Source organism: Rhinopithecus roxellana, chromosome 7 (assembly GCF_007565055.1).
Source record: "Rhinopithecus roxellana isolate Shanxi Qingling chromosome 7, ASM756505v1, whole genome shotgun sequence".
Taxonomy (NCBI): domain Eukaryota; kingdom Metazoa; phylum Chordata; class Mammalia; order Primates; family Cercopithecidae; genus Rhinopithecus; species Rhinopithecus roxellana.
Window position 1 is genome coordinate 129,835,683 of NC_044555.1, and position 72,089 is coordinate 129,907,771.

At 39.7% G+C, this 72,089-nt stretch overlaps 1 protein-coding gene across 6 annotated transcripts; it reads left to right on the forward strand.

Moving 5' to 3' along the window:
* The first annotated feature begins 978 nt into the window (after positions 1–978).
* Positions 979–58,180, forward strand: FAM122C (family with sequence similarity 122C). Of its 6 annotated transcripts, XM_030933890.1 has the most exons (11): positions 4,137–4,625; positions 4,737–4,882; positions 11,881–11,959; positions 32,973–33,029; positions 47,907–47,950; positions 48,049–48,103; positions 50,084–50,176; positions 50,584–50,672; positions 51,869–51,930; positions 55,531–55,627; positions 57,129–57,630. In XM_030933890.1, exons 1-11 carry the CDS (start codon positions 4,557–4,559, stop codon positions 57,253–57,255), a joined length of 918 nt encoding a protein of 305 aa, XP_030789750.1. In that variant the 5' UTR covers positions 4,137–4,556; the 3' UTR covers positions 57,256–57,630. The 6 variants fall into 6 exon arrangements, with proteins under 6 accessions (XP_030789753.1, XP_030789751.1, XP_030789754.1 ...); XM_030933893.1 differs by lacking the exons at positions 4,137–4,625; positions 50,584–50,672; positions 51,869–51,930 and adding an exon at positions 979–1,110 and having other exon boundaries at positions 4,711–4,882; positions 57,259–58,180; XM_030933891.1 differs by lacking the exons at positions 4,137–4,625; positions 50,584–50,672; positions 51,869–51,930 and adding an exon at positions 979–1,110 and having other exon boundaries at positions 4,711–4,882.
* Positions 58,181–72,089: the final 13,909 nt, after the last annotated feature.

A 72,089-nucleotide genomic window follows, 5' to 3' on the forward strand; every position in this document is an offset into this window, starting at 1 on the left:
TTAGAGAAGTCATGAAAACTATGTTGCAAGGAGGCAAAGGGCAGCACTGCAGAGGAGGAGCTATCTGCAAAGAGGCAGGGGCTGGAGGGAGCTGGAGGGGGCTGCATGTGGAAACAAGTCATGCTGCTGGGGTCACATATGGAAGGAGGTCATTGTGCCCTAGGTCTCTCAGAGCAATTTTTCATTGTTCTTCCCCACCTGGGGCCCTTTTCTCATTGTTTCTTACTTATCTTATCAGGACTCCACAAACTCTTAATCCTCACCACTTGAATGGCCCTGGGGAAGAGAAGGCCATTGCATTGAAATGTAATAGTTATGAAATTGCTTTCAAAATTCAGCAAGAAATAATAATTTTGCCTGCCTCTTTTCAATTATCCCATACTAAACTTGCCAAGGCCAATCGTCATTTTATTCCTCACTGTTTATGCTTTCTGCCTGCAGTATGAGGGATTTGTAAGTACTTTTAGATGGTTTCCTTTAAATTGCCTGTATTTTTCTCTCAGCTAGATTAGAAACAACAACCTCTGTTTTTGAGCAACTTAGGTATCTCTTTTTATCTCAAGGTCTCAGCAACCCTTTAGGCCAGCGCCACCTCCTACTCCCTGCTCAAAAGAAATTATAATACATTCTTTTGTTCACAATAGCTACTAAACAATCATTTGTTGAGGGCGCACATGCACTGACCCCAGGAGCTTAACAATTTAGGAGAACAAGAGGAGAAGAATGCTACTTTGGCCATCATTTCTAGGTTTTATTCACATCATTCTCGCCTGCTAGTTTTTTTTTTACCTTTCATGTAAATCTTTTGGGAAGGTTTGGGGTGTTTGTGGTTTGTAGATTTGAGTTCAACTTGTATTTGACTTGCTCTTGTGGTAACTAAAGGTTACAACGTAGCTTCAAGGTTGCCATGACAACTGGCAAAATAAAGAGCTGATTATCACGTTTGTTGCTTCCCTTTTATAGGTGAGGGCCTGGGACACACGGCAGCAGACTGGGATATGCAAAGAGAAGAGTAGCCTAATTGTCAAGTCTAGATCTAACAAAAACAGTGTCCCAAGATCATGGCATATTTCCCTGAAACTGGAAGAACTGATCAAGAAACACAGCTAGGTTGGTATAATGTGTGGGTAGAAATGGGGATAAGTGAAAACAATTTCTTTAATGTTGTGTTTGCCATTGTAGCATATAGAATTCTTGCTGTTTTTGTATTACTTGTTCCTTTTGATATTCCAATTTGTGTATGTACTATGAGTCCTATTTATATCTTTACAGGTTTGGGGTTCCTGACATGTAGCTGGTCTTTAGTAAAAGAGAGCTCTTTCTCTTTGATAATAGCTGTAAACTTACTACCATCTCATATAGTTAGTTATTTCATATTACTAACTCCTTTTCTTAGAAACATAATCCATTAGTCACTCTTTCCTTGTCATTTTATTATACCTGTTTTCTTAGTGTTGTACTTATTTAAAAATTAGATACTTGTAAGGCTTAGGCAGGATGAAATTTTGTCTATTTATTCAAAATATACGTATGAAATCTTATTACCTACCAAGAATACTAGCAAACGTTGAAAATTAAAATGAACAGAATGGAGGTAAGATTCCCTTGTTCACTGGCCTGCTTCATATTTTTCTGTTATTCAGGCAATTTGTTTTTTGACTCTGTTCTGTCTTTAATCACTGCTTCTGCATTCACCCTGAATTTACTCAGCTTTAACCACCATCTTTTATAAACTTTCAGGTACCCTGGGAATTTTAACAGTGGCTTTTAGGACATCTTGATACTAGCCTGAATTCTGCTGCTATCTAATTATGTGCCATTAATCTCTTTGGAATTTTATCCAACTGTAAAACAGAAATGATTTACCTACTTTACAAGATAACTATGAAAGGCTATTTAAACCTGCATTTATTCATAAAATAATTTCATAAGTATTTATCAAATGCTTATGAGTACAGAAATTGTGTCCAGGGAGATATTCTGAGGCACCTCATTTTTTTTTTTTTTTACTTAAACAGAAGGGCAGAGGAATCTTGGCTTTGCCACTTAGTAGTTGTAACTTGAGTAATGCCTCGGGCTTTGGTTTCCTCCTGTGAAAAATGGGCATTGTGATGGTGCCTACCTCAAAGAATTATTGTAAACTTTAAATGCAATCACCTATTTAAAGTGATTAGGACAGTACCTGGCACATAGTAAGTGCCCAAGAAATGGTAGCTATTATTAATCTGTCTTATATCAGGAATGGGGACTCCACATCATCTTCATGTCTGGGATTTAAGTAATCTGATTCTGCCTAATATAATCAAGTTTGTCTTATTCTATTCCCAGAATGAACAAAGAATACATATTTATTATCTTACATGTCATAACTTGTCACAAACTATCTCAAGACTGTCCCATTATTTTAAGTTCACCACTGGGTAGCTGAGCAGGGTTAATGATTGAACCAATCCAGATAAGTATGTAAAAACATTTTGTAGGCCAGGTGCAGAGGCTTACACCTGTAATCCCAGCACTTTGGGAGGCCGAGGCGGGTGGATCACCTGAGGTCGGGAGTTCGAGACCAGCCTGACCAACATGGAGAAACCCCATCTCTACTAAAAATACAAAATTAGCTGGGAGTGGTGGCACATGCCTGTAATCCCAGCTACTCTGGAGTCTGAGTCAGGAGAATAGCTTGAACCCGGGAGGCGGAGGTTGTGATGAACCAAGATTGCGCCATTGCACTCCAACCTGGGCAAGAAGAGCAAAACTCTGTATCAAAAAAAAAAATGGTTATCTATAAAGTGTTATGACTATTTTAATTAACAACTCCCATTTCACTAGGTTTATTTGCCTTCTCAGCCAGTTCTCTATATGGTTACTAAAATGTGTGGTTTTACAAAGTTATTAGCATGGAGTTAAGATTTTAGTACTTAGTGTGGCTCATTAAGTGATGGTTAAAATTTCTAAGAGAACAGTTCTTAAAATGATATGAGCCATGGCAGCATTCTTAGAATGTATGTAGCTTCTAATACTACCTGAAATGAAAACACTGATTTGCATAGATACTAAATTCTGAGATACTTGTTTTTTAAAAAGCCTCACTGCTTTAACTCAAATCTTTGTAAATTAGCTGAGGTCTTTTTTATATGAACAGCTATGAGGAGCCAGATTATATATAAAGTAAAAACACACACCGAGGCAGGCGCGGTGGCTCAAGCCTGTAATCCCAGCACTTTGGGAGGACGAGGCGGGTGGATCACCTTTGGTCCAGGAGTTCGAGACCAGCCTGGCCCACATGGTGAAACCCCATCTCTACTAAAATACAAAAATTAGCCAGGCGTGGGGGCGAGCACCTGTAATCCCAGCTACTTGGGAGGCTGAGGCAGGAGAATCGCTTGAACCTAGGAGGTGGAGGTTGCAGTGAGCCGAGATCACGGCCACTGCACTCCAGCCTGAGCAACAAGAGCGAAATTCCATCTCAAAAAAACAACAAAAACTGTACAATTATGGTTTAAAATAGAAAGAAAGAAACCACACTGAAAACAGTAATTCGTTTGCCAAATGAACTCAGTTAGGTTAGCACCTTAGCAAGACCCTTTGGGAACAAGTGGCCTCTAAGTACTTCGGTAGCAGTATCTTTTTTTTTTCTTTTCAGACTTTTTCTTTTCCAAAATTACAAAGGTGTAGTGTGTCTGCTGTTACAGGATGGAAAAATGCATCATAGGAGGTTGGAAGCTTGTTGGCCTCAGTCATAAAGGAAAAAGAAAACTGAGAATTGGCCGGGCGCGGTGGCTCAAGCCTGTAATCCCAGCACTTTGGGAGGCCGAGACGGGCGGATCACGAGGTCAGGAGATCGAGATCCTCCTGGCTAACACGGTGAAACCCCGTCTCTACTAAAAAATACAAAAAACTAGCCGGGCGAGGTGGCGGGCGCCTGTAGCCCCAGCTACTTGGGAGGCTGAGGCAGGAGAATGGCTTAAACCCGGGAGGCGGAGCTTGCAGTGAGCTGAGATCCGGCCACTGCACTCCAGCCTGGGCGACAGAGCGAGACTCCGAGACTCCGTCTCAAAAAAAAAGAAAAAAATAAAAAAAAGAAAGAAAACTGAGAATTAGGCATAGGGCAGAAAGGACCTCACCCCTCCCAACGCTTTCATTTCTAAATAATGCTTAAGGAAACCATGCCAGGGTTTGTAAAATAGTAGAGGCACAACCATGGGGAGTGAGCATTGGGGAAAGAGGAAAGAGGGCAGGACGTGAGGATAAAGCGGCTTCTTAACTGCGCCTGCGCCCCTGGCAAAGCTGACAGAAGCGCGTGAAGTGACGTCATTGCCTGCGTCACAATACGCGTCGTCTGACTGGAAGCGTATCGCAGGCTCTGAGGGGCGGGACCCAACTTATGGTCAAAGGCGGCAGATTGTAGTTTTTGTTTTGGCCGAAAAGGCTTACCATGAGTTGCCAGGGCTGAGAGAGATGGAGAAGGATTCGCGGCGGTGACAGATTAAATTCCCCAGTTACATTATAGACTTGGAGGTGGGGGATCTTCTCATCGTTAGAGGCCCCGATCATGGGAGATGGGCGGTTCGGAGCCAGTCCTGCCTAACTTTGTGTTCACTGATGTTAGGGATGCTAGGGCTGCAAAGGTGGGCACCCCTACTCGTCTAAGAGCTTTCTCCTCTCTTCTCTTTTTCTCCTTTGCCTCTCTCCTTACATCACCTGCCCACTAAGTCGACTTGTCCTTGTGTGAACGGCAGCCGGAAAGCCTTGAGAACTTATTCCTCGACCCGGACATGGCACAGGAGAAAATGGAACTAGGTTTCGAGTCGCTGCCGAGTTCCACTACCGCAGACAGCAACATTCCGAGAAGAGTCAACAGTGCCCCTTTGATCAATGGACTTGGGTGAGCCAGGTTGAGATACTGAAGGAGGCAAGCGGGTGGGGAGGAGGTGTTCGGGGAAAGTGATTTCCTATAGAATTCCAGTCCCTTTATTTGTTGAGGTTCTGCAGGTATCTCCCTTGTTCCTGGTGTCCTGAGATCCCACCCTCAACCTTGGGTGGGGGTAGTGGGACGGGCTGACCTGAGGGAGAGCGCGCACCCACCCTGAGTTTGACAAACATCTGAATCTGAACATCCTCCCCTGATAGTCCACCCGGACCCGAAAGCAGCAGCCAATTGGTGTGGAGCACGGCTTTTTTCTAACTTCACCCCATTTCTTACCCATTCCTTTGAAGAAACTTAGCATCCTCCCCCACTCACCTCCAGATCTTCTGCCATGACTGTAATATTTGTCATTTCAGCTGTTTTGTCACCTCTGACCTTCACCTCCAGCTACTTGAATGGAAATGGTTGTCAAGCAAATAAGCTTTGGACTTTTTTACACCTTTTTTTTTTTTGAAACAGAGTCTTGCTCTGTCGCCCAGGCTGGAGTGCAGTGGCACCATCTCAGCTTACTGTAACCTCCGCCTCCTGGGTTCAAGCAATTCTCGCGCCTCAGCTTCCCTAGTAGCTGGGATTACAGGCGCCTGCCACCACACCCGATAATTTTTTGTATTTGTATTAGAGACAGGGTTTCACCATGTTGGCCAGGCTGGTCTCGAACTCCTGGCCTCAGGTAATCCGCCCGCCTCAGCCTACCAAAGTGCTGGGATTACAGATGTGAGCCACTGCTCCTGTCCTACACTTATTTTTTATTGGCGCAAAAAATTTTGGTACCACAGAAGCTTGATCTCCTAAATTACGCATTCTCACTGGGTGATACTTCCCCCAAGCGGGGAGAAAATAGTTCTTGGGGGAGTGTGAAAAAGTTTTACTCTTTTTATGTATAAAGCACAGATATACATATAGTCTGTACACAGATACATAGTATATATGTGTTATTAAAATTTCACGGAGGGGAAGCAATTAGGGGAAAAATGTCTAAAAAGGCTTTTTAGAGGGTCAATAATGAAAAAATAATTTAGAAACACTGCACTAAATGATGGTTAACTGTATTTCTGAAGATCTGGGATTACTAAATCTTGTTTCCTTTTTTTGTTTTTTAAGACGGAGTCTCACTGTGTCGCCCAGGCTGGAGGGCAGTGGCGTGATCTCAGCTCACTGCAACCTCCGCCTCCCGGGTTCAAGCGATTCTCCTGCCTCAGCCTCCCGAGTAGCTGGGACTTCAGGCACCCGCCATCATGCCCGCCTAATTTTTTGTATTTTTAGTGGAGACGGGGTTTCACCATGTTAGCCAGGATGGTCTCGATCTCCTGACCTTGTGATCTGCCCATCTCGGCCTCCCAAAGTGTTGGGATTACAGGCATGAGCCATCGCGCCCGGCCTAAATCTTACTTAAACTAGACTTTTAAAATGATATTTTGGATCTCACATTTCAGTATTATAAGGTTTTCTAGATATCATAAAAATGTCTGAAAAATGCATTCACTACATACATTGCTAACTTTGCTCCTCACCTTTTGTGGCATCATACTAATTGATAGTTGTAATTCACAGTACCATAGACTATCAGGAAGGGATTCAGAGACCAGCTTTACCCTCCTTGTTTAACATATGAGGAAACTGAGGCCCATAAATCTCCAAAATGACATGTTTAGTGGCAGAGCCAGTACTAGGAACCTCTGTTTCCTGACTCCTAAATGACTGTTCTGGCCACTACTAACCAATAACTAAGCTGATTAACTAAATAAATGCAGCTTTTGGGTCATTTGAAGTAGGAGAGAATATATTGTTCACAAAATGAAAAGCAAACTAAGATTGACCAAAAAAAAAAAAAAATACATTACCTTTTTAAAATAGGCAGGTAGAAAAACATAGAAGGGGGACTCTGCATGTTGTGCTGAGAATAAGAACATTTTATTCACTCGGGATTTTGCTCTAATCCTGTTGTGGGAATTATGGGACCCACTGTACTAGTAGAAGAGAGCAGTAGGGAGAATGTTGGGTTTATTGAAGACAATATAAAAAGAAGAAATAGATTGCAAATAGATGATGGAGGATGTGTACTTGAAAGAACCTGTGGATCCTCTTTAATGTATTAAATACGCCAGAGAAGGAGTGGACCCTTCCCTAATCCTCAAAGCCTTGGAAACAGAGAGATCTCAGTTATCCCTTCATACCTTACTTTGTTCTGCAAAGGATTTTTTTTGTTTTGTTTGTTTTTTGCTTTTATCATATTAGAGCATAGCTACAGTGTTAAATTCCATAGCTAAAGATCCTGATGCATGAAGTAAAATTTGTACAGAAAGATAAGGGTCACTAGCATATTTCTCTAGTAGGAGTTTAAAGATATAGAAACCACATAGTGGACGGAGTCCAGGGACTGTAGTCCATCAGAAAGAAGTAACATAGGAATGATGTGTGACATCCCTGAGATTAGGGAACTTGCCTAGATGATCTGAGGGCATATTTTGTGCTGTTGTGGAAAATGTAGGGCATGGTCAGAGAAGTTATTCTGAAGCAAGAAAAATTTAGAGTAGGATTACACTGAGCCTTAGTTGAATTCATTTTCACCTCAGTTCTTATTTGTATATGTATACTGCTCACTTTTCTCCCTTTTTTTTTTCTTCCTTGGCCCTCTAATACTTGTGTACTTCCTCTTTCTAAACTATACCTGGCAGTAAAGCATTCTTTTCAGAAAGTGAGAATCACTAGCATATTTCTTTAGTAGGAGTTAAAGATATAGAAACCACAAAGTGGACAGCGTTCACGGACTCCAGTCCATCAGAAAGAAGTAACATAGGAATGATGTGTGACATGCCTGAGGTCAGGGAACTTGCCCAAATGATCTGAGGGGATGTTTTGTGCTGTTGTAGAGAATATTTAGCTTGCTAAACATTGTTGCACCTCTTTCAAGTAATTTTCGAACTTTGCTCGATGTTTCTTCTATATAAAGACCCTCTTGCACCAGCATTTGCAGAATTAAATTCCTTACATTTGTTTCTTTTATATCAACTCTTTAATACAGTATTACTGTTTTAAAGAAGCATCTGCACTGTTTTATGTATATCTTGAACTAATAAAAATTCCAACGTCAAAAGTTTTGAACCTCTTGGTTCTTTATACTCTTTATCCCTGTAGCTGGCTGACTTTATTGCTAGTGTCAATAACTATATTTAAAACTAGGAGTTTTTGGCCGGGTGCGGTGGCTCAAGCCTGTAATCCCAGCACTTTGGGAGGCCGAGGCGGGCGGATCACAAGGTCAGGAGGTCGAGACCATCCTGGCTAACACAGTGAAACCCCGTCTCCACTTAAAAAATACAAAAATTAGCCGGGCGAGATGGCGGCGCCTGTAGTCCCAGCTACTCGGGAGGCTGAGGCAGGAGAATGGCGTGGACCCGGGAGGCGGAGCTTGCAGTGAGCTGAGATCCGGCCACTGCACTCCAGCCTGGGCGACAGAGCGAGACTCCGTCTCAAAAAAAAAAAAAAAAAAAAAAAAACTAGGAGTTTTTTTCTTCTCTTTCTCTGACCCTTATGCAAAGACTCAGAGATTAGGTTCTTGTATTCCTGCCAGTGCCTCCCTACCTTAAAAACCTCTACCTTGACCCTGCATTTAAACTGTTACTGCCTCAATTATTATTACTTTTTTCCTGAGATGGAGTCTTGAGGCTGGAGTGCAGTGGTTCAATCTTGGCTCACTGCAACCTCTGCCTCCTGGGCTCAAGCGATTCTCCTGCCTCAGCCTCCCGAGTAGCTGGGACTACAGGCATGCACCACCATGCCTGGCTAATTTTTGTATTTTTAGTAGAGATGGGTTTCACTATGTTGGCCAGGCTGGTCTCGAACCCCTGACCTCATGATCTGCCCACCTTGGCCTCCTAAAGTGCTGCTATTACAGTCGTGAGCCCCGCCCCGACCCTCAATTCTATTTGAAAGGCAAATTACTGCCCCAGACCCAAATGCAGCCCACCACCTGGATTTGCAAATAAAATTTTATTGGAATGGAACCATCCCCATTTGTTTAGTTATTATCTATGGCTACTTTCCCACTGCAGTGGCAGAACTGAGGAGTTGCAACAGATACTGTATGGCCCACAAATCCTTAAATGTTTACTCTCTGGCCCTTTGCAGGAAAAGTTTGCCCATCCTCTGGTTTATTGAACTCTTACGAACGTGGAAGAATAGCAGCCATGAAAAATGATTACTTTGGGAATATAAGTGACATAAATCTATTATAGTTTAGACAGAGCTGTTTATTGATCATTTGATGTAGAACATTGAACTTCCATCCAGTTATACTACCTTTGCTTTTTCCGAGTTAGAAGTAGCACTTAACTCAGTTCAGATATCACCTAGGGTTTTATAAATTCATGTTGAATAATGCATATCAGTTGAAGTATATATTGCCTGAATTCTTTCTTTCAGTTATAGTCTTACTAAAATTGGCGAACAAATTTAGGGTAGAATATATCATTGCTAGCCCTAAGAATTAAGCCCCCTACACATGTACACAAAAAAGAGTGGAAAGAAATAGCCCATTAGTGTCCCTCCAATTTTCTTATAAGTGACTGCCAGAACATATTCCTATTCTCACAAAGAAAATGACTGGGAAAGGAAGTAAACTTAGATACATCCATATACCTTCCATTCATAAAATAGTAAGTTACTGCTTGTTATATGCAAATTATGATGTTGCAAAGACATATCTCAGGGCTCAATAAACTTTAATAGGGACTATAAATACTTGAAGGACTTAAATGTATGGTAGAGTAAGATAAGTGCGTAGGGAGCTAAAAAAAGTGCTAGGGGAATTCAAAGAAGGAAGGGAGAAATTACAGTGGGACTGGTGAGGGAGAAGGACAAGTTTATGAAGAAGGTGACAATTGAGATGGGCCTTCATGGATTGATAGGATACACCCTGGGAAAAAGGGGGACCAATGCTTGGGATAGTATTTTAAGTATTATATACAGAACAGACTTGAAGGCAGAAAAGCATAGATGTATTCCAGAGAACTGAATGGTCCACTTTGCCTGAACCCCTGACTCCCAAATGTTCATCTGCTGATTAGTGCTGATCTCAGGTGAAGTTTTTACCAATCCGTGCCTTTAAAAAAGTTAAGTACAGCATAATTAAAGATGTCATTATGTAGTTGCTAATTATCCTTCCTGGGCAGGACTGTACTGTACTCTGAGATTTGTTGTTCTCTTATTTTCTTAATACCAAAATGTCATTTTACAAATGAAATGATGGTATTGGTCAATGGTGGGGTTTTTTAAAAAATGACTTGACTTGGTAAAAGAAAGAGGTGGCAACTATGTTTCTGCCTAGATTTTGTTTTGAAATTGTACTAGTCCATGAAATTGAAGAGTCTGGAGCCAAACTGTGGAGGGCTTTGAATGTCATAGTAAAGAACGTAACTGAATTTGATAGGCACTGAAGAGAGTCACTGAAAGTTGTGAGCAAACTGTTCTTTAGGAAGGTGCCCCTGGTAGTCTGTTAGATAGCCTAGAGAAGGGAAAGAAGAGAGGCAGGGAGCCCAGTTAGACTATGGCAGTCTGTGGAAAAGGAAAAAGACCTTGAATTGGTTTTTGGCAAGGAGCATGAAAATAACCAGGTGAATATCAGAGAGAAAGGGTATAGAGGTAAAATCTAAAATACTGGCAGTTGACTGGATATAGGCAGCTAAAACAAAAGTGTTATAGATGATTTCTCACATTGGAGGAACCTGGATGAAGGGTACATGCGAACCATCTGTATTCTTTTTGCAACTTCTTGTGAGTCTTAAACCGTTTCAAAATAAGAAGTTATAATAAAAAGGAAAACATGCCAGACACAGCTGGGATCTGTAGTCCTAGCTATTTGAGAGGCTGAGGCAGGAGCATCATTGAGCCTAGGAGTTTGAGGGCAGCCTAGGCAACATGTAGTGGGACCACATCTCTGAAAAAACAATGAAATGATGATTTCTTCAGGATTACAAGGTCAAATAGGACCGAGTTCACTTGGTGGGCAACCATCAAAGCTGAGGATGCAGACCTAACTTCAGTGGGCAGCAGCTGCACAACTTCAGTCCGTTGTTATCATGGGAATGTGGCCCAGTGGTGCAAAATCTTGCAACTTTTCAACAGAAGCCAGAAAGTTGGGATCTGGGTGTTGTTTTTGTTTTTGTTTTTGTTTTTTTTTAATGTGAAATCTCACAGTGTACAAAACAAATTTAAAAACATTTTTAACACTGTGTAGGCCAAACCAAACACATCTGTGAAAAATCTGAGTTCCATCAACCCCTGCTATTGGTTATTCCTCTTATTCATGTGAAACTTTGGGAATTGAGAGGGAATTGGTATTTGCACATTGTAGCTCTGATCATAAATTTAAATCATTTACAGGTTTAAACTGAAAATGATGTACTTCCAAGTTCACAATAAATTATATTCATTCTCCGTAGCATAATTAGGAGTAAAGTAGTGTGCTTGAAAATTCCTTACCTTATATGGAGACTTGTTTAGGCTCAGCCAACCAGGGCTGTATGTGTGTGTGTGTTTTAATTTCTACCTTTGCACAGCTTGCCTTTACCCTTGCTGTTTAGGTATTTTAAATCTTCTTTAAAAGAATTTTGTGGCCGGGCATGGTGGCCCACGCCTGTAATCCCAGCACTTTGAGGGGGACAAGGCGGGTGGATCACCTGAGGTCAGGAGTTCGAGACCAGCCTGACCAACATGGTGAAACCTCGTCTCTACTAAAAACACAAAAATCAGCTAGGCATAGTGGTGCGTGCCTGTAATCGCAGCTACTAGGGGGGCTGAGGTAGGAGGATTGCTTGAACCTGGGAGGCAGAGGTTGCAGTGAGCTGAGATCGTGCCACTGCACTCCAGCCTGGGCAACAGAACAGAGCGAGACTCCGTCTCAAAAAAAAAATTTTTTTTGTAATGGATTTTATAACAAATATTTTTCTTTTTCTTTTTAGTTTTAATTCACAGGTGTTGCAAGCTGACATGTTAAGAATTAGTACAAACAGAGCAATGTTTACGAATCGACGCTGTCTGGTAAGAAAATGCTTATAATGGCCTCCCTGTCCAAGACTTGTGCTTATTGGTCTTAACCAATGGTCTTCAAACTTGAGCATTCACAGGGAGGGCTTATTAAAACACAGATGGCCAGCGGGAGTCTCACCCCCAGGGTTTCTGATTAAGTACATGGGGGTGGAGCATGAGAATTTGCATTTCTAACAAGTTCCCACTTTGAGAAACACTGCTCTAAACATTACTGAAGGAAAAATAAACACATTGACTACAGTTATGATTGCTGCAGCTGCAACAGAATTAATTTTTAAATCCCATATGGATTTAATATTGAGATTTTATGTATAAGACCATCTGGTTTCCAATTTTTTTTTTAAAGAAAATTGTAACTTTGAGAGGAAAATTTGCAGACTCTCCTAAAAGTAATTTTTAGGCTTTTAGTTAGACTTTTATCTCACATTTATCTTGAATTATAAATAAGATTTGCTTTTCATGGTATTATCATGCAATCTCTAAATTATAACTCTTTTCTACTAATTATCCTGTAAACATAGAGAATATACTTGTAGATCAGTAAGCCAAGGTGAATACATGATTCATTATATGATTTTTTTTATTGAGATGAAATTCACATAACATTCAATTAACTATTTTAAAGTATACAGTTCAATAGCATTTAGTGCATTCACAATGTTATTCAACCACTACCACTCTCTAGTTTCTTTTTTTTTATTATTATTATACTTTAAGTTCTAGGGTACATGTGCACAACGTGCAGGTTTGTTACATATGTATACATGTGCCATGTTGGTGTGCTGCACCCGTTAACTCGTCATTTGCATTAGGTATATCTCCTAATGCTATCCCTCCTCTCTCCCCCGTCCCCACAATGGGACCCGGTGTGTGATGTTCCCCTTCCTGTGTCCAAGTGATCTCATTGTTCAATTCCCACCTATGAGTGAGAACATGCGGTATTTGGCTTTATGTTCTTGCGTTAGTTTGCTGAGAATGATGGCTTCCAGCGCATCCATGTCCCTACAAAGGACACGAACTCATCCTTTTTTATGGCTGCATAGTATTCCATGGTGTATATGTGCCACATTTTCTTAATCTAGTCTGTCACTGATGGACATTTGGGTTGATTCCAAGTCTTTGCTATTGTGAATAGTGCCGCAATAAACATACGTGTGCATGTGTCTTTATAGCAGCATGACTTATAATCCTTTGGGTATATCCCCAGTAATGGGATGGCTGGGTCAAATGGTATTTCTAGTTGTAGATCCTTGAGGAATCGCCACACTGTTTTCCACAATGGTTGAACTAGTTTACAGTCCCACCAACAGTGTAAAAGTGTTCCTATTTCTCCACATCCTCTCCAGCACCTGTTGTTTCCTGATTTTTTAATGATTGCCATTCTGACTGGTGTGAGATGGTATCTCATTGTGGTTTTGAATTGCATTTCTCTGATAGCGAGTGGTGATGAGCATTTTTTCATGTGTCTGTTGGCTGCATGAATGTCTTCTTTTCAGAAGTGTCTGTTCATATCCTTTGCCCACTTTTTGATGGGGTTGTTTGTTTTTTTCTTGTAAATTTGATTGACTTCTTTATAGGTTCTGGATATTAGCCCTTTGTCAGATGAGTAGATTGCAAAAATTTTCTCCCATTCTGTAGGTTGCCTGTTCAGTCTGATGGTAGTTTCTTTTGCTGTGCAGAAGCTCTTTAGTTTAATTAGATCCCATTTGTCAATTTTGGCTTTTGTTGCCATTGCTTTTGGTGTTTTAGACATGAAGTCCTTGCCCATGCCTATGTCCTAAATGGTATTACCTAGGTTTTCTTCTAGGGTTTTTATGGTTTTAGGTCTAACATTTAAGTCTCTAATCCATCTTGAATTAATTTTCATATAAGGAGTAAGGAAAGGATCCAGTTTCAGCTTTCTACTTATGGCTAGGCAATTTTCCGAGCACCATTTATTAAATAGGGAATCCTTTCCCCATTTCTTGTTTTTGTCAGGTTTGTCAAAGATCAGATGGCTGTAGATGTGTGGTATTATTTCTGAGGACTCTGTTCTGTTCCATTGGTCTATATCTCTGTTTTTGTACCAGTACCATGCTGTTTTGGTTACTGTAGCCTTGTAGTATAGTTTGAAGTCGGGTACCGTGATGCCTCCAGCTTTGTTCTTTTGGCTTAGGATTGCCTTGGCAATGTGGGATCTTTTTTGGTTCCATATGAACTTTAAAGCAGTTTTTTCCAATTCTGTGAAGACAGTCATTGGTAGCTTAATGGGGATGGCATTGAATCTATAAATAACCTTGGGCAGTATGGCCATTTTCACGATATTGATTCTTCCTATCCATGAGCATGGTATGTTCTTCCATTTGTTTGTGTCCTCTTTTATTTCACTGAGCAGTGGTTTGTAGTTCTCCTTGAAGAGTTCCTTTACATCCCTTGTAAGTTGGATTCCTAGGTATTTTATTCTCTTTGAAGCTATTATGAATGGGAGTTCATTCATGATTTGGCTCTCTGTTACTGGTGTATAAGAATGCTTGTGATATTTGCACATTGATTTTGTATCCTGAGACTCTGCTGAAGTTGCTTATCAGCTTAAGGAGATTTTGGGCTGAGACAATGGGGTTTTCTAAATATACAATCATGTCATCTGCAAACAGGGACAATTTGACTTCTTCTTTTCCTAACTGAATACCTTTTATTTCTTTCTCTTGCCTGATTGCCCTAGCCAGAATTTCCAACACTATGTTGAATAGGAGTGGTGAGAGAGGGCATCCCTGTCTTGTGCCAGTTTTCAAAGGGAATGCTTCCAGTTTTTGCCCATTCAGTATGATATTGGCTGTGGGTTTGTCATAAATAGCTCTTATTATTTTGAGAAACGTCCCGTCAATACCGAATTTATTGAGAGTTTTTAGCATGAAGGGCTGTTGAATTTTGTCAAAGGCCTTTTCTGCATCTATTGAGATAATCATGTGGTTTTTGTCTTTGGTTCTGTTTATATGCTGGATTACGTTTATTGATTTGCGTATGTTGAACCAGCCTTGCAGACCCATCCCCACTTGATCATGGTGGATAAGCTTTTTGATGTGCTACTGGATTCGGTTTGCCAGTATTTTATTGAGGATTTTTGCATCGATGTTCATCAGGGCTATTGGCCTAAAATTCTGTGTTTTTTTTTTGTTGTATCTCTGCCAGGCTTTGGTATCAGGATGATGTTGGCCTCATAAAATGAGTTAGGGAGGATTCCCTCTTTTTCTATTGATTGGAATAGTTTCAGAAGGAATGGTACCAGCTCCTCCTTGTACCTCTGGTAGAATTCGGCTGTGAATCTGTCTGGTCCTGGACTTTTTTTGGTTGGTAGGCTATTAATTATTGCCTCAATTTCAGAGCCTGCTATTGGTCTATTCACGATTCAACTTCTTCCTGGTTTAGTCTTAGGAGACTGTAAAGTGTCCAGGAAATTATCCATTTCTTCTAGGTTTTCTAGTTGATTTGCGTAGAGGTGTTTATAGTATTCTCTGATGGTAGTTTGTATTTCTGTGGGGTCGGTGGTGATATCCCCTTTATCATTTTTTATTGCATCTATTTGATTCTTCTCTCTTCTTTATTAGTCTTGCTAGCTGTCTATCAATTTTGTTGATCTTTTCAAAACAGCTCCTGGATTCATTGATTTTTTGGAGGGTTTTTTGTATCTCTATCTCCTTCAGTTCTGCTCTGATCTTAGTTATTTCTTGCCTTCTGCTAGCTTTTGAATGCATTTGCTCTTGCTTCTCTAGTTCTTTTAATTGTGATGCTAGGGTGTCAATTTTAGATCTTTCCAGCTTTCTCTTGTGGGCATTTAGTGCTATAAATTTCCCTCTACACACTGCTTTAAATGTGTCCCAGAGATTCTGGTATGTTGTATCTTTGTTCTTATTGGTTTCAAAGAACATCTTGATTTCTGCCTTCATTTTGTTATGTACCCAGTAGTCATTCAGGAGCAAGTTGTTCACTTTCCATATAGTTGAGCGGTTTTGATTGAGTCTCTTAGTCCTGAGTTCTAGTTTGATTGCTCTGTGGTCTGAGAGACAGTTTATTATAATTTCTATTCTTTTACATTTGCTGAGGAGTGCTTTACTTCCAACTATGTGGTCAATTTTGGAATAAGTGCGATGTGGTGCTGAGAAGAATGTATAGTCTGTTGATTTGGGGTGGAGAGTTCTGTAGATGTCTATTAGGTCCACTTGGTGCAGAGTTGAGTTCAATTCCTGGATATCCTTGTTAACGTTCTGTCTCGTTGATCTGTCTAATGTTGACAGTGGGGTGTTAAAGTCTCCCATTATTATTGTATGGGAGTCTAAGTCTTTTTGTAAGTCTCTAAGGACTTGTTATATGAATCTGGGTGCTCCTGTATTGGGCACATATATATTTAGGATAGTTAGCTCTTTCTGTTGAATTGATCCCTTTACCATTATGTATGGCCTTCCTTGTCTCTTTTGGTCTTTGATGGTTTAAAGTCTGTTTTATCAGAGACTAGGATTGCAACCCCAGCTTTTTTTTTTTTGTTTTCCATTTGCTTGGTAGATCTTCCTCTATCCCTTTATTTTGAGCCTCTGTGTGTCTCTGCATGTGAGATGGGTCTCCTGAATACAGCAAACTGATGGGTCTTGACTCTTTATCCAATTTGCCAGTCTTTGTCTTTTAATTGGACCATTTAGTCAATTTACATTTAAGGTTAATATTGTTATGTGTGAACTTGATCCTGTCATTATGATATTAGCTGGTTATTTTGCTCGCTAGTTAATGCAGTTTCTTCCTAGCATCGATGGACTTTACATTTTGACATGTTTTTGCAGTGGCTGGTACCTGTTGTTCGTTTCCATGTTTAGTGCTTTCTTCAGGATCTCTTGTAGGGCAGGCCTAGTGGTGACAAAATCTCTAAACATTTGCTTGTCTGTAAAGGATTTTATTTCTCCTTCACTTATGAAACTTAATTTGGCTGGATATGAAATTCTGGGTTGAAAATTCTTTTCTTTAAGAATGTTGAATATTGGCCCCCACTCTCTTCTGGCTTGGAGAGTTTCTGCCGAGAGATCTGCTGTTAGTCTGATGGGCTTCCCTTTGTGTGTAACCCGACCTTTCTCTCTGACTGCCCTTAACATTTTTTCCTTCATTTCAACTTTGGTGAATCTGACAATTATGTGTCTTGGAGTTGCTCTTCTTGAGGAGTATCTTTGTGGCGTTCTCTGTATTTCCTGAATTTGAATGTTGGCCTGCCTTACTAGGTTGAGGAAGTTCTCCTGGATGATATCCTGCAGAATGTTTTCCAACTTGGTTCCATTTTCCCCATCACTTTCAGGCACTCCAATCAGACGTAGATTTTGTCTTTTCACATAATCCCATATTTCTTGGAGGCTTTGTTCGTTTCTTTTTACTCTTTTTTCTCTACACTTCTCGCTTCGTTTCATTCATTTGATCTTCAGTCACTGATACTCTTTCTTCCAGTTGATCGAGTCAGTTACTAAAGCTTGTGCATTTGTCATGTAGTTCTCGTGTTATGGTTTTCATCTCTTATCAGTTCTTTTAAGGACTTCTCTACATTGGTTATTCTAGTTAGCCATTCATCAAATCTTTTTTCAAGGTTTTTAGTTTCTTTGCACTGGTTACATAGTTCCTCCTTTAGCTCTGAGAAGTTTGATCGACTGAAGCCTTCTTTCGACTCGTCAAAGTCATTCTCCGTCCAGCTTTGTTCTGTTGCTGACGATGAGCTGCGTTCCTTTGGAGGGGAAGATGCACTCTGATTTTTTGAATTTCCAGCTTTTCTGCACTGCTTTTTCCCCATCTTTGTGGTTTTTATCTGCCTTTGGTCTTTGATGATGGTGACGTGCTGATGGGGTTTTGGTGTGGGTATCCTTTCTGTTTGTTAGTTTTCCTTCTAACAGTCAGAACCCTCAGCTATAGGTCTGTTGGAGTTTGCTTGAGGTCCACTTCAGACCCTGTTTGCCTGGGTATCAGCAGCGGAGGCTGCAGAAGATAGAATATTGCTGAACAGCGAGTGTTGCTGTCTGATTCTTGCTCTGGAAGGTCCGTCTCAGGGGTGTACCCCACCGTGTGCGGTGTGAGGTGTCGGTCTGCACCTAGTTGGGGATGTCTCCCAGTTAGGCTACTCAGGGATCAGGGACCCACTTGAGCAGACAGTCTGTCTGTTCTCAGATCTCAACCTCCATGCTAGGAGATCCACTGCTCTCTTCAAAGCTGTCATACAGGGGCGTTTACCTCTGCCGAGGTTTCTACTGCTTTCTGTTTAGCTATCCGCTCTCTAGTTTCTTAATTGCATACATATCCTTGTCTTGTTCCTCATCTAAGTGGGGAAGCTTTCAGTCCTTCACCATTGAATATGATTTTAGCTGTGAGTTTTTGGTAAATGTCCTTCATCATGCTAAGGAAATTTCCTTCTACTCCTACTTGCTGAGTACTTTTTTTTTTTTTTTTTTTTTTTTTTTTTTTTTTTTTTTTTTTTTTTTGAGACAGAGTCTCGCTCTGTTGCCCGGGCTGGAGTGCAGTGGCCAGATCTCAGCTCACTGCAAGCTCCGCCTCCCGGGTTTACGCCATTCTCCTGCCTCAGCCTCCCAAGTAGCTGCGACCACAGGCACCCGCCACCTCACCCGGCTAGTTTTTTGTATTTTTTAGTAGAGACGGGGTTTCACAGTGTTAGCCAGGATGGTCTCGATCTCCTGACCTTGTGATCCACCCGTCTTGGCCTCCCAAAGTGCTGGGATTACAGGCTTGAGCCACCGCACCCAGCCTTGCTGAGTATTTTTCTTTTTTTTTTTCCTTTTTTTTTTTTTTTGAGACAGAGTCTCACTTTGTCACCCAGGCTGGAGTGCAGTGACATGATCTCGGCTCGGTGCAACCTCCACCTCCTGGGTTCAAGCTATTCTCCTGCCTCAGCCTCCAGAGTAGCTGGGATTACAGGCACACACCACCACGCCCAGCTAATTTTTTTTTGTATTTTTAGTAGAGGCGGGTTTTCACCATGTTGACCAGGCTGGTCTTGAACTCTTGACCTCAAGTGATCCGCTCACCTCCACAATCCCAAAGTGCTGGGATTACAGGTGTGAGCCACCGAACCCGACCTTGTTGAGTATTTTTATCATGAAAGTGTGTTGAATTGTTTCAAGTGCTTTTTCTGCATCTCTTGGGATGATCATGTGTTTCCCCACCTTGGTAGATTCATATGGTATATTACATTGATTTTTTCCATGTTGAACTACCCTTGCATTCCTGTGATAAATCTTTTTGCATCTGTATTCGTAAGAGATATTGGCCTGTTGTTTTCTTGTGGTGTCTTTTGCTAGCTTTGGTATCAGGGTAATGCTGGCCTCATAGAATGTATTAGGAGGTATTCCTTCATCTTCCACTTTTGGAAGGGTTTGAGTAGGATTTTATGTTGATTCTTGTTTTTTGTTTGTTTGTTTTTGTCTTTGTCTTTTTGAGATGGAGTTTGGCTCTTGTTGCCCAGGCTGGAGCACAGTGGCACGATCTTGACTCACTGCAATCTCTGCCTCCTGGGTTCAAGCGATTCTCCTGCCTCAGCCTCCTGAGTAGCTGGTATTACAGGCACCCGCCACCACGCCCAGCTAATTTTCTGTATTTTTAGTAGAGACAGGGTTTCATCATGCTGGCCAGTCTAGTTTCAAACTTCTGACCTCAGATGATCCACCCGCCTCGGCCTCCCAAAGTGCAGGGATTACAGGTGTGAGCCACTGTGCCTGGCCTGGTGTTGTTGATTCTTTAAATGTTTGGTAGAGTTCAGCATTGAAACCATCTGGTCCTGGATGTTTCTTTGTTGGGAGGTTTTTTATTACAAATTCTATCTCTTGTTATAGGTTTGTTGAGATTTTCTTTTTCTTCTTGAATCAGTTTGGTAATTTATGTGTTATGTGTTGTGTATTATAGATTTCTCTTATAATATGATTTTTTAATGTGATAGAATCTATAGAATACATTTTAGTGAAATGTTATAGCTTGATGCCAATTTAAAAATATTGCTCGTGGCCAGGGGTGGTGGCTTACACCTGTAATCCTAACACTCTGGGAGGCCGAGACAGGAGGATCACGTGAGGTCAGGAGTTCGAGACCAGCCTGGCCAACATGGTGAAACCCCATCTCTACCAAAAATACAAAATTAGTCGGGTGTGGTGGTGCATGCCTGTAATCCCAGCTACTGGGGAGGCTGAGCCAGGAGAATCACTTGAACCCAGGAGTTGGAGGTTATGGTGAGCCGAGATCACGCCACTGCACTCCAGCCTGGCGACAGAGTAAGACTCTCTCTCAAAACAAAAAACAAACAAACAAAAAAATATTGCTTGCTAATCTTAAAACTGGACATTTTCCTCCTCATAGAATGATATTCAATATTATTCCCACAAATGCATTAATTTTATAGTGGGAGAAATTATAACTGTTCATTAAATAAATATTTCTTCTTTCCACTCATTTACTCATTCATTCAATGATATTTGTTGAGCACCTGTTTGCCTCTCAAAGCCTTCCATACCTATCCAGTCTTCTACTCAGCAAAGCCAACATAGTGGTTTAGGACCCACTACGTATTAGGCCCTGATCTAGTTGCCAGGGTTGATCTAACCGAGTTTGGGGAGGAGATAACATCTTAGTTGAGATCTTACTGATGTGAGGGGGTTAGCTAGTTTGGGATATTGGTGGCAGGGGTAGACAGTATTCCTGGTAGAAAACAGTATGCTTGGGCCGGGCGCGGTGGCTCAAGCCTGTAATCCCAGCACTTTGGGAGGCCGAGACAGGCGGATCACGAGGTCAGGAGATCGAGACTATCCTGGCTAACACGGTGAAACCCCGTCTCTACTAAAAAATACAAAAACTAGCCGGGCGAGGTGGCGGGCGCCTGTAGTCCCAGCTACTCGGGAGGCTGAGGCAGGAGAATGGCGTAAACCCGGGAGGCGGAGCTTGCAGTGAGCTGAGATCCGGCCACTGCGCTCCAGCCTGGGCGATAGAGCAAGACTCCGTCTCAAAAAAAAAAAAAAAAAAAAAAAAAAAAGAAAACAGTATGCTTGAAGTCCTGGAAAAGGAAGTATGCTGTATAGATAAAAGAGTGTGTATAAAATTTGAAAGAAGTGCATTTTAGCTACAGTGAAAGTAAAGATACAGTAGTGAGAGATGTGGTTGAAGAAGTAGACTAGTGCAAGATCTTGTAGGGCCTTCAAGTCATGTTAAGTATTTTGCACTTTATCCTAGGGTCAATGAGAAGCCATTGAAGAGTTTTGAGCCAATGATTGACATGATCAGATTTGTTAAAAGATTGCCCTGGCTGCAGAGTGGAAAGTGGATTGGAAGAGGGCAAACGTATATGCAAGGAGATCAGATAGGCTACTGCAATCACCCTGGCAAAGAGCTGATGGTAGCTTGGACTAGTGTGATGGTAGTGGAAATGGAGAAAAGTTCCAGATTCAGAAGAAATTTCAAAGATGGAATCAATGGATGCTGGGAAACAGTGGAGGCAAACATGACTCCTAGGTCTCTAGCTTGGGCAGCTGATGGGATGGTGGTGCCACAGAATAAGAAGGGACCACTGCAAGAAGAGTAGATTTACAAAGGAGGATGAATTTAGCTTTGCACATGTTACATTTGAGATTCTCTTGGACATGTAAGCTAGTGATGTTTGATGTACTAGTTTGAAGCTCAGGAGTGAGATCTGGGCTAGAGATAACCATTTGGGAATCATCAGTAGATTGTTATTTAAAGCTGTGGGAATGAATGATATTACCTACAAAGAGAGTATAGAAAGAGCAGAGAAGAAGTTGCAGGACAAAACTTTAAAAATCACCAACACTTAAAAATCAATCAGAAGAAGAGTGATGGACTAAGTAGAGAGGCAGGGGGAGGCTTCAGAAGAGAGTAGTATCATGAAAAAACAAGGAAAAGTTGTAAGTCATATGCTGTCAAGCAGTCAAACAGACTGAAAAGTGTCCTTTGAATTATCAAAACAGAGATTACTCATGACTTCTTACATTTGAAAGCACTTTCCATAGAAGGAGGAGTGGGGTAAGATGAAGCCAGATTTGATTTTGAAGAATAACTGAGAGCCAAGGACCTATAAATGACACTGTACATCCAAGCTCAGTTATTTGGGGGGTGGGGGGGGGGCAAATTCCTCATCTGTAAAATGGGAATGTAAAAGTAACTTCTTTATAAGTTTGTTGTGGATTACCTTGATCAGTATAAAGCACTCAGCACAGCACTGACACATACTAAATGCTCAATAAATATGTGTTTTTTTTTTTTATCAGTAATAGTACATATAGTCAGCAACCAGTGTACCCGGCTTTTTAAAAATTATAATTTTAAAATATTTTTTTCTAGTACCAAACACTTAAAGGATACTTTTCCTTTATTTATTTATTTATTTATTTATTTATTTATTTTTGAGATGGATCTCTTGCCCAGGCTGGAGTGCAGTGACGTGATCTTGGCTCACTGCAACCTCTGCCTCCCAGGTTCAAGCGATTCTTCTGCCTCAGCCTGCTGAGTAGCTGGTACTACAGGCGTGCGCCACCACGCTTGGCTAATGTTCACATTTTTAGTAGAGATGGGATTTCACCATATTGGCCAGGCTGGTCTCAAACTCGACCTCTTGATTCGCCTGCCTTGGCCTCCCAAAGTGCTGGGATTATAGGCGTAAGCCACTGTGCCCGGTGATACTTGGCATTTTAAAAATGCATAACATTCCTTAGGAATTCTAGGCTCTTAATTTGCATAATGTTCAGTTTAATATAATGTATATTTAAAATAAACCATCTTATATAACAGATTGTGTTTGGCAGAATTGAAGTCATTTTAACTTATTGGATGATGGGGATTTCAAGGCTTGTTGGTTTAGCTTGCTATAACAATACTATGCATATGCTTTTATTGTGTCAAAGTATCACTTCATTATTATTATAAGACATATGTAAGTATATACTTACCTTTAGTATAGAACTGCTGAATTATCTAGGAGAATGACATGAATTAGAATGCTTTTGGCAAAAGCAGTAAAATCCAATTCGAAGAGACTTAAACAGCCTGGGCGAAGTGGCTTATGCCTATAATCCCAGCACTTTGGGAGGCCAAGGTGGGCAGATCACCTGAGGTTGGGAGTTCAGGACCAGCCTGGCCAACATGGTAAAATCCCGTCTCTCCTAAAAATACAAAAATTAGCCAGGCATGGTGGCATGCGCCTGTGATCCCAGCTACTCAGTAGGCTGAGGCAGGAAAATCGCTTGAACCCGGGAGGTAGAGTTTGCAGTGAGCCGAGATCACGCCACTGCACTCCAACCTGGGTGACAGAGTAAGACTCTGTCTCAAAAAAAAACAAAAACAAACAAACAAACAAAAAACAGAGAGACTTAAACAATAAGGAACATTTACTATCTCAAATAATAAGAAACCCCAAGAAAAGGAGGTTCTAGGCCGGGTTAGTTCAGTGGCCCCATTACATCATCAGAGACTCAGGTTCCTTCTATCTCTCCACCCTACCATCTTCAGCAGCCACAGTTAATTATGTACCTAGTAATTAGACCCAGGGTTCAAAATCAATGGATAGCAAGCTCTTACATATATTTGCAGATGTCAAGAAGGATATCTATCAACCTATCTTTAGTATATATCTCTGGAGCATGGCATTATAGGCAGAATTTTATTTTTACTTTATGCATTTCTATACTAGTTGGATGTTTTTCACAAAGCATGAGCAATACAGGTGTTTTCATTTCTAGTAGATATTATATTACAAAATAGAAACATTATTCTTGAAAAAATACAAATATTATTGAATGATATCATAAACTATAAGTTTAATGGTTATGTCCTATACTGGCCTATCCTTAAAATTGGTGCCACAGGCATCTAAAGTAGCCAAATTCAAAGAGATAGAAGGTAGAATGGTGGTTGCTAGGGTCTGGGAGGAGGAAGGAATGGGGAGTTGTAGTTTAAAGGATACAGTTTTGCAAGGGTACAGTTTTAAAGGGTTTCAGTTTTGCATGATGAAGAGTCTAGAGATTGGCTGCACAATGATGTGAATGTACGTAATACTGCTGAACTGTATGCTTCAAAATAGTTGAGATGGTAGGTTTCATGTGAGTGTATTTTACCATTATTTTAAAAATTGGTGCTACTTTTCATGTATTTAAATATAGGTAAAACAGGCTGGGCGCAGTAGGTCACACCTGTAATCCCAGCACTTTCAGAGGCCCAGGCGGGCGGATTACTTGAGGTCAGGAGTTTGAGACTAGCCTGGCCAACATAGTGAAACCCTGTTTCTACTAAAAATACAAAAAATTAGCCAGGTGTGGTGGCACGTGCCTGTAATCCTTGTTACTTGGGAGGCTGAGGCAGGAGAATCTCTTGAACCCAGGGGGTGGAGCTTGCAGTGAGCCAAGATCCCGCCACTGCACTCCAGCCTGGGCGACAGAGACAGACTCCATATGAAAAAAAAAATAAATAAATATTTATATACACACACACACACCATATATACCATATATACATATATATGGTGTGTGTATACATACATTTATAGGTAAAACTGTTTTAGAAACAAATCACTGTGACAGAGGGCATTGAAGAGCCATGGGTTTCATTCAACACAAAAATAAAGATGCGTATTTTCCAAGTATTGTAAAAAAAAAAAAAAAAAAAAAAACTGTTCCCTCACAATTATTTTGTTTAATTAGGTGCAAATATTTTCTTCACTTCTCTCGGGAAATCACTTCACCCACTTCTGTTGAACAGAAGCCCGAAGACCTCTTCTGACATTGAGACTATGCCTTCTCCCAAATCACCTCTTTGCTTCATCTCCTAAGAACTCTGAAGTTGACATGCCTGTGCCTTTCTCTCCCACCAGGAATTCTGGCCCTTCTGCTCAATCTGGGTGTCACTGCGTCACTTCTCCATCCCCACCCCCTCCTCTTCCAAAGGAAGCAGGGGAAATGTCTCATCTTCCTAAGAGAAAAGGTTGTGCTTTTCTTGAGCAATTCCTCTGTTCTAATTTTAGGCCTACTGACATCTGTCTCATTAGGTTTTGCTTTTCATATTGGCAACCACAAACCCCAAATCTAGTGTATGGCCCACAAAGTCGCAAGCATGTAATACATTCCTGATCCTACTTTATGCCCTGTGCATCTAGCCCATGTTCAGTTCATGCTGAGTAGCATTATAAACCATCTTAAATCATTTCTGAAACTGAGCAGAGACATTTATAAACATAGTGTACAACCCTCTGTTTAGGATTTTCTGAGCATTTTATCTGTAGTTACTATAGTAGGAAATGGCTTAAAAACAGCAAACCTAGGAAAATGAAAAATAATTTTTAAAAATCTTAATGTCTTTACAATATTAATTTTCTGTGATCTCTCTTAAATGAAACTAAGCTTGGTTTTTCCTCCTATCTTAATCCCTTCACTGGAAATAATTCTTAGGAATTAGCTTCACCCAGCACCCTCCCTAACCTCCCCCTACTTCTACTCCCAGCCACCTTCACACCATGACATCATTCCTTGGTGCTGATACTCTTGGTTCCTTCCAAGAACTTTTTTCCTGGAACATGAGAAAAAGGCACAGTGGGAAATTTACACAGAAGATACCAGTGATATTTATTACATCTCAGTAAACTCATTATTTCTATTTTAATACTTTGTTTCATGTGGAAAAATTATCTAAGGTAATTCCTTTGCAAACACCACTTGTAGTTCTTAATTTGGGGAGAATTCTCTTCCAGAAGCCTTGTTTTCTGCAATTAATTTCTCACATTATTACTAAAAGAATCAGCCAATACAATATTTGATCCACATTTTGTCCAATTAAAACATTCTTATAGCTTATGATTCTGTAGCTCAAGTTCAAATCCTACCTACCTCAGACATTTCACACTATCTGCCTGCTGGTGTCATCAATTTCAGTCAATCTTCTCATGATTTCCTGGATAAAGTTTTTCAATGGGAAATCCTAAGCCTTTACCTGAACCTAAACTGGTTCCTTCCCATTCCTTACGTATAAATTTAAAATAATCTCTTCTAGGAAGTCTTCCATCATTATTTTATGAAACAAATTTGCCATACCATGTTTTCTCACTTATAAGTGGGAGCTAAATGATAAGAACTTACGAACATAAGGAAATAACAGACACTGGGGTCTACTTGAGCAGGGAGGATGTGAGGAGGGAAGCAGAAAAGAAAACTAGTAGGTACTGGGCTTACTACCTGGATGATGAAATAGTATGTACAACAGGCCAGGGACGGTGGCTCACACCTGTAATCCCAGCACTTTGGGAGGCCAAGGCGGGCAGATCACCTGACGTCAGGAGTTTGAGACCAGCCTGGTCAACATGGTGAAACCCCATTTCTACTAAAAATACAAAAAAATTAGCCGGGCATGATGGTACGTGCCTGTAGTCCCAACTATTTAGGAGGCTGAGACAGGAGAATTGCTTGAACCTGGGAGATGGAGGTGGCAGTGAGCCGAGATTGCACCACTGCACCCCAGCCTGGGTGACAGAGCGAGACTCCATCTCAAAAAAAAAAAAAAAGAGAAAGAAAAAAAGAAAAGGAATGATATGTACAACAAATCCTAGTGACACGTGTTTACCTATGTAACAAACCTTCACATGTAACCCCAAACCTAAAATAAAAATTAAATAAATAAAAAATTAATCAAAATAATTGTCTTATTTATGACATGTAATTTTAATATAGCCAAAGTGTCATAATTTCTGTAGAAAATATATGTATACATTTAAGTTCAGGTTATATATCTTTTTCATTAGATTATAAACTTTATAAACCATATTGTTTCATGTTATATATTGTGAATTTTCTGGGCATTTGATTGATGAAGATATGAACCTTAGTAGCATGAATTAAATGTATTAAAATTCTACTTCTTCAAAGGTGTGTGTGTTTGTTGTATGTAGATGTGTGTATATATGTGTATTTATATACATGTATTCTATGTACATGTATACATATATACATACGTGTACATGCATACATATATACATACATGTATATGCATATACACACAAAATATATACATGCACACAGATATATCCATGTATAGATGAGATTTTTTCAGGAAAACCTTAATTTTTCAGATTCTGTTCATGCCACTGCACAACTTCTCAATTAGTGTTACTAAAGGGAAACACTGAGGAAGAATCTCCAAAACTGTATAAATCACAGTGTTTTCTGCTTGCTTTGAAAGTTTGATTATTGTTATAGTATGCCTTAAGAATGGGAATGTAAATATTTTTAAAATTAGCAATATTAGGGATTCAAGTAAAAAAGAAAAAAGGTCACAGTATCTAATGTTGAGAGGGTACAAGGAAATAGGTATTCTAATACACTACTGGGAAGTAAATTTGTGTAAGTTTTCTGGAGGGCGGCTTGGCGATCTGTATCAACAACCTTGCAACCCAGAAATTCCAGCTCTATGAATTGATCCTAAAGAATTAATTAAGGATGTGCACAAACATTAGCTTAAAAGATATTATTACAACATTATTTACAAGAGCTAGCAAAAAATATGGCAGCAGTGTGAATGTCTAACAATAGGGAATAGGTCAATCGAAAGAGCCTTCATTACCTGTATTTGAATTCCAGTTCTAGCAATGACTGCATAACTCCTTGGGCAAGTTACTTAATCACTGTAGCCCTCAGTTTTTCTGAGGCAAAATGGGGGTGATAATAATGCCTACCTCATGGGGTTGCTATGAGAATTGAATGAGATAAAACGTGTGGCACATAATAAAAGTGCTGCTTATTATTATGGTACATCCTTACAGTATAATACTCAGCACTTAAAATGGTGTTGCAGATGAATTTTAACATGAAAAGACTCAGAATGTATAAAATTATATATATTAAATATATATGCTTTATAATGAGAAAAAAATGTGAGCCAATTTCTGTTAACGAAAAGATCAGGGCCAGGCCCGGTGGCTCATGCCTGTAATCCCAGCATTTTGGGAGGCCAAGGTGGGTGGATCACTTGAAGCCAGGAGTTCGAGATCAGCCTGGCCAACATGGAGAAATCCTGTCTCTACTAAAAATATAAAAATTAGCCAGGCATGGTGGCGCATGCCTGTAATCCCAGCTACTCGGGAGGCTGAGGCAGGAGAATTGCTTAAACTCAGGAGGTGGAGGTTGCAGTGAGCCAAGATTGGGCCACTGCACTTGAGCCTGGGTGACAGACTGAGACTCCTTCTCAAAAAAAAAAAAAAAAAAAAAAAAAAAAGAAGACGGAGAAGGAGAAGGGGAGAAGGAGAAGAAGAAGAAAATAGATCAGGACAAACGGCAGAGCATAGAGGAATTTTAGGGCAGTGAAACTACTCTGTAGCATACTGTAATGATGGATGCATGTCATACAAAACCCTTAGCATGTCCAACACCAGGAGTGAACCTAAATGTAAACTATGAACTTTGGGTGGTAATGATGTGCCAATGTGGCTTCATTGGTTGTAAAAAATGCACCATTCTGGTGAGGGATGTTGATAGTGGGAGAGGCTGCACCTGTGTGAGGGCTGAGGGGTATGTGGGAACTCTTTATAATTTCTGTTCAATTTCACTGTGAACTGAAGAGTGCTCTAAAAAATAAAATCTATTAAAAATAAATAAATAAAAGATCAAATAGGAAAAGACTGGAAACTGCTGGGTAACAGGGGACAGATAGCCTAGTTTTATAAATACTCAGCATATAATCCAAATTGTTTATGTATCATTAAATGATGTATTCTAGAGTGTTTGATGATGGTAGTAATAATGGTGGTAGTAGTAATAGTTACCATTTATTTAGCACATACTGTGTGCCAGGTGCTGTGCTAAACACATTACATGCATTATCACCATTATCATATTTAATATAAGTAGATGCTTGAAACAACAACTCTGGCATGTTGTTCTTAACACTATTGCCTATAGCAACAAATTATATATCCAATGTATCCCTTTAATATCAGTTTTATCCAGAAAAGATTTCTGACTTTTGTTAGAAGGGTCAGCTAATAGCATTATTGGTTTCAATTACAAATTTCCTTAAAATATCAACCCTGGAACATGATTAATACAGACCAGCTGAGTTACACACCAGTCAAGAGTCCACAACTGTCAGATTTTTATTATTATTATTATTATTTGAGTCAGTCTTGCTCTGTCATCCAGGCTGGAGTGCAGTGGTGCAATCTTGGCTGACTGCAACCTCCACCTCCCAGGTTCAAGTGATTTCTCCTGTGGCAGCCTCCAGAGTAGCTGAGATTATAGGCGACTGCCACCACACCTGGCTTTTTTTTTTTTTTTTTTTTTTTTGTATTTTTAGTAGAGATGGGGTTTCACCATGTTGGCCAGGCTAGTCTTGAACTCCTGACCTCAAGTGATCTGCCCACCTTGGCCTCCCAAAGTGCTAGGATTACAGGTGTGAGCCACCACGTCCAGCGTGACATGTTTATACCCATTCTCTGGATAGCAATAGAACCAGGCTTAGGGCTGATGATATCTGAGTATGTCTATTCCAAAGTTAAATAGATGGTGCCATTAGGTGTAACCTGCTCTTCTCCTATGTATAACAGAGTAGATCATTTTTCCACAGTTCAAACTCTTTGAGCATGACATTTAAAGCTTTCTAGTATCTTCACACTTTTGGCCTCAGAGTCCTTTCTCCCTCCATGAACTCTTGGTGTTCCACTCACACAGGGCCAATATCCCATCTTAACACATGCCAAGCACTTTCACTTTTCTGTTGCTTGTGCTGGCAAACTCCTTGTCCTAAAGGTCCAACTGAAATACCACCTTATGCCTTTCTTATTTGTCTTCCACCTCCCACCCCCTACACACACCCACTTCATCTTTGCTTTTTATTCCCACCCTACTTTGCTTTCATTTGGCGTGCACTTCCTTGTCTCTTATATAAAATCTGCTTCCAAGACTGGTTTCTTCAGTGGGTTGTAAGGTCTCTGAGTAATCACTGAGAGTAATAGCAACAGCTTATTAGCTGTCTTTTTTTTTTTTTTTTAAGAAAACAATTCTCTCATTCCCCTCTGAGCAGAAAAATAGCTCATTAAACATAGCAAGTATTCAAAAAATAGTGAAATACTTAACAGCTAGCCATATTTTGACAATAGCGAATTAGTGTGGTGAAGTAGTTGTTGCTAATTGTCAAATAAAATTTATTTGTAGTAAATTTTCAATTACCCACGTACCAATTTTCTATTGTTATTTTTACAACCTTGGCTGTTTCTTCTACTTTATAGCAAATGATTTGAAAAAAACAAACAAACTGATTTTAATACTTTAAGCAACATATAATGAGTGAGGTAATATATTCCTTAAAAAGCAATATGATACATTTTAAAACCCAACAGAAATTCAGACTATCTGCTTCATAGAAACATTTATTTATCCAACACATACTTTATTTTAATTAATTTATTTATTTATTTAGAGATGGTGTCTTGCTCTGTTGCCTAGGCTGGAGTGCAGTGGCACGATCTCAGTTCACTGTAAGCTCTGCCTCCTGGGTTCAAGCAATTCTTCTGCCTCAGCCTCCTGAGTAGCTGGGGTTCCAGTCACCTGCCACCATGCCTGGCTAATTTTTGTAGTTTTGGGAGAGACAGGATTTCACTATATTGGCCAGGCTGGTCTTGAACTCCTGACCTCAAGTGATCCACCCGCCTCCACCTCCCCCTCCCAAAGTGCTGGAATTACAGGCATGAGCCACCACACCTGGCCCAACACATACTTTTTGAACACTCATCTTGCCTCCACTCACTCACTTACTCCTCTTACTGCCTTTCATGGCCACACTCCATCTATTGGTTTCTACTGGGAACCTTAGCAACCTCTTTTTCATCCTTCTGGTCATTTCTCCAATCTACCTCCTTGTCTTCACTCTCCCTTTTTCATTTAGACTCTCGCCATCTGTGACCTGGCCTGTGACCCTGCGTCTAGTCCGTCTTCCATCCACCATCAATGTGCTCTGCATAATGTTGCTCGGGTTACCTTTCTAAAGTAGATATGATCTTGTTTAAACAACCTTTGAGGTTTAAGAACTCAGAGGAATCTATGCTCTGGGTTTCCTATTGTGCTCAAAGGCTAAAGTCCAAAAACTACAATCTGGTTTTAGTCTAATTTCCCTAAATTTGTTTCCTGCTGCACCCTTGCAAGTACTAAGTTTCAGCCACCCTGAACCTCTCTGTTCCCTGAACATTCCTCTCTGCCTGAGTGTTTCCTCTCACTCCTTGAAATGTCCTCCCTCCTCTTCTCTATCTAATGAATTGCTACTCCTCTGTGAAGACTTCTCCAAGACCCACACAGAGTTCTCTGTCCTTTGAACTCTGTCCCTTGAACCCAAATCATAACTCTGTTCTGCCATTTGACTGTGACCTAGTTTCCCCTAATTAGACTTTGACTTGCTCAAGGACAGGAAAATGTCTTATTTATCTTTGGATCTTCAGGGCCTAGCTCAGTGTGCTCTCTCTCTCTCTCTCTCTCTCTCTCTCTATATATATATATATATATGTATATATATATACACACACACACTCCAGCCTAGGCAACACAGCAAGACACCATCTCTAAATAAATAAATAAATAAATAAATAAATAAATAAATAAATAAAATAAAGTATGTGTTGGATAAATAAGTGTTTCTATGAAGCAGATAGTCTGAATTTCTATTGGGTTTTAAAATGTATCATATTGCTTTTTAAGGAATATATTACCTCACTCATTATATGTTGCTTAAAGTATTAATATATACACTATATATATACACTATACTATGTACACTATATATATATACTATATACACTATATATACACACACACACACACACACATATATATGTGGGTTTTTACCATCTTGCGCAGGCTGGTCTTGAACTCCTGGCCTCAAGTGATCCTCTCAAAGTGCCAGGATAATAGGCATGAGTCCCCCGTGCCTGGCCTCCAGGTCCTTTCTTTTCTTTTTCTTAAAAATCCCAAGTAGCTGGGATTAGAGGCATGTGCCACCACACTCGGCTAATTTTTGTATTTTTAGTAGAGATGGGGTTTCACCATGTTGGCCAGGCTGGTCTCGAACTCCTGGCCTCAAGTGATCTGCCTGCCTTGGCTTCCCAAAGTGCTGGGAATACAGGCATGAGCCACCGTGCCCAACCTTATTCAATATTTTGAATGTACAACTCAATATGCTCTTAAGATAGAATTTGAAACTAAGATATGGTAAACACATTATCTGGCATTTTAAGAAATAACCACGGTACAGAAAGAGTTTACAAATGAATTCTGAAGATAATTTTCAAGCCTCATTTTCACACTTAGCTTTAAATGCCTCCATTCTTTCATTCCCCTCTTGTGTGGGTCCTCATAAGCTTTGAGAGAAGACTGAAAAGGAAAAAGTAGCCCCGAAAAAGAGAAAGGACCTAGACAAGAAGTATCTTAGCAACCAACAGTAAAATATGCTAAATGACTTGAAAGTGATTACCTTAAAGTCATTCCATATTATGAAAGTTTAGTTTCCCAGCTAGATTCCAGGATATTTGATGTAGTTATTCTGTTTATGATTTTGGGGCAGTATGCTTGGCAAGCTAGCTACTGATTCAATGACTGTTTCAGCTTTTTGTTCTGGGTAATACCTCTCCTAAGCTTTAATGATGGGCTAAAACTGGCAAGAAAAATGAGGCAATTTTAAGATCTAGTGCCTTAGGAAAGAAAAGGTAGAGACAAACAAAATCTTCTATTGATGTTCTACTCTGTATTTATTATGATAACAGTTATTTTGTTCTGTTTTGGAAAGTGTTGATTTTTGATTAGTATAATTTTCAGTCAAGATTCAGTTGGATCTTTTTTTAACTTTGAACCTAACTGATACTGTTGCTGACATGCGTAGGACACTAAATAATTATTTTAGGTAATTCAACATTGACTTAATGTTTAGATATAATTAATCAGAAACATTAAAGCAAGCTTGACATCTACATTTTAAATTTCAGTTGTTGCCACCTTCTCCCTTTCGTGGTTCCATCAGCCGCCTTCATCAAATCAAACAGGTAAGAAGACTTTCCAAACTGACAACTGGTCATTTAAAAAAGTAAATTTTATTTTTCTTTGTGAAAATACCTATGTTTCAGTAATTCTAAGTGAGGTCACATGTAATTAAGTTTTCATTTCTTTTTTTTTATTTTTTTATTTTTTTATTTTTTTATTTTATGGTTTTCTTTTTTTTTTTTTTTTTTTTTATTATACTTTAAGTTCTAGGGTACATGTGCATCTCTGCCCCCAGGCTGGAGCACAGTGGCACGATCTCGGCTCACTGCAAGCTCCACCTCCCGGGTTCACGCCATTCTCCTGCCTCAGTCTCCCGAGTAGCTGGGACTACAGGCGCCCGCCACCTCGCCCTGCTAGTTTTTTTGTATTTTTAGTAGAGATGGGGTTTCACTGTGTTAGCCAGGATGGTCTCGATCTCCTGACCTCGTGATCCACCCACCTCGGCCTCCCAAAGTGCTGGGATTACAGGCGTGAGCCACCGCGCCCGGCAAGTTTTTATTTCTAGGAATGATTTCTTTGAAAAAAGATAAAACAAACTAAGAAGCCCTTTATTTGGCTTATTAACTGTTTTAATTAATAATTTCTGGAAATACTACATACTCTTATACCTTGAGTCTAGCTTCGTTCTTCCCGGGATCTGAAAATGGAATGTTATACACAAAAATTAATTTTTAGCTTCATAATAACTGTAGTTATCATTATTTTTTTAACCCTCAGATGAGTTTTTTGACAGATAAAATGGGCTTCATGCTATTGTTTTGTGTTAACTTCTTAGTGATCTGAGTTCAGGGACACATTGTACCTCACTGGTTTATATTTTGTGCCCATGTACACTCATGCGCGTCTGTGTGTGTGTGTGTGTGTGTGTGTGTTTGTGTTTGTGTGTGTGGTTGGGAAGGTGTGTGTGGGTGGGTGTGCACTCATGTGCACATGCGTGCTTAATAGCACAAGCATAATACAGAATTCAACCTTTTAATTATCCAAGGATAAGCCACAGAACTCAAAAGATCAAATCACCACTATGCCACAGGTGGTTTTTTTTTTTTTTTTTTTTTTTTTGACCCAGTTACAAGCAGACGTTTTTCCCCCCAAGAGAGGCTTATTATTCACTTAGCACTAATAGGTACTTTCCATTTGTGGTCTCATTTTATCTTGCAATAACTTTATAAGGTCAGAAACTAAAAAGGGGAGAAATTTAGCAATTTACCCAATGTCCAGAGTTGGTGAATGTCAGAGCCAAGATTTGGCCCCAAATTACTGGATTATTTTCTAGCTCCCCTTTCCCTGTTTCAGTGCACAAAGCCCGTAATACCGTCTTGTAATCCTAGTTGTTAGTCCTCCAACTCTTGCTTCCTTTCCCTCTCTCCCTTTTACCCCTGTGGCATGGCTTCCCTAAGGTCAGCTTATCCACTAGCAGGAAAGTATGGTAAAAACGTTTTTTTTCTTTTTTTTTTTTTTTTTTTTTTTTTGAGACAGAGTTTCGCTCTGTTGCACAGACTGGAGTGCAATGGCTCCATCTTGGCTCACTGCAACCTCTACCTCCCGGGTTCATGCAATTCTCCTGCCTAAGCCTCCCGAGTAGCTGGGATTACAGGTGCCTGCAACCATGCCCGGCTAATTTTTGTATTTTTTGTTGAGACGGGGTTTCATCATATTGGCCAGGCTGGTCTCAAACTCCTGACCTCAGGTCATCTGACCACCACGGCCTCCCAAATTGCAGGGATTACAGGTGTAAGCCACCACGCCAGGCTTTTTTTTTTTTTTTTTTTTTTTTTACTTTTTAGTAGGTAAAAGTTGCTTTTACTCCTGTCTTTGTATGTAGCTATTTTAGAAATTCTTAAGGAATGAAACAAGTTCAAAGAAGTAGTTAAAGTTACCTCTGGTTTATCTGTGCAATACGTTTCTTTGCTTTTCCTAAATTAAACCAAATATTTGAAAACGGGTTACGTGTTGCTATTTGCTGACAAAGCTTGATATAAATACTAATTTACACTGGTTAGGAATATAAGTTTAATGCAGTTTATTTCCATAGTAACATAATATATATTATAAACATTTAAAAATGAAATATAAGTAGAAAATGAATGAGATGGGAAAACAGAAAAACATTAATTTTCAATCTGGATACTGATTGAGTGGAAAATTAAGACTTATTTTCAGCAGTTTAATGGTCTGATAGATATCTTAAGTTGCATATTTCTTTTTTTTTCTTTTTTTTTTGAGACGGAGTCTTACTCTGTCGCCCAGGCGGGAGTGCAGTGGTGCTATCTCAGCTCACTACAATCTCCACCTCCTGGGTTCAAGGGATTCTCCTGCCTCAGCCTCCCGAGTAGCTGGGATCACAGGTGCATGCCACCACACCCGGCTAATTTTTTTGTATTTTTAGTAGAGATGGGATTTCACCATGTTGGTCAGGCTGGTCTCGAACTCCTGACCTCAAGTGATCTGCCCACCTCAGCCTCCAGCCTCCCAAAGTACTGGGATTACAGGGGTGAGCCACTGTGCCTGGCATAAGTTGCATATTTCTTTACATGCATTCTTTGGCTGACTTCTTTGTCCCTATTAAACTTAACCCTTTAAGTGCAAAACGGAAATGTGTGGTTCTCTCCCCATTACCTTCTGAACTTTCACTTTAACAACATTAATAAGGGCATTGATTTTATCAAAATGGGGGGAATAATATTGGCTATCTCATAGAATCGTTTTGAGGATGAAAAGAATTACAACTGACCCTTCAACAACCTGGGTTTTTAAAAAGTAATTAATTTAATTTTTATGGGTGCCACGGGGTACATGAGATAACTTCGATATAGGCATGCAACATGTAATAATCACATCAGGGTAAATGGAGTATCCATCCCTTCAAGCATTTATCCGTTGTGTTACAAACAATTCAACTATACTTTTAGTTATGTTTAAATGTACAATTAAATTATTATTGACTAGAGTCACCCTGTTGTGCTAGCAAATACTGAGTCTTATTTGTTCTTTCTAACTATATTTTTGTACCCATTAACCATCCCACTTCCTTGCCACCCCTCATTTACCCTTCCCAGCCTTGTAACCATCCTTCTAATCTCTATCTCTATGAGTTCAAGTGTTTTAATTTTTACCTCCCACAAATAAGCAAGAACATGAGGCTGGGCACGGTGGCTCATGCCTGTGGATCCCAGCACTTTGGGAGGCTGAGGCGGGCAGATCACTTGAGGTCAGGAGTTCGAGACCAGCCTGGCCAACATGGTGAAACCCCGTCTCTACTAAAAATACAAAAATTAGCCATGTGTGGTGGTGGGCGCCTGTCATCTCAGCTACTCAGGAGGCTGAGACTAGAGAATCACTTGAACCTGGCAGGCGGAGGTTGCAGTGAGCCGAGATCACGCCACTGCACTCCAGCCTAGGTGACAGAATGAGACTCCGTCTCAAAAAAAATAAAAAAGAAGATAAGTTAGAACATGCGATGTTTGTCTTTCTGTGCCTGGCTGATTTCACTTAACATAATGACCTCCAGTTTCATCCATGTTGCTGCAAATGACTGGATCTCATTTGTTTTTTGCTTTTTTTTTTTTTTTTTTTTTTTTTTTTTGAGACAGTCTCGTTCTATCACCCAGGCTGGAGTACAGTGGCGCCATCTCAGCTCACTGCAACCTCTGCCTCCCAGGTTCAAGTGATTCTCCTGCCTCAGCCTCCTGAGTAGCTGGGATTATAGGCCCATGCCACTGCGACAGACTAATTTTTGTATTTTTTGTAGAGACAGGGTTTCGCCATGTTGCCCAGGCTGGTCTCAAACTCCTGACATCAGGTGATCCTGCCTGCCTCGGTCTCCCAAAGTGCTGGGATTATAGGCGTGAGCCACCGTGCCCAGCCTGGATCTCATTCTTTTTACGGCTGAATAGTACTCCACTGTTTATATGTATCACATTTTCTTTATCCATTCATCTGTTGATGAACACTTAGGCTGCTTCCAAATCTTAGCTATTGTAAACAGTGCTGCAATAAACATGGGAGTGTAGATATTTCTTCCATATACTGATTTCTTTTTTGGTGGGTGATATACCTTGGAGTGAGATTGCTGGATCATATGGTAACTCTATTTTTCATTTTTTGAGGAACTTCCAAACTTGAACAACATGGATTTGAATGGTGTGGGTGCACTTATACACAGATAATGGAGATCAAAAATACAGTATTGTTGTGATGTGAAACCCTCCTATATGTATGGCTGACTTTTTGTATCCTAGGGTTCCAGAAGGCCCACTGTGGACTTGAGGATGTGTGGATTTTGGTATATGTCGGGGGGTGGGGGGGTGGGGGGCGGTATTGGAACCAATTCCCCACATATACCAAGGGATGACTGTAAGTAATTATACATAGTGCCAAGAGTACTGCATTAAAAAAAATCTTTTTAAATGGAAAATTTAAAACATAGAATGTAGAATCTCCATATACCTAACACACAGCTTTAACAATTATCCACATTTTGTATATCCTTTTTCATCTATCTGCTTCTCTTTTAGGGGTGGGAGAGAGTGCTTTAAAGTAAATTTCTGACATATCTTTTTACCCAAGTTTATGGGCATGAGAAGGACTTTTTTTCCCCATAATCACAATGCCATAATTATGCATAACAAATTATCTTATTCCTTAATGTCATCTAAATCCACGTTATATTTTTCCTAATTCTCAAAAATGCATTTTTAACTGATCCAAACACAATCCAAATATGACATTTAGTTGATATATATCTCTTAGATCTCTTTTATTTAAAACAGCATTTTTATTTTATTTTATTTTACTTAAGTTCCAAGATACATGGGCAGAATGTGCAGGTTTGTTACATAGGTATATGTGTGCCATGGTGGTTTGCTGCACCTATTGATCTGTCATCTAGGTTCCCTCCCCTCGCCACCCACCCCCCAACAGGCCCTGATGTGTGTTGTTCCCCTCCCTGTGTCCATGTGTTCTCATTGTTCAACTCCCACTTATGAGTGAGAACATGCAGTGTTTGGTTTCCTGTTCCTGTGTTAGTTTGCTGAGGATGATGGCTTCCAGCTTCATCCATGTCCCTGAAAAGGATATGATCTCATTCCTTTTTATGGCTGCATAGTATTCCATGGTGTATATGTACCAAATTTTCTTTATCTAGTCTATCATTGATGGGCATTCAGGTTGGTTCCATGTCTTTGCTGTTGTAAATAGTGCTGCAGTAAGCATGCCTGTGCATGTGTCTATAGTAGAATGATTTATATTCCTTTGGGTATATACTCGGTAATGGGATTTCTGGGTCAAATGATATTTCTGGTTCTAGATCCTTGAGGAATTGCCACACTGTCTTCCACAATGGTTGAACTAATTTATATTCCCACCAACAGTATAAAAGCATTCCTGTTTCTCCACAGCCTTGCCAGCATCTATTGTTTCTTGACTTTTTAATCATCACCATTCCGACTGGCATGAGATGGTATGTCATTGTGGTTTTGATTTGCATTTCACTAATGATCAGTGATGTTGAAGTTTTTTTCATATGTTTGTTGGCCGCATAAATGTCTTCTTTTGAGAAGTGTCTGTTCATATCTTTTGCCCACTTTTTGATGGGGTTGCATTTTCTTGTTTCAGTTCCTTGTAGATTCTGGATATTAGACCTTTGACAGATGGGTGGATTGCAAAACTTATCTCCTATGCTGTAGGTTGCCTGTTCACTCTGATGATAATTTCTTTTGCTGTGCAAAAGTTCTTTAGTTTAATTAGATCCTATTTGTCAATTTTCGCTTTTGTTGGAATTGCTTTTGGCATTTTTGTCATGAAGTCTTTGCCCATGCCTATGTCCTGAATGGTATTGCCTAGGTTTTCTTCTAGGGTTTTTATGGTTTTGGGTTTTACATTTAAATCTTTAATCCATCTTGAGTTAATTTTTGTGTAAAGTACAAGGAAGGGTCCAGTTTCAGTTTTCTGCATATGGCTAGCCAGTTTTCCAAGCACCATTTATTGAATAGGAAATCCTTTCCCTATTGCTTGTTTTCGTCAGGTTTGTTGAAGAGCAGATGGTTGTAGATGTGTGATGTTATTTTTGAGGTCTCTGTTCTGTTCCATTGGTCTATATGTCTGTTTTGATACCAGTACCATGCTGTAAAACAGCATTTTCTGCCTGTTTTTTGTTCCATGCCTCTTATTTATTGAACAAACCAGGGAGGCCATTTGTCCTGTATAATGTCCCACATTCTGATTTTGTTTTCATGTGGTGTTAATATGTTCTTTTATCCTCTGTATTTCCTGTAAAATAGTTTTTTTATGTTTTTGTTTTTAGACAGAGTCTTACTCTGTCGCCCAGGCTGGAGTGCAGTGGTGCAATCTCGGCTCACTGCAACGTCTGCCTCCCTGGTTCAAGAGATTCTCTAGCCTCAGCCTCCCGAGTAGCTGGGATTACAGGCGCCCACCACCCCACCCAGCTATTTTTTTTTTTTTTTTTTAAGTAGAGAGGGGGTTTCACCATGTTGGCCAGGCTGGTCTCAAACTCCTGACCTCAAGTGATCCGCCCATCTTGGCCTCTCAAAGTGCTGGGATTACAGGCATGAGCCACCGTGCCTGGCCTCCTGTAAAATAGTATGATGAAATTTGCTTTTAATTTTAAATGAGCACACAGCCCCAAGTCAATGTTAGGTTCTGGGCCAATATTTGGTTTATGTTACACCTTTCTTATTAAGCAATTAATGGACAATTTCTTCTCAACTGTTGTTGTTAGCTGCTTTCTAAGTATTAAAGAGATTGAGACTATCAAGCTAGAAGTTAATTTTCTAAACACAGTTATTATTCCTAAATAGGAATTATTTTGTGTAATTTTCCTTTCCTAATAAAAATTTTATTTTATTTTTTTTTTTAGACAGGGTCTTGCTCTGTTGCCCAGACTGGAGTGTAGTGACATGATCATAGCTCACCGCAGCCTCGAACTACTGGGTTAAAGTGATCCTCTTGCCTTAGCCTCCTGACTAGCTAGGACTACAGGTGCACACCACCATGCCTGGATAATTTTTTATTTTATTTTTATTTATTTATTTATTTATTTATTTATTTATTTATTTATTTTTGAGATGGAGTCTCGCTTTGTCGCCTAGGCTGGAGTGCAGTGGCATGATCTCGGCTCACTGCAACCTTTGCCTCCCAGGTTCAAGCAATTCTCCTGTCTCAGTCTCCCGAGTAGCTGGGACTACAGGCACCCACCACCATGCCCGGCTAACTTTTGTATTTTTAGAAGAGATGGGATTTCACCATATTGGTCTGACTGGAGTCACCACCATGCTCGGCTACCTTTTATATTTTTAGCAGAGATGGGATTTCACCATATTGGTCTGACTGGTCTAGAACTCCTGACCTCAGGTGATCCACACGCCTCGGCATCCCAAAGTGCTGGGATTACAGGCGTGAGCCAACACGCCTGGCCAATTTTTTAAATTTTTTGTAGAGATGACATCTCCCTGTGGTACCCTGGCTGGTCCTGAAATCCTGGCCTCAAGTGGTACTCCTGCATCAGTCTCCCGAGGTACTGGCATTACAGGCATGAGCCACCACGTGTGGCCCCTAATAAAAATTGAGCTCGTATTCCAAAAGATCTGAATGCATTCAGTCTGTAGTTCCCTGTTTCCCAAAGCTCTAAACATAAATAAGTGCCATGCAGAAACAGTTTGTATATTAGTTTGCTCAGGCTGCCATAACAAAGTATCACAAACTGGGTAGCTTAAACAACAGAAATATATTGTTTCACATTTCTTAGGGCTAGAAGTCTGAGATAAAGGTGTCAGGAGGGTTGATTCCTTCTAAGGTCTGTGAGGGAGGATCTGCTCCAGGCCTCTGCCCTTGGCTTGTTGATGACTATCTTCATGTTCACATAGTGTTCTCCCTGCACATGTGTTTGTTTCTAAGTTTCTCCTTTTCATGAAGGACAGCAGTCATATTGGATTAGGGCCCACCCTAATGACCTCATCCTAACCTGCTTGCTTCTGAAAATATTCTGTCTCTAAATAAGGTCACATCCTGAGGCACTGGGGATTAGGACTTCAACATAGGAATTTGGGGGGACACAATTCAACCCATAACAGTTTGCTCACAGTTTTTTATTATATAGCTTTATATTTAATTCCTGATTTGTTAAACAGGATATGAATCATTGGCACCCAGTAACAACTTGACTCTCTCTGCAGTGTCTAAAGTAAAAATCAATAAAAAGAAATTGAGCTAGGCGTGGTGGCTCGTGCCTGTAATTTCAGGGACTTGAGAGGCCGAAGCAGGAGGATCACTTGAGGCCAGGAGTTCAAGACCAGCCTGGGCAACATAACAAGACTCCGTCTTTTAAAAAAAATTTTTTTTTTAATTTGCTGGCCGGGCACGGTGGCTCACGCCTGTAATCCCAGCACTTTGGAAGGCCGAGGCAGGCGGATCACCTGAGATCGGGAGTTTGAGATCAGCCTGATCAACATAGAGAAACCCTGTCTCTACTAAATATATAAAAATTAGCCAGGCCTGGTGAGGCATGCCTGTAATCCCAGCTACTTGGGGGACTGAGGCAGAAGAATCACTTGAACCTGGGAGCCAGAGGTTGCAGTGAGCTGAGATTGTGCCACGCACTCACTCCAGCCTGGGTGACAAAGTGAGACTCCTTCTCAAAAAAAAAAAAAAAAAAAAAAAAATTTAATTTGATCTTAGTTTACAGATAGTTTCATTCTTTCAACAAGCCTTTATTGGGTACTGTGCAGGCACTCAGCAACTAAAATCTTTCAGATGTTGTCTCCTCGGAGAGCAAAAGTTGGTAACTTACAGTTCCCATTTTTACCATGTATCCTGAAAAATGGAAAGCTAACTTTAACATCCAAGTATAATAACTGTCCTTAAACTAGGTTTCCAGTGTACTGTACTCTGCTTCTTACAGTTATAATGCATGGCTCTTGACCTTTTATACTTATTTTAACAATCTTATTTTATTATAAGCCATCGCAAATCCATTTTGGAAATAGGCAAGACGTAAATGAAAAAGAGTCAACACTCTTCTCCTAACAACCTTCAATAGCTGATTTTGGCTAATGCGCCAACTTTCAGTGGGAGGAATATTAAGCAGAATTCCATCTCAGTTTCACAGAACTACCTGCTGTTTACTTGTTGACCAAATGAACTACCAAATACTTTGAGCTTCACACTAGAGGAGAATATCTATATAATATTAAATCGAAGAACTCTACTAACAGTTACATTTTGCTGCATTTACTGTTATTCCATTGTTTTTAAAAGACTAATTATCTTCTTAAATTACCTTCTCCAGTTCACTCATTTTCTGTACCTCATTGTGTGGTATCAAAATAGTCACAGTTTTAAGACTCAAAGCTCTCGATTTGATACCTCATTGTATAGTATCAAAATAGCCACAGTTTTAAGACTCAAAGCTCTCGATTTGATACCTCATTGTATAGTATCAAAATAGTCACAGTTTTAAGACTCGAAGCTCTTGATTTATCTTCACTTCTTCCTTATTTTTCTACCATATCCAATAAGGCCTCTAATCCTACTAATTCTTCCTTGACAATGTCCTCTTTGTTGTCACTGCCACTTCCTTCTTCTGTCCCTTGGGTCTAGATTACTGAAATAATATCCCAATAGATTTTTCTGTCTCTCCCAGTTGAATCCAACTTCCACAATCAAGACCAAGATAAAATTTTTTTTTTTTTTTGAGACAGAGTCTCACTCTGTCACCCGGGCTGGAGTGCAGCAGCATGATCTCGGCTCACTGCAACCTCTGCCCTCTGCCTTCCGGGTTCATGCCATTCTCCTGCCTTAGCCTCCCGAGTAGCTGGGACTACAGGCACCCGCCACCACGTCCGGCTACTTTTTGTATTTTTAGTAGAAATGGGGTTTCACCATGTTAGCCAGGATGGTCTCAATCTCCTGACCTCGTGATCCACCCACCTCAGCCTCCTAAAGTGCTGGGATTACAGGCAATGAGCCACCACACCTGGCCAACTTTTTTTTTTTTTTAAACATCATTTTCACTTTCTTCCCCCCCATACAAAATGTCACAATGACTTCCCATTACCTATTGAATAATAATAAAAATAGCTAATATGTCTTAAGCACTGAACTGTTTGCTAGGCAGTGTAGTGAGAACTGTACAGCTACCTCATCATCCTCATTCTTCATATGGATGAAGAAATTGACGCTCAGGTGACGTCACCTGCCTAAGTTTGCACAGGTAGTAGGTTTATAGAGCTGGGATTTGACTCAGTTCTGTTTGTCTCCAAAGCCTGTGGTCCTGACAACAACGTGATTCTGCCCAAATTCTTTAAATTCAAACTTTTTGATTATTTAAGAACCTGTAAATCTGGCCCTGTCTTACCTCTCCTGTTTTCTCTCTCATTACTTTGTAGCACAAACTCAGTTTCAGCCAAGGTAGTCTCACTATCTCTAAATCTGTTGTATTTTTTCCCTCTCCTAAACTTTTGTTCATATGGGTTCTTCCGCTTAGAATACCCTTCCCTCTACTCACTGCTTGTTCGTATTTTATACATCTTTGAAGGACTAGGTCAAATCTTTATTTATGTATATATTTGTTTATTGAGACAGAGTCTCATATTGTTCCAGGCTGGAGTGCAGTGGCACAATTGTGGCTCACTGCAGCCTCAATCTCCCAGGCTCAAGAGATCCTCCCACTTCAGCCTCCTGAGTAGCTAGGTCTACTACTACCACATGTGCCCGGCTAATTTATTTTTTTCTTTTAGTAGAAATGAGGTCTTGCTATATTACCCAGGCTGATCTCAAACTCGTGAGCTCAAGGATTCCTCCTGCCTTGGCCTCCCAAAGTTCTGGGATTACAGGCATGAGCCACCGTGCGTGGCCAAATTTTAATTCTTTCACACAGCTCACACCACTCCTCTATTATGGACTACCCCAAACATGTATTATTTATACTATAGACAACAATCTTTAAACTCTTTCGATCACATATCACATCAGGAGAAAATGTTTGAGCACATGCCTCCAACATAGGTATACTGCATTTACTTACACATTTTGGACATATGCCACTGTACTATTATATATCATGTGAATCATAGAATATATATATAAAGTAGAAATATAAAAAAAGGATGAGATAAGAATGAAATTATGTTTTTAGAAAATTTAAAAATTTGGCCCGGTGCAGTGGCCTGTAATCCCAGCACTTTGGGAGGCTGAGGTGGATGGATCATCTAAGGTCAAGAGTTCGAGACCAGCTGGCCAGCATGGTGAAACCCCATCTCTACTAAAAATACAAAAATTAACTGAGTGTGGTGGCATGCACCTGTAATTCCAGCTACTCAAGAGGCTGAGGCAGGAGAATTGCTTGAACCCGGGAGGCAGAGGTTGTATTGAGACAAGATTGTGCCACTGCACCCCAGCCTGGGCAACAGAGTGAGACTCTGTCACAAAAAATAAAAAATAAAAATAAAAAACAAATAAATAAATAAACAATAAAAAATCCCAGTTACTTAGGAAGCTGAGACACAAGAATTACTTAAACCTAAGAGGCAGAGGTTTCAGTGAGCTGAGATTGCACCACTGCACTCCAGCCTGTGTGACAGAGTGAGATCTTGTCTCAAAAAATAAATAAATAAATAAATAAATAAATAAACTATCCTAATGGGGTAAAGTGGCATCTCATTGTGGTTTGGTTTGCATTTCCATAATGACAAATGATGTTGAGCATCTTTTTGTGTACTTTTTGGTCATTTGTAGGTATTCTTTGGAGAAACATTCAGTCTCTTTACTCATATTTTAATTGGGTTGGTTTTTGTTGTCGTTGTGTTGTAGGAGTTCTGTATATATTTTGGATATTCATTCCTTTTCAGATATATGATTTGCAAGCATATTATCTAATTCTCCAGTTGTCTTTTCACACTCTTGATAGTGTCATTTGATGCACAAAAGTTTTTTTAATTTTGCTGGGTGTGGTGGCTCACGCCTGTAATCCCAGCTTTTTGGGAGTCTGAGGCAGGTGGATCACAAAGTCAGGAGATCAAGACCATCCTGGCTAACATGGTGAAACACCGTCTCTACTAAAAATACAAAAAATTAGGTGGGCACCTGTAGTCCCAGCTACTCGGGAGGCTGAGGCAGGAGAATGGCGTGAACCCAGGAGGTGGGGCTTGCGGTGAGCCAAGATGGCGCCACTACATTCCAGCCTAGGCAACAGAGGGGAGACTCCATCTCAAAAAAAAAAAAAAAACAAGTGCAGTGGCTCACACCTGTAATCCCAGCGCTTTGGGAGGCTGAGGCGGGAGTTCAAAACGAGCCTGGCCAACATGGTGAAACCCCGTCTCTACTTAAAATACAAAAATTAGCTGGGTGTGGTGGCAGGTGTCTGTAATCCCAGCTGCTCAGGAGGCTGAGGCGGGAGAATCGCTTGAACCCCGGAGGTGGAGGTTACAGTGAGCTGAGATCGTGCCATTGCACTCCAGCCTGGGCAACAGGAGCAAAACTCTGTCTCAAAGGAAAAAAAAAAAAAAAAAAAAAAAAAGCATGAATTTGGCCGGGCGCAGTGGCTCACGCCTGTAATCCCAGCACTTTAGGAGGCCAAGGCGGGTGGATCACGAGGTCAGGAGTTCAAGACCATCCTGACCAACATGATGAAACCCCATCTCTACTAAAAATACAAAAATTAGCTGGGCCTGGTGGTGTGTGCCTGTAATCCTAGCTACTCGGGAGGCTGAGACAGGAGAATTGCTTGAACACAGGAGGCGGAGGTTGTAGGAGCCGAGATCGTGCCATTGCACTCCGGCCTGGGCAACAGAGTGAGAATCCATCTTAAAAAAAAAAAAAAAGTTTTTTAATTTTGATGAAGACCAGTTTATCTATTTTTTTCTCTTGTTGCCTGTGCCTTTGGTATCATATCCAAGAAATCATTGTGAAATCCAGTGTCATGAAGATTGACCCTCATGTTGTCTTCTGAGAGATTTAGAGTTTTATCTTTTAAGTTAAAGTCTTTAATTCATTTCGAGTGAATTTTTACATAGGGTGAAAAAAAGGATTAAACTTCATTCTTTTGCATGTAGAGCTCCGGTTTTCTCAACATCATTTGTTGAAAAGATTGTCCTTTCCCCATTGAATGGTCTTGACATCACTTTGAAAATCATTTGACCATATATTATGTGAGGGCTTATTTCTGTGCTCTCTATTCTGTTCCATTGCTATATGAATGTTCTTTTTTTTTTTTTTTTTTTTTTTTTTTTTTTTTTTTTTTGACAGAATCTTGCTCTCTGTCATTCAGGCTGGAGTGCAGTGGTGCAGTTTCAGCTCACTGCAACCTTTCCCTCCAGGGTTCAAGCAATTCTTGTGCCTCAGCCTCCTGAGTAGCTGGGATTACAGGTGTGTGCCAGCATACCCAGCTAAATTTTGTAGTTTTGGTAGAGATGAGGTTTCACCGTGTTGGCCAGGCTGGTCTCAAACTCCCAACCTTAGGTGATCCGCCCACCTCGGACTCACAAAGTGCTGGTATGCATTTGTTCTTATGCCAGAACTACACTGTTTTGACTATGTAGTTTTGTAGGAAGTTTTGAAATCAGGAAGTATGAGTCCTCCGGCTTTGTTCTTCTTTTCAAAGATTGCTTTGGCTATTTGGGGTCCTTTGATATTCCATATGAATTTTCAGATGGATTTTTCTGTTTCTGTATAAAACGTGATAGGGACTTTGGTAAGGGTCGCATTGCATCTGTAGATCAATTTGGGTAGAATTGTCATCTAAACATTGTCCCAATCCATGAACATGGATGTCTTTCTATAGGTGGGTTATTAAAAAAAAAAAAAAAACTACTTATGTGAAAATGATACTTGCATATTAATAAAAAGTCAAATAATATAGTAATGTGCAAAGGAAGAAAGAACACATTACTCCAGATCTCACTACTCACTGATAACCACTGTTAAGTTTCTGGCGAACATCTTTCTGAGCACCTCTGTTACAATTTTATATAAATAGGATCCATTTGTCTCCCATTTAATATGCAATAGTTGTTTTTTGATGTTAACGACTAGATTTAAGTTATGTTTGTCTCATCATTGACTTAAGCAAACTTATCCTGATAGGCATTTAATTTGTTGTCTGTGTACTGTGAGTAATTTTTATTAATATCATAGTATTAATGGCTATCCATAGCTATTGTGGACTAGTTTCTTCTCTGTCCTAGTAGACCTTTAAAAAGTTCAGAGAAAGCTGTAAATTTTGAATGCTTAATGTTTTTGCTTTTGAATAAAGAAAAGTACAAAGTTTTGGCTGGGCGCAGTGGCTCACGCCTGTAATCCCAGCACTTTGGGAGGCCGAGGCGGGTGGATCACGAGGTCAGGAGATCGAGACCATCCTGGCTAACACGGTGAAACCCTGTCTCTACTAAAAATACAAAAAAATTAGCCGGGCGTGGTGGCGGGCGCCTGTAGTCCCAACTACTTGGGAGGCTGAGGCAGGAGAATGGCGTGAACCCGGGAGGCGGAGCTTGCAGTGAGCAGAAATCGCGCCATTGCACTCCAGCCTGGGCGACAGAGCAAGACTCCGTCTCAAATAAATAAATAAATAAATAAATAAATAAATAAATAAATAAATAGATAGATAGATAGAAAAAAGAAAAATACAAAGTTTTTCATCTAATCAGTTCCTGCATATCTGATGTACTGTAATGCACAAGTAATAGATCTTTGGTGTGATAATTTGTGACGCAATAAAGGGTAGAGAACTAGATACTTGTTTAGAGATTTGTTTATTCTCTAGTTCTTCTATAGCCCAGTGAATAAAAATAATGGTGCATCCAAATGAAATCAAATTTTATAAAACCATAGGAACTGGGTATTCAGTTTATTCTATTTTCCTACCTTTACAGGAAGAAGCCATGAATTTAATAACTAGAGAAACAATGTATGAATGGTGAGTGCTGTAATTTGAATTACTCTTCTCATAATTTGTATATTTAATTATATCTTTTCTTTCAGATAGGCAAACTGCAGTTTTGATTTCTTTTGTAGGAAAATACAAACTGAGATACAGATAAGTCAATCTTGGGAAGAAGGCTTGAAACTGGTATGGTATTATAACTTCAGTTTTGTAGAAAATTTCAAATTTTTACTGACTTGTGGTGTTGGCATATCTAGTTTTGCTGTAATTTCTAGAAATCTAAGCTCTAGTTTGAAACAAAAATTGTATCTGTTGCATAAATAATTTTTGAGTGCTCTTTTTAATTTTTTTTTTTTTTTTTGAGACAAGTTCTCACTATGCTGTCCAGGCTGGTCTTAAACACCTGAGCTCAGTGGATCCTCCTGCCTCAGCCTCCCAAAATGCTAGGATTACAAGCTTGAGCCATTGCACCTAGCCCTTGATTGCTCTTGAGAAATACTTCATGATTTACTCATAAAAATAGCTACCATTATTTGAAAGTGGAGTTCAAAGTAAACAGTTTTGTGACACAAAACCATAGCTGCTGTGGACCAGTTTCTTCTCTGTCCTAGCAGGCCCAAAAAAAGTTCAGTTGCACTAGTTAAAGTGCTTAGATAACAAAACAATAAATGATTTCACTCCCTTCTCAATAATTTATGAACTATATATTAGAGTCTTAAACCACAGACAATAGACTTACTAGAAAAATATTGCATTTTTATGCCTGTGTATTAGTCCATTCTCACATTGCTATAACGAAATACCCAAGACTGGGTAATTTATAAAGGAAAGAGGTTTAATTGACTCACAGTTTTGCATGGCTGAGAAGGCCTCAGGAAACTTACGATTATGGCAGAAGGCACCTCTTCACAGGGTGGCAGGAGACAGAATGAGTGCCAGCAGGGGAAATTCCAGATGCTTATAAAGCCATCAGATCTCGTGAGAACTCACTCACTATCACGAGAACAGCACTGGGGAATTCACCCCCATGATTCAATTACCTCCCACTAGGTTCCTCCCACAACACGTGGGGATTATGGGGATTACAGTTAAAGATGAGATTTGAATGGGGACACAGCCACACCATATCAGGCTGTAACACATTCTCCCACTACCATTTTAATATAAAACCTTTAATTTAAACATACTTAGAATTTAGTTTCATCTCTTGTTAACATTTTTAAATGTCTGTGTGCACATAGTGGTTACCTAGTTGTGGTGGTAGCTGAATGATATTTAGTGTTCTTTTCTATGGACATCCCAGATAGTGACAAAACAAGTACTGAGCTGAAATTTGAATAGGAGAGATTCTGACTAATGTCAATCTTCAGATGTGGGAGTTATTCGATACGGAAATGGATTGTCAACAGAAGCAATGACATCTTATTTTCCTTTGAGCCCTGAGTACCTTACATGGGCAGTTATCCCTGATTTTGGAGTAGGTCTGGGAGAATAAGTAGATAATCTCTGGAGCCTGTCACTTTTCATGTTTTGGTGCTAATACAATGGATACTGCTTGAGTCCTTTGGCCCAATTCTAATTACTTTAGATATTGGCATGGATGAGTAAGAGAATCTGTAAGTGTGTTAGGAAGAGGAAGGGTACATGTAATACACACTTGGCTTGTTTTAGAAGGGAAAGGGCAGATTTTAAAATCCTGAATTATGAAGTACTGATTTTGTCTATGCAAAATCTAGAGACAGTTTCCATAAATGTAGTTATTCCTGCTGTCTCATTTGCATCTTAGTTCCAGTCAAAACCTTTTTGGTCCTTTCCTGGACATAGCATTATAGTTTTCAATAACAAAGCACAGGTCGAAGCAAAGAGAAGAGCTTAAATTTAGGATTTGTGTTTATAGTATTGAGTACTCACATTCTAGGACTTTCTGGCATGCTGGGAAGCCCCTCAATCACCATATAGCTCTCATCCCCAAAAGGGAAAAGGGTACCTTTGCTTATTGAAGTGAATTTTGGGTTCCCTGATTGCTTTAGGATGGTGAGAGCTCTTCACCATGGTGCAGCCAGTGACACAGTAGTAAGGACTCACTTCCCTGTGCAACGAGTGTCTCAAGTATTTGATTAATAAACAATTGGTACTACAATTGTACACTGCTTTCTGCTTACACAGAATGACAATGGCTCACAGAAATCATCCTCTCTAAAGTGCATTGATTTAACACCAGTATCCTCAATGCCTTCTTCCATCAAGAAGACTGGGAAGGTAAGAAAGGAATACCTAAAAGTCTATGTCCCTTGAAATATTTAGGAAATATTTAGGAACATTAATGGTCACCAATAAAAATATTTTGGGGGATATATTTTGTCGCAGTACATCTGATTCTAACTAACAGTTTTCCCTTCTTTTTCATTTCTTCAAGTATTACTTATATGTAATAAAATTCACCAACTTTAAAGTATAGGGTTAGATTAATTTTGGCAATTGTGTACAATCCTGTAGCCACAACCATAATCAAGATATCAAACAGTTCCCACACTCAAAACAATTTCCTAATGATCTTTTGTACCCCAGTCTCCCTCCCCACCATCCCTGCCCCTCCCTAGGAAGCCAATGATCTGCTTTCTGAGAAAAGTGGCAGTTTTAAAACCTCTGTTCCAATTTGATTTTAGCAGTTTTTCTCTCCATCATTACAAACTTGTGTGAGTTGCACTGGTTCTCCTTCAAGTCACATTCCCAGTCCTACGCAACAATACATCATGTAAGTTTATGTTTTATGAAAATACCAAATTGCTTATAAAACAAGAATTATAGAAACTTAAAAGAAATTATAGCTCCAAGTTTTGTGCCAACCAAAGAAGTGACTTCTTTTTAGGGAAATTAAAATGTCATTGTTTCGGCCGGGCATGGTGGCTCATGCCTGTAATCCTAGCACTTTGGGAGGCCAAGGCGGGCGGATTACCTGAGGTCAGGAGTTCAAGACCAGCCTGAGCAACATGGAGAAACCCCGTCTCTACTAAAAATACAAAATTAGCCAGGCGTGGTGGCTCATGTCTGTAATACCAGCTACTAGGGAGGCTGAGGCAGGAGAATTGCTTGAACCCAGGAGGTAGAGGTTTGCGGTGAGCCAAGATCACGCCATTGCACTCCAGCCTGGGCAACAAGAGCAAAACTCCATCTCAAAAAAAAAAGTCACTGTTTCAGTTTATCATTTTGTATATTGAAAAAGTCAGGTGACTAAGAACATAAGAAGAATTTAGTAATTCCTTCCCCCTGCTAATACGTAATCTTTCTCTAACCAAGTTTGTTAATAAGGATCAGAGCTATCTTTAGAACTTTAAACAACTTCAACCGTGATTCTCACCTTCATTCAAGGCAAGTCCCAGCCAGGACTATAGGTTTTTGTAGACTCTAGGATTCAAAATCCTGAATCCTTGAGAATTAGAAGATAGTTTGCTCCTAAGGCATTCCTGTTTTTACCCATATGTAAAGAAAAGCAGTAAAATGGCTGGGTGTGGTGGCTCACACCAGTAATCACAACACTTTGGGAGGCCTAGGTGGGCGGATCACCAAAGGTCAGGAGTTCGATACCAGCCTGGCCAACATGGTGAACCCCGTCTCTACTAAAACAATACAAAATTAGCCGAGTGTGGTGGTGCATGCTTGTAATCCCAGCTACTTGGGAGGCTGAGGCAAGAGAATCGCTTGAACCCAGGAGGCGGAGGCTGCAGTGAGCTGAGATTGCACCACTTCTCTCCAGCCTGGGTGATAAGAGCGAAACTCCATCTCAGGAAAAAAATAAAAATAAAAAACAAAGAAAAGCAGTAAAATGATGTAATGCCATGTCCTATACAGAGTCCCGTTTTTGTGTATGTCCTTAGATCTGTTATAATGAAATAGTCATGCTGATTTTGTTAAGAAATATTTCTTATAATGATCATGATGATTTTATTTTAGAAGAAGTCAAAATCCTACCAACATTATTAGACCAAGTATCCTTGGACCATTAAAAAGAAAAGGTACTTTTATCTACCAGCAGAAATAAATATAAGTTATTTTATAAAATATCTAAAATAAAATGTTATACAAAAATTTATTTTTAAAGGCTTTATTTATTTAAAATATATTTAATAAGCTATTAGAGGCCTTTCATTTTATGCAACTAGAAATATGTATAAGGATATTTTGAAAACTCTAAAATGCTACATAAATGTGAAGTGAGAAATTTAATTCCAATTTAGTTGGCTATTATGATTTTCAATATAATTCACCAAGTTAGCTATCTTCATTACTTTCTAAAACAAGGTAGAGAATAAATGAAAGAATGAACAAATAGAGTGAGTCAATCATCAAGTATTTTGCTGAATATCAACCCCTGCCTCACTGCCACACACACACACGTTGCTATCATATGAATAAGTTGACACAAATTAGATCCACTTACAACACTAAAAATATATATGAAGGTGTATGTTCTTTGGTGTTTAGTTTCTTTATGGGAGTTATTTTTGGTTAAATATATGGAAAGTGACCCACCTACTCAGTAATAAAAGGGCAATGGAAAGAACAGAAGTGTTTTTTAAAAACTCCTACAATCTTGGATCCCACTTCTCAATGGTACCTCACTAAATTATGCTCTTCTTCCTTTTTTTTCTTTTTTTTTTTTCTTGAGACAGAGTCTTGCTCTGTCACCCAGGCTGAAGTGCAGTGGCACAGTGTTGGCTCACTGCAACCTCATCCTCCTGGGTTCAAGCAATTCACCTGCCTCAGCCTCACCAGTAGCTGGGATTGCAGGTGCCTGCCACCATGCCTGGCAATTTTTTTTTTTTTTTTTTTTTTTTGGTATTTTTGGTAGAGACAGGGTTTCACCATGTTGGCCAGGCTGGTCTCGAACTCCTGACTTCAGGTGATCTGCCCACCTCGGCCTGCCAAAGTGCTGGGATTATAAGCATAAGCCTGTATATTTAGTACAATGTTTAACTACCATGGGGAGGGGAAATGGGTGAATAGGAAAGGAGATTAAACTTAAAAATGTGTATTGTGAACAATCTATTAAGAAAGAGGAGTAAGAAGAATAAGAAGAGGAAAGAAACTGAAATATGCTTTAATGTTCTTTGTGTATTTTGAATTAACTAATGGCAGTCTTCCTAACAACACAACATAACTAACTCAGCACGTACTTTTTGTATTCTAAGATTAAGGGCTAGATAAATTCTGGAAAACACTCTTTTCCAAAGTAAGCACATTGTTTTATGAAGATGCTTCAGTTACTAAGCTTAGGGGTCTTTTACCTGTGCTGTGAAATTTGGGCTAGTGTTGAAAAACTATTCAAATATATCAGGAGTTTAAGAGCTGTTAGAAGTCGAGGGTCAATTAAGTATTTAAAATAAAGTACGCTTAAATTGAGGAGTGTTTTACCAGATTAAAATAGTTCTCCTTTTGAGACACGTATACATAAATATGTTATCACATGAAAAGCATCTGAAGTTTTCTTAGAATTTATGATTTAAAAATGATTTTTATAGATCAATTTTGACATAAAAGATGTAGTTTCTGCCCAGTGTCTTCGGAGATGTGACCTGTCTCATACTTGGTTTTCAGCTGCTCTGAAAGAGGACTGCCTTATTTCTTTAAGGTATCCCTGACGGAACTCCAAAGCGAATTCTGTATATACCACCTAGTCCATATTTTAAGTCATACCCCACCCTCCAAAGCATGCCCTATACAAATGTGCTGAAAATTCATTTGGTCATTTTTGGCCAGATACAATAACAGATAAACAGAAATTGAAATTTATTCATATATTTTGGAATATGCATATTCATTTGGGAAACAACAAACTATGTCCTATTTGGACCCCATTAATACAAATGAAATGTGGGAGAAAGATAGCATAAAAATAAAAGAGAGGTCCTGAGGCAGGGGGCAGGGGGAACTAAAAAGAATGAGGATTCTGTGAAGTGAGATCAAGATTAGCGTCTCCAAAGCATATGAAGTCATATTTTATGGTGAGAAGCAGCAGTTACTTCCATCAGGAATAAGCGAGAACATGGGCCTGGCGCAATGGCTTATGCCTGTAATCCCAGCACTTTGGGAGGCTGAGGCGGGAGGATAACTTGAGGTCAGGAATTCAAGACCAGCCTGGCCAACATGACAAAACCCTGTGTCTACTAAAAATACAAAAATTAGCTGGGGGTGGTGGTGCATGCCTGTAATCCCAGCTACTCAGGAGACTGAGGCAGGAGAATCACCTGAATCCAGGAGGCAGAGGTTGCAGTGAGCCGAGATCACACCACTGCACTCCAGCCTGGACAACAGAGTAAGACTCCGTCTGAGAAAAAAAAAGGAATAAGCGAGAGTAAATAAGCCTTCATATCGGAATACTACAGAAATTGGGCAGCTATAAATATCGTTTGACAAGTAATGCTGGTTTTAGCAAAGAAAGACCTAATTTTCTTTTACGAGGAATTTGTTTTGATTTGTCATGTTTTCAATGTTAAACCAAAAAGGAGAGCTGAGTAGTTTTTCTATAGTGACGTAAGTGTAATCTGGCAAGGCATGGGACACTAGACTTCTTTTAAACTTTATGAGCCATGATTACACTTCTGTGGAAGGTCTATGCAGTATCTTAATGGTGACCTTAGTGTCTTATCATTCAAATCGAAGTTATGGGCTTGAATGTCAGTTTTGCTCAGGTCCAGAAATGGTTATCATATGAATGTGAAACACTGTGCAGATTTTAACATTTACTTCAAGGCAAAGATTACAGAAATGCAGTTTTTTTTTGTTTTGTTTTGTGTTTTTGAGATTAGATGTTCTACCTTAGTCTCTAAAGATACACTTATTTTGTTCCTTGTGTGCTATAAAAGAACTTATCTATTTAGTTCCTTGTGTACATTTAGCAAAATAAAGATAGCAACAATCTAAAGTTTTAAAATAAGGAATGACATTAAACTCATTAAACAGCCTTACTACATAGCTATATCAAATCATCTTGCAGGGCCGGGCACAGTGGCTCACGCCTATAATCCCAGCATTTTGGGAGGCCGAGGTGGGTGGATCACCTGAGGCCAGGAATTTGAGACCAGCCTGCCAACATGGTGAAACCCCATATCTACTAAAAATATAAAAATTAGCTGGGCATGGTGGTTTGCGCCTGTAATTCCAGCTGTTCTGGAGGCGGAGGCACAAGAATCGCTGGAACCTGGGAGGCAGAGGTTGAAGTGAGCCCAGATCGTGCCACTGCTCTTCAGCCTGGGTGACACAGCGACTTCTTCTCAAAATAATAATAATAATAATAATAATAATTAATAATATCATCTTATAGAATTTAGTTAATAATATAATAAAATTATAATCACTGAAAACAAAAAGTAAATCTAAAAACATTATATACAGTACAAACCCAATTTTATTTAAAAAACAATCGTGTATACAACATATTCAAAAATTACTAAAGAATGGTTATGTCTGAACAATTGTTACTTAAAATTGTTTTCTTTGCGCTTTTCTGTATTTTATAAATTAATTGCAGTGAATAACTATTACTTTTGCAATTAAAATCATAATAAACATGTTAAATACAACATAATCTACCTTGATCTACTATATTGTCATAGGTGAAATGGCATTTCAATATCAACCAAAAAGGATTTTCCAAGGCACAACCAACATACTTTCTTCTGATACTTCCCAACTGTCAGATAATAATGTGTGGTGAGTACTAACATGAGATTTTAAACATTCATTGACCATTTTTACTTGTTTTTTAAGTCTACTTTGGTTATTGTATGTATTCAGAAGTATGGTACATTATTAACTATTCTTAGAAGTTTTAAAACTAATATTCCAGGCCAGGCACAGTGGCTCATGCCTGTAATCCCAGCACTTTGGGAGGCCAAGGCGGGCGGATCATGAGGTCAGGAGATCGAGACTATCCTGGCCAACATGGTGAAACCCTGTCTCTACTAAAAAATACAAAAATTAGCTGGGCGTGGTGGTGTGTGCCCATAATCCCAACTACTCGGGAGGCTGAGGCAGGAGAATCGCTTGAACCAGGGAGGCAGAGGTTGCAGTGAACGGAGATTGCGCCACTGCACTCTAGCCTGGCGACAAAGTGAGACTCTGTCTCGAAAAACAAACAAACAAAACTAATATTCCAAATGGATGCTATAAACTTGAGTTATTTTATTTTCTTTTTTTCTTTTTCTGAGACAGGGTCTCACTCTGTCACCCAAGCTGGGAGTGCAGTGGCACAATCTTGGCTCACTGCAACCTCCACCTCCCAGGCTCAAGCAGTCCTCCCACCTCAGCCTCCTGAGTAGCTGAGACCGCAGGTGTGCACCACCATGCCTGGCTAATTTTTGTATTTTTGATAGAGATGGGGTTTTTCCATGTTGCCCAGGCTGGTCTCAAACTTCTGAACTCAAGCAATCCACCTGCCTTGGCCTCCTAAAGTGCTGGGATTACAGGTGTGAGTCACGTCACCTGGCGGAGTGTTTTTCTTATGAGATGTGTGTGATACTAATATATGGTGGATACATTTTTAGAAGTGAGATTTTGGCATTAGATGAAGAGATATTAGAGAAATACATAAAAATGCATCATTGGAAAAAGTCATCTTCTGCCTGTCTTTTCTCCCTTGGATTTTTGTCTACCTTGTTGGGTTGAGAGTATTATTGAAAAACATGCCTAAGAAAGCATGTTTTAGTGATAAAAAACAAGAAATACCGGAATGGATTTCTTTTTCTTTCCTTTTTTTTTTTTTTAGACGGAGTCTCGCTCTGTCTCCCAGGCTGGAGTGCAATGGCGCCATCTCAGTTTACTGCAACCTCCACCTCCTGGGTTCAAACAATTCTCCTACCTTAGCCTCCTGAGTAGCTGGGACTACAGGTGTGTGCCACCACACCTGGGTAATTTTTGTATTTTTAGTAGAGACGGGATTTCACCCTATTGGTCAGGACAGTCTTGAACTCCTGATCTTGTGATCCACCTGCCTTCGCCTCCCAAAGTGCTTGGATTACAGGCATGAGCCACCGCACCTGGCCATGGATTTCTATTTATTGTTACTGGTGGTTTTATTGTATGACTCTTACAAAACTTTGCCTGTGACAAGTGCCAGTTGTTAGTCATGTATTTTGCACTCATGTGTAGAAAAAGCAGAGTATACAGACAGATCTCTTGAGTTCTGCTATCAACGAGTGACATTTTCTTCTAGTTTATTTCCAGCTACTTTTGATGGAAACAACAGCAATGCTGGGTCTTTTGGTAATTCATCAACTGAAATCGGCACCGTCAGAAACTCTCCTTTGTCACCTTCTGATACTGGTTCTCATTTGTTCTAGTAGTCGAGCTTTCAACTAAATGATTCACCCATCCCAAGACTTTCTCACCAATGGAGAAACACATACATCAAGCAAATCAAGTCAGAGCAATGAGAATTGTACTTTATAATTTAAACTATCTCCTATTTATCTTTTTTCCTCAATTTCCTAAAATTCTATTTATCTACAGAACTTGCATGTATAATTTTTGTGTATGTCCTTAAATTCAATGTAATAATATTTTCAAAGATGTTTTCCAAATAAGAACTACGTTGAAGATACAAGCATAAATTGTTAGGCTGCTATTGTCTAGAAAATGCTGTACCTTGACTTTTTGAAATAATCTTATGAAACATAATTCTGATAAAATATAATTGTTCAATTAACAAAGTAAAATGATGTTTGACAATTATGTACTTAATGGTCCATGCTAGTCTTTAATGCTATTTTCAGTAAGTACTAGCTTCCACTTGGTGAAGAAAAGTCACATATCAAAGGCAATTTTTATGACCGAGTTATACCATACCGATCCAAGGATTGCTTATTTTGCACATGAATCCTTAGATATTCAATTTCTTGGGAAGCAGTAGGTAGAAGAGCAAGATGAATTAAAGTTAATTGAATAGAAAGAAAATAATACGTAATTGAGGCTTCACTCAATTTGTACTCAACCTGATTAACCCTGATTAATTTTGTATTCTAATTAAGTGTGAGAAAATGTTGATAAATTGTAGTCTTTTACATTTTTATCATTTACGTTTTATTCATCATCATGACTACTGATTTGATTAAATACAGGCTTAATATGTTAGGGCTTTTCTGCCAAAATCGTGCTTCCAGTTGTCCCCTAAGGGCTATAAATGTTTGTTTAAACCCTGATTTTCATTTGAAAGTCTTAAGGGTTTTTTTTTTTTTTTTAAATAGGAAAAATTGTGTGTTAAAAAATTTAAATTTAAAATATGTGCTTTAAGTAATTGGAGGTAGTATTAGCATTTTGAAAAATAGAAACATATTCTCGAGAAATGAAGCTGAGAATGGTTTAAATTGCCTCAGCTAATAAGACAGTAACAGTTATCTAAAATATATATAAAAGACTTTTTTTCTTTTTGTTGGAAAGAATCAGAATGATAGAAATGTGATGTGGGTATGCTGCCATATGGGAAAAAAGACTGTGGCACTAACAGGTTTTTGACACTGACCCTGATGGAACTGATCAGAATTGATATATAAGTGGGAGAAGATTCTATTCAATTATGAATAGATGAAACCAACTATTTATAAAATAACTAGGATCATGATGGTCTCTTGAAACTGGGACAGGATTCTATAAATTGGCTAAGAACAAGGAAACTATAAATATTGCCTTTGTTACTTGCTTCTTTACTTGCCAGCTCTTTAGTGGACCAGTTGTGAGAGGGGCCCCTCATGGAATGAGGTGTGGTGTGGTTGCAGTGATGTTTCTTGCTGAAACTGTAGATCATTGACAGACAAAGGTTCACATGTACTATTGGCACCTTAGCCAAAGAGAATTTCGCAGAATGTTCAAGCACAAGAACTAAGGATACAGAATGTAACTAATGGGGATAAGACTACCACTCAGTTGTATGAGGAACTTTTATCAGCAAATCTCGGTAATCTTGACTATCTCAATATACTTTTCTCAACTCAGACAATTCCTTTCCCTCTATTCAGTTACTTTTTTTTGAGACGGAGTCTCGCTTTATTGCCCAGGCTAGAGTGCAGTGGCATGATCTCGGCTCACTGCAACCTCCGCCTGCCAGGTTCAAGCAATTCTCCTGCCTCAACCTCCCGAGTAGCTGGGATTACAGGCTCACGCCACCATACCCGGCTAATTTTTGTATTTGTAGTAGAGATGGGGTTTTGCCATGTTGCCTAGGCTGGTCTTGAACTCCCGGCCTCAGGTGATCCACCCACCTTGGCCTCCCAAAGTGCTGGGATTACAGGCATGAGCCACCCAACCCAGCCCTATTCAGTTAGTTTGTATTGATTTAGCTGTACACTAGAATGCCACAACTTACTATAATATGTTCAGACTCAAGGATTCCATAGTTGGTTCTTTATTCTGTTGCCTTTTGAGCTTGTGTATTGAGAGGATCCATTTCTAAAACGATTTTCCACTTATTGTTGATTTTTAGACCAAAATGATTGTAACTTTTACTTGCTATTCTGTGTTTGATTTTTTAAAATTATGGTAAGGCGGCCGGGCACAGTGGTTTACGCCTGTAATCCAGCACTTTGGGAGGCTGAAGTGGGTGGGTCACCTGATGTCAGGAGTTCAAGACCAGCCTGGCCAACATGGCAAAACCCCATCTCTACTAAAAATACAAGATACTAGCTGAGCGTGGTGGCAGACACCTGTAATCCCAGCTACTCAGGAGGCTCAGGCAGGAGAATCGCTGGAACCCAGGAGGCAGAGGTTGCGGTGAGCTGAGATCACGCCACTGCACTCTAGCCTGGGCGACAGAGTGAGACTCTGCTCAAAGAAAAAAAATTATGGTAAGGCTATATTTTGTCTTTCTAAACATGCCAAAGAATTATCATATCAGTTTTCTATAGTGAAGGACATATATTAGTTTCCCAGCGCTGCCATAACAAAGCATCACAAACTGAGTGACTTCAACAGTGGAGATTTATTGTTTCACAGTTCTGGAGGCTACCAACCTAAGATCAAGGAGTCAGCTGGGTTGGGTGCCTCTTGAAGCTCTGAGGGAGAATCTGTTCCATGCCTCTCTCCTTGCTTTTGGTGATTGCTGGCAATCCTTGGCTTACAGATACATCACTCCAATCTCTGCCTCAGAGAGAATCACAGGATTCTCTCTGTGTCGTGTGTTGTCATAGGGCCTTCTTACAAAGACAACCAGTCGTTGGGTTTAAGGCCTACCCTAATCCAATATGACCTCATCTTAATTCCACTATATCTGCAAAGACCCTGTTTCCAGATAAGGTCAAATTCACAGGTCCTGGGGATTAGAATTTCAAGATATCTTTTTGAGGACACAATTTAACACACAATGGTATAATTTTAGAATTTTGATTTTGCTTGTTTCATCTTTCCTAAATTAGTTTTTTAAAATTGTCTCTCCTATAACTCATCTTAAAAATGTGAGAACAAGAGGTGACTATAAAGCATCATTATTAAGCCTTAAATATGTGTTCAATCAAGTATTCATATTTTACTTACAATCTTATAAAAGAGTAGTACTCCAAATTTACCCTAATGATTCACTGATATTCAACATGAAAACTCACTGTAGTAATGAGTTGGGTTCTCAGATCGGGAAAATATATATATGGTTTGTAAAATTTATAATTACCAAATCAACCAATAACATTTATAATTTTAAGTATATTCAAAAAATATCTAATGAATACTTTCTATGTACAGGAAACTGTACTAAAACTTTTATGATATATGAGGATGAGTGAGATACCTTATCTGTCTTCAAGCAGGATAACTAAATACAAAAATAATGATACAAGACTGTCTATGATAACATGACTATAGATACACATAAGAAAAGACACTTTTACTGTAAAAATAGGATATAAAGATAATACTGAGATAATGTAATCTTAGTATTCAGGGATTTTAGAAGTCTTTGAATCTACCTCTCAATGCAGAAATCCTTTTAAGAATTCCAGACAGATGGCCGAGCGCGGTGGCTCACGCCTGTAATCCCAGCACTTTGGGAGGCCGAGGCGGGTGGATCACAAGGTCAGGAGATCGAGACTATCCTGGCCAACATGGTGAAACCCTGTCTCTACTAAAAATACAAAAATTAGCTAGGTGTGGTGGCGCATGCCTGTAATCCCAGCTACTCAGAAGGCTGAGGCAGGAGAATTGCTTGAACCAGGGAGTCAGAGGTTGCGGTTAGCCGTGATCATGCCAGTACACTCCAGCCTGGCAACAGAGTGAGACTCCATTTCAAAAATAATAATAATAATAATAATTCCAGACAGATTATTTTTTAGCCTTAGTTTGAAATCTTGTAGAAATGAATGGACTCTGTCACAAGACAGTTCATTGTATTGTTGGACAGCTCTCATATTTAGAAATCTCTTACATTAAAAGGGGGGGGTGAGTGTAGAGTTTGTATTTAGGTGGCCTGTTTCATTGGCTCTTTAGAATTGAGACAAATCAAATGAGCTATTAAAACCACATGAGTTAAGGTTCTAATTCTGCATTAATCTTTGTCCCCGCTCCTTGAATTATTAGTACTCCCACTACAGGATATATTTAATCTCATCTTCTAAATGAATTTTTAAAATTCACCTAGAAGCAACTATGTATAAATATCCAAGATGAAAATGCATGTATGATACTTTAGGTATCTATGGGGAAAACTAATTACAATTTGCCTGAAGTGTTTTTAAATATTTTAGATCTTAAAAGTCGAGCTTGAAAAATCTATCATACAGGTAGACTTCACTGTCAGATAGTTAAAATTGTGCATTTAGAAAAGGTCAGGGAACCATAAGTACCCCAGCAAATACGTGACTTTGTTTTTCTGAAATTCCATAATGTCTCGCAGATGTCTTACAATGTAGTTCTTAACCCGAGGGTAAACAAGATTGATTTCCACAAGTGTCTATAACGTATAGATGGAGAGAATCATACATCATATAGGAATCTCAGAAACTTGCTCAACCCCCTTACTAAAGGGAGACTTGGTGACCATGGTCTCTCAGAAGAAATGCATTAAATGAATGCAGTCATTAACTAAATCCTGTAAGTTGACCAACAGCTACATATGTGCAATTGGAGATTTCTGTGACTTTACTGACAGCAAAGTAAATCAGTAACATAAATGCTCATGTCAACCTTTTGGGAGAGTGACCAAAGTACATTCTTAGTAAGTATAGGAGTCAGGAGATCTGACTTGTAGCTCCAGTTCTGCCACTAGCTATGTGGGTCTTTGGGCAGGTCACTTCACCACTCTGGGCTTCAGGAATCCAATATGTAAAACAGATCAGACTAGTTATTTATAAGGTCCCTTCTGCCTCTTAAAATTTTATGGATTCTGTGAAAACATGTGCCTTCATCTTTGCTAGTATGACAGTAAAAGTCATGGTGGCATTTAAAATATTTAGGAAATTAGAGAGCTTTATACCTAATATTTTTATTCTTTCTGGCAACAAGAAACTCATTTTACTCAGCTTCATCAATAGTTTCCTCTCTTTTCTGAATTATGCATGATTTATGATGAAATATGGAAAGCTAATTTCCCCCTGGTTTCTTGTTTTGTGTGAATAAATGATCCTCTCAGGATTTCCATATTAATAACAAGTTCCTACTGACACAGCACTCACCATAAAATTTTCATTGTACTGTAACAACAACTTGAGACAAAACAAAGATATACTTGGTATGCTTGTTTCAGAGAAGCAAGAGAGACATGGCCAAAAGCTACATCAAGTATAAAAACACCATCCCAATACAAATTCAGAAGTGCTCAACTCACACTACAAAGCACACTATCAGTAAAAGAGCTTTTTCTTTTTCCTTGATAATTATTATATGGCAATAAGAAAAGCCTTCTGATGTTAAGTTGGTTTATTTCTTGGCATGGCTCTTGTGCTTGGTAACTGCAATGAACACCAACAAAAAAGGACAAACTTAAAAGTTGCGAGTAGCTTGCTTGTGACTTTGTTCTGAGAAAGGAAATACTTTAAAATTATATTATCCAGCAGAGGAACCTAATTATACTTTCCATTTCTAGTCTCCCTCCTCTGAGAGGAAGGGTTTAAGTTTGCTTCCTTAACTTGACGTATATTAAACTCTAAGAGTGGGGTCTTTGGAAAGGATGGTACTGAGGCCAGCATGGCAGGGCTGTGAAGGAAGAAGGAAGTTCAGCTAAAATTCCAACTTTTTTTTTTTTTTTTTAGACAGAGTCTAGCTGTGTCACCCAGGCTGGAGTGCAGTGGTGTGGTTTTGGCTTACTGCAACCTCCACCTCCCAGTTCAAGTGATTCTTGTGCTTCAGTCTTCTGAGTAGCTGGGACTACAGACGCATGCCACCAAGCTCATTTATTCTTTTGTGTTTTTAGTAGAGACAGGGTTTCTCCATGTTAGCCAGGCTGGTTTCAAACTCCTGGCCTCAAGCGATCTGCCTGCCTTGGCCTCCCAAAGTGCTGGAATTACAGGCTGGAGCCACCACACCTGGACCCTTCAACTTGATTTGGAATACACCCATGCCACATTGATTAGCAGAAATTTTTAAAATTTTAAATAATATACAAGGTTGTTGAGAGTGGGGAAAGTGGTGTTTGAATTTACTGTGGTGGATTCCTATTGTCCTTTAATGAGGAAGTGTGGTAGTGTGTATCAAAAGCCTTCAAAAAGTGCATCTCTTTGGAGATAGCAATTATAGGAATTTTTCTTAGAGAAAAATACAGGACAGGTTGAAAAAGATATTGTAATGTTATTTGTAAGTGGGAAAAAATCAATTATGAAAAAAACTTACTGTCTTCAACAAGTGGTGCTGGGGCAACTGAGTAGCCACGTGTCAAATAATGAAGTTGGGCCATGAAAAGGAATGAAGTCCTGACACATGCTGCAACATGCATGAATCACGAAACATTAGCCTAAGTGAAATAAGTCTGACACACAAACAGGATAAATATTATTTCACTTATATGAAATATTTAGAATAGACAAATTCATAAGGACAGAAAATAGATTACGGGTTACTAGGGACTAGAGGGAGGGAGGAATGGGGAGTTATTAACAGGTACAGAGTTTCTGTTTGGGGTGATCAAAAAAAAAAGATTTGGGCCGGGCGCGGTGGCTCACGCCTGTAATCCCAGCACTTTGGGAGGACGAGGCGGGCAAATCACAAGGTCAGGAGTTGGAGACCAGCGTGGCCAACGTGGTAAAACCCTCTCTACTAAAACTACAAAAAATTAGCCAGGTGTGGTGGCAGGTGCCTATACTCCGCCAGCTACTCAGGAGGCTGAGGCAGGAGAATCGCTTGAACCCGGGAGGCAGAGGTTGCAGTGAGTCGAGATGGTACCACTGCACTCCAGCCTGGGCGACAGAGTGAGAACCTGTCTCAAAAAAGAAAAAAAAAAAGGTTTGGAAATAGATAGTAGTGATGGCTGCACAACATTGTGAATGTAATTAAGGCTACTGAATTATATACCTAAAAATGGTTAAAATAGTAAGTTTTATGTTAAAAAACCAACAACTAATGTTTAGTCACACTAAGATCAGTTAAATTCGCATTTCTCAGGGTGCTTTATATTAGGTTGGTGCAAAAGTAATTGCAGTTTTTGTGGGGTTTTTGTAAAAAAAAAAGGGGGGGGCAAAAACCGCAATTACTTTTGCACCAACCTAATAAAATGTGAATAAGTAAATGTCCTGAAAAATTGAAGAGGAAGTCCAGGGGGAGTCCATGGTTAAGTAAGTTTGGAAAATTCAGTTGACTTGTTTCTTTAACATTCTGAAAGCCCAAGAAAGAGGATGTGGTATGAACCATTTTCAAACTGTTTAACCCATATTATCTTGTTAAGGGACAGCTTGTGGGATTGATATTATATAGAATACCCTTTGGGAAACATTGGGTTAAAATAGATTGCAGTACATTCATTCCATGGAAATCTTGGCACCAATGAAGAATGATGGCACGGTCATATATCACTTGACATGGAAAGATGTTTGTACTAGATTGTAAAGTTAAAAAGCAGTGTGATTAATGGGATCTCATTTTTGGGTTTTTTTGGTTTTTGTTTTTTGTTTTTTTGAGACGGAGTTTCACCCTTGTCACCCAGGCTGGAGTGCAATGGCACAATCTCAGCTCACCGCAACCTCTGCCTCCCAAGTTCAAGCAATTCTCCTACCTCAGCCTCCTGAGTAGCTGGGAATACAGGTGCCCCCCACCACACTCGGCTAATTTTTGTATTTTTAGTAGAGACAGGGTTTCACCATGTTGGCCACACTGGTCTCCAACTCCTGACTTCAGGTGATCCACCCACCTCGGCCTCCCAAAATGCTGGGATTACAGCCTTGAGCCACCACACACTGCCTCGTTTTTGTTTTTTAAGAAGTATATGTATCTATATATTTTATATAGATATGTAACAGAAAAAAAAAATTCTGTAAGCTTATATGCCAAAAACTAAGTTTCTAGGAAGTAGGAAGATTGATAGTTTTTATTTTTATTTGCTTTTCTCTTTGCCTGGTCTGTACTTTCAGATTTTTCCACATGGACTATCTATTACTTGTATAATCAAGAAACAATAGAAGTTAAATATATTTTAGAAACTCATATGCAGTTATTAATTTTGTGAGAGAAGGGATGAGAGGATCCAGAATCCTGCCTCTATCTGAGCTTTTATTGAAGTAGAGTATAAGAGTCTTTCAACTGTTGGAAAGTTCTACTCATTTAAACATTCTTTCTGATATGGAACCAAAATCTACCTTCCATCCTTTGGTCCTAATTTGTCCTAGGGCATGCCACAAAATAAGCAAAACCCATCTCCTCTCCAATAGATGGACTTTCAGATATTTGGCAATGGCTATCATGTCTCTACAAATCTTTTTTCCTCTAGATTTTCCATTCCAGTGTTTTTTTCTTTGAGATCGTTTCCAGACCTTGATACTATCCTGACCATTGGCTTCTGAACATTTTCCAGTTTATCAGTGTTTAAAGTGTGACACTCAGAAATTTCCACAACACTCCACACTTTTTCTACATTTCATTCTCAGTTTCTATAAATTGTGGTATTAGGGTTCTCTGACTTAAAAAGTAATTTCAGAATACTTCCCAGTTTAGTGTGACTGTACTCTGAATCCTATCCTAAGATTATGCAGAAGGAGCAGGATTGAAATAATAAAAAAGAAAGAAAAATAATAATGAAAAAATTAAGATTACATGAGAGACACTCAATTATCTATCCCCCCATCTTTTAATTTCTAAGGTTATATAGATGGTTAAAGCGTTTCAGATCAATTTCTCATCCAGCCTCCTGCAATTATTAAAACGTTAGTAGAACTTTTTACCAAACATTGAAAAAAAAATGAGAGCTTCTCTACTGATGGGGAAGGCAAAGGATTCTCTGTAGCTTGGACAAGGAATTTGAAGAATCTCTCATCCTATACCATTTTCTACTCTTTGTCCCAGGCGTTGGTACCAGTTTTTCTGGCTTTTGATCAACATTAGAGCTGAGTTAGACAAGGTCAAGCTGTATGCAGATTGATTGGCCTCTCAACTGAGAGTCACTCCACAAGATGATAGTGAAAGGCCAGGATTCATGGTGATGTGTAGAATATCATTTCCTGTCCTTGGCATGTTCTCAGCTCTCCTGCTAAATCCAGTGTACACCCTGGTCTTCTTTCCAGCCTAATGAGTCCTTTGCTTTTTATTCTTTTTGCCATTCCTCCTACATAGTAGGCACTTGTTACTAAAGCGTGATAAATATATGCACCAGCTCCAAATAACACTGAGCCTAATGACTTCCACCATGCATATGGGCCTGTGTGCTTAGTTTTTCAAAAGAGTACTTGCTTAATTGTAGGTACTGCATCTTTGTACACAGGATGCTTTATATTTCATGCTTGCTAGGCAGAAATAACTTTAAATCTTCAACTTTTGAAGTTTCGTATTTATGCAGCTTTTATTTTTATTTTTATTTTTTATTTTTGAGACAGAGTCTCACTCACTCTGTTGCCCAGGCTCGAGTGCATTAGCATGATCTCAGCTCACTGCAACCTCTGCCTCCTGGGTTCAAGCGATTCTCCTGCCTCAGCTTCCCAAGTAGCTGGGATTAATTATTGTATTTTTTAGAAGAGACAGGGTTTCACATGTTGACCAGGCTGGTCTTGGACTCCTGAGCTCAAGTGATCCTCCCGCCTTACCCTCCCAAAGTTCTGGGATTACAGGGGTGAGCCATTGTACATGGCCTTATGCAGCTTTTAAAATCAATTTTATTGAGGTATAATTTACATATTACAAATTGCACCCATTTTAAGATGACAATCAAGATACAGACCATTTCCTTTGCCACAGAAAATGTCCACTGCCCCTTTGCAGTTAATCCTCCTCCACACTCACTACTGGCTCCAGGCTACACTGATCTACTTTTCATCACTGTAGATTAGATTTTCTTTTTATAGAACTTCATATATATGTAATCACACAATATGTACTCTTTTGTGTCTGGTTATTTTTGCCTGGAATAATGTCTTTGAGATCCATCTGTGTTGCTTCCTCTATCAGTAGTTCATTATTTTTTATTGCCAAATCATACTTCACTGTATATATGGTACAATTTGTTTATCCATTCATGTGTTGATGGACATTTGGGTTATTTCCATTTGAGGGCTGTTACTAATAAAGCTGCTATCAACATTTGTGTTTAAGCCTTTGTGTGAACATATATTTTAATTTATCTTGAGTAAATACCTACTAGAATTGCTTTATTATATAGTGAATGCATGCTTAGCTTTATAAGAAATTAGCAGCCTGTTTTCCCAAGTGATATTACCATTTATATAAAATATTTTATATTTTACCGGCAGTGCATGTTCATTTATGTAGTTCATATATGTAGCTCTTTTAAACAATGTCTTGATTTTGAGATCCTGGTTTTCAAAATAATTTGCTGTGTTAAACGTTGCTTGACAAAAGAAAGACATCAATGAGCATGAGGGAATATGTTTAAATATGTCTATTTTATTTAAAATGTTGATCTAATTTTTTTTTTTTTTTTTTTTTTTTTTTGAGATGGAGTCTTGCTCTGTCGCTCAGGCTGGAGTGTAGTTGCACAATCTTGGCTCACTGCAACCTCCGCTTCCTGGGTTCGAGCGATTCTCCTGCCTCAGCCTCCCGAGTAGCTGGGATTATGGGTGCGTGGCACCACACCTGGCTGATTTTTGTATTTTTAGTAGAGACGGGGTTTCACCGTGTTGGCCAGGCTGGTCTCAAACTCCTGACCTCACGTGATCCACCTGCCTCGACCTCCCAAAGTGCTAGGATTACAGGCATGAGCCACCACACCCGGCCAATCAGATTATTTTTGTTTTTAAAGAATTTAATTTATAGATCTTGGGCCTTCGCATTTAACCAGACACAATTATTCATTACTGTTTAAAATGATCAGCTACATGGCATACTTCCTTCAAAAGAAAATCTAATGTGATTTAGAGAATAAACTGACCTGACTTTCTCTAGAGTCTCCTAAAATTCTTATGAATAGCTTCATATGACTTTCTACTTCTTTTGTTTAACTTAGAAACTCATGATAAAGCATGTTCAGTTAAAGAAAGGCTGTGACTTGCTAAAGTTCCTGTGATCCGTGACATACTATATGTCTAAGTGGCCTCCTGAACTCCCCTACTTACTGACAGGAAGAGAATCTGATTTCATAGATACTTGCCAATGTCCTGTTGGTTAGGGGTGGTGGATATCTGTAAAGCCACAAAGCATGGTATCATCCTTTGGATCTTGGTGACAAGAAATGAATAAAAAAGCAAAGCAAAATAAAACAATAGATGTACTTGGTCTATTTCATCATACCAAGATCTAAGGGTTTATAAGAGCACATTGTTACCAAGCAACAAGGTTTTTGCTAATCCCACTTTACCAGATTGAAACTCCAGCATAAGGGCCAGGGTTGTCTGAATCTTGTCTGCGGCTCCCCAAATGTGGGCAGGAGAAGGAAGGCATTTGTGTAGTAGATAATGTAGTTCCCCCATTCAACAGGGTGTCAACGAAAGGAATCTGATGTTTCCTTTCCTGAACTGTGAAATCAGGGGTAATGTGCTTGCCTTTGGGGATTTCTATCCTCTCATAGATGGTCCACACTGAACAGATCCAACATTGTGTTCCTTTGTGGCACAGGGCCTACATAACCCATCACATCTGTGGGCTATGAGGGGTCATTAGGCAATGCTGGCCCTGCACCATAGATCTAACCCCTTCTGCTCTTAGCTTTTTAGTTTCCATGAGAAGCTTTTCTTTCCTCTCCAATTTCTTCTAAGCAACTTAAAAATATTTATTCTACACATGGGTTCATCTACTCCGATGCTCACATTCCTGGGTTACTACATTATATTGACTTTTTCTTGATTGTAAGTAAGCCTTTCAGGGAACATGGGTTCGTCTGTGTGACTTTGTGGAATTCTCATTATTCAATGAGAACTAAAACCAGGGAAAGACTCTGGTTCAAAGTCTTCTTTTTTTTTTTTTTTTGAGACAGGATCTCACTTTGTCACCCAGGCTGGAATACAGTGGTGTGATCTTGGCTCACTGTTGCCTCGACCTCCTAGGTTCAAGTGATCCTCCCACCTCAGCCCCCAAAGTAACTGGGACTACAGGTGCATGCCACCACTCCTGGCTAAATTGTTATTTTTTTGTAGAGATGGGGTTTCACCATGTTGCCCAGGCTGGTCTTGAACTCCTGAGCTCAAGCGAGCCCTCGGCCTTCCAAAGTGCTAGGATTACCAGTGTGAGCCACTTCACCTGGCCTGGCTCAAAGTCTTTGAGTAGTTCAGAATCCAATATTATTTCCTATGAATGAAAATGACTTCTTTTAAAGATACAAGGATGACTTCTCAGGAAGTCGAATAGCAGTAGTATACTATGAGAGACTAAGCAGGTTAACAGGACCAAGGCGCTGCCTCTCTAATGATGTATTATTTATTATCAGTTAGATTCTGCTTCCTCCCCAAAAGGACTTGAATTAGAGACAGCTGAAGCTGATAGGGTTCGTCTTTAGTTTCTTTCCACCTTGCTTTCTGCTGCTTCTCTCCCTCCAGCTCCCCACCCCCAACCCCTCAGTATCTACCCTGCTCTGATCTCTTCCAAAAAAGGGCCTATGCTCCCAAGGCACATCATCTTCCCCTCTTCTAATCAAAAGCTCCCATCCTAGCAAGGCTGAAATCAATTTGGACATTCTGATTAAAGTTCTTCATAGGAAAATTAAAGTGACTAATAAATTTAACTCTGGGGAGAGGTGTTTTAAAGCAGTAATTTAGTTCTAATCTCAATTGTTGGCATTGGGAAGGCAGTCAGGGAATGCTGCAGCTGGGAGCCACTGTCCCCTTCCTGTCCCCTCTCCAACTCTCCCCTAAGCATGACATGGAGTGGGGAGAAGCCAATGGGCTCTTCTCTCCTGTATTGCCATTATTGTCCCCATTTATGTAGGAGGAAACTGAGATGTGGGAAGGTTAGTCACTTTACCCAGGTTTCTTCCTAAACCAGTGGAGACAATAATGGTACCTACCTCATAGGGTCATTGTGAAGATGAAATTATTTGCTGCACATAAAACCCTAAGCTACCTGGAAAATAAGTACATAGTGTAGTAAGTGCTTGTTGTTGCTGTTATTTAATAACTGACCTATAAAAGGAAGGGAAGAAGCCAACGCTAGGTACTCTCCAGTTTCCCTTTCTATGTATTTTATGTATTTATTTATGTATTTATTTATTATTTCTTGAGATGGAGTCTTGCTCTGTTGCCCAGGCTGGAGTGCAGTGGTGTGATCTCGGCTCACTGCAACCTCTGCCTCCTGGGTTCAAGCAATTCTTCTGCCTCATCCTCGCAAGTAGCTGGAATTACAGGAGCGTGCCGCCACACCCAGCTAATTTTTGTATTTTTTTAAGTAGAGATGGGTTTTCGCCATGTTGGCCAGGCTGGTCTTGAAGTTCTGACCTCAAATGATCCACCCGCCTCAGTCTCCCAAAGTGCTGGGATTACATGCGTGAGCCACCGCACCCAGTCTCACTCTGCCGTCCAGGCTGGAGTGAAGTGGCACAGTCACGGCTCACTTCAGCCTTGACTTCAGGGGCTCAAGTGACCCTCCCACCTCAGCCTCCCAAGTAGCTGGGACCACAGGCTCATGCCACCATGCCTGGCTAATTAAAAAAAAAAAAATTTGTTTGCGTAGAGATGGGGTCTCCCTATGTTGCCCAGGTTGGTCTTGAATTTCTGGGTTCAAGTGATCCTTTTGCCTCAGCCCCCTCTAGAAAGGTCTTCCCTTTCTAGACCTGTATGACAGCAATCCTGGGTTTCCATTTATGCTAGTGTTGTGAAGTTTCCTTTGAAATAAATCGAAGTAGGGGAGGTAAGCTGATTTAAAAAGAATAATTAGGTTATCAGGCATGTGGATGTGGCAGGTTGGTGATAAATATAAGTGACGCCTAATTCTTCATTGTAGAGTACATCCAAAGTCCACAGTGGGGTAGCCACTGTATTTCATATCACAACTCTCAGCACTCCTGATCCCCTTTGGCTTGCTGTGCTTTTCCTTTTCTCTATAGAACTTATCACCTTCTAACATTCCATATATTGTTTGCTGCTCTCTGCCAGAACATAAGCTCCCCCAGGGTAGGAATCTTCTGTTTTTGTTCAGTAAGTGAACAAAGTATCTAAAACGGTACCTGGTCTGTATTAGGTGGTCAATAAATATTTGGTGACTGACTGACTGAATGAATGACAGTGACATTCACGGTCCTTCATGATTTGGTCCCACTATGTTTTCCTCAACTCTTGCCATTCTCAGCTCTGTTAGTCATCAATACTAGCAGTTTCCCATGCACATCATTTGAGCCTCCACCTCTGTGCCCTTACTCATACTCTTTCCTCTTCCCTGGATACATAATCATGGATCTATGCAAAGATCCAGTTATAAGAATGTTCTTCATGGTCTGGGTTTGTATCAGTTAAAAATGTGAAACAGCCTCATTACTTCTTTATAAGTTAAAGAAATCATGGTAACTGGCACTTGATGGAGGCAATTTGACCATATCTATCAAAATTACAAATGCACATAGCCTTTGACCCAGAAATTCTGCTTTTAGGAGTTTGTCCCACAGATATACTTGCTCTTGTGCCAA

Bases quoted from the DNA above. Each gene is read 5' to 3' on its own strand.
- FAM122C (XM_030933890.1), top strand. From the start codon at position 4,557: ATGGGCGGTTCGGAGCCAGTCCTGCCTAACTTTGTGTTCACTGATGTT. The intron at 4,626-4,736 runs GTGGGCACCCCT...TGTGAACGGCAG, and splicing joins GGGATGCTAGGGCTGCAAAG to CCGGAAAGCCTTGAGAACTT. The intron at 11,960-32,972 runs GTAAGAAAATGC...TTTAAATTTCAG, and splicing joins TTACGAATCGACGCTGTCTG to TTGTTGCCACCTTCTCCCTT.